Source organism: Lethenteron reissneri, chromosome 6 (assembly GCF_015708825.2).
Source record: "Lethenteron reissneri isolate LAM-NWPU_2019-01 chromosome 6, ASM1570882v1, whole genome shotgun sequence".
Classification (NCBI taxonomy): Eukaryota; Metazoa; Chordata; class Hyperoartia; order Petromyzontiformes; family Petromyzontidae; genus Lethenteron; species Lethenteron reissneri.
Genome location: NC_083784.1, coordinates 9,471,962 through 9,543,469, shown reverse-complemented (window position 1 = coordinate 9,543,469; position 71,508 = coordinate 9,471,962). Strand labels below are relative to the sequence as shown.

Below are 71,508 nucleotides of genomic sequence, written 5' to 3'. Positions count from 1 at the left end.
TTTTTCGATCGGGCTGAGTGAAATGTTTAACACGTAGGCTTTCGCGACCAATGTTATTCATAATCAACGTTTTGGGGTTTAGATCGCGTTTATTTATAAATGTGTCGTAACCCTCCACCACCCGACACGGCCAATCAGTAAAAAATGTGTCACGTTGACAAAGACAAATAGTTCACTGCTTTAGCCCACCGGTGTGTTGAAGCCACAACATTTACAATTTGAGTACGACGTTTCGCTGGTAATTGCAACCAGCATCATCGGGCAATTCGCCAGAATGGTGAGGCTCTCCTGTCTCCCGTTCTTATATAGAGCAGCTGCTCTATATAAGAACGGGAGACACAGGAGAGCCTCACCATTCTGGCGAATTGCCCGATGATGCTGGTTGCAATTACCAGCGAAACGTCGTACTCAAATTGTAAATGTTGTGGCTTCAACACACCGGTGGGCTAAAGCAGTGAACTATTTGTCTTTGTCAACGTGACACATTTTTTACTGATTGGCCGTGTCGGGTGGTGGAGGGTTACGACACATTTATAAATAAACGCGATCTAAACCCCAAAACGTTGATTATGAATGAGTGAAATGTGCCTGGCTGTTTAGGGTCGTACACAAGGAACGTGTCACGTGCCGACGACCATTCCTCGAGTCTCTCTCTGGCTTTGTCATTGTTCGAGTGGACCCTTTGCGTGTGGTGGCTGTAGACGTCACCCCCACATCACCACTTCTGCTGGTGATGGCCATTCCTGACTCGGAGACTTATTACACACATACACGAATGATCATCACATTACCAACTGTGACGGTTATTGGCGAAGCGCTCGTCACTTGTGGTGGTGGACATGAGAGTTAAGTCCTTTAGGCCTGAAGGTGGCGAGGAGGTCACGTGGAGGGTGGTAGGTGTCCTCAACGTGCGTCTCCTGTCACGTGACGACGTCGGTGCTGCTCGGACGAGAGGTCTTTTGGGTGAACCAACTGAACATTGAAGGAGCCCTCGAGACCTCATTGTCACTTTCTAGTAAAATCGCTAAGGGCACAATGCCGATGACGGCTTCTCGAGTGGTAACGGCACTGCTGCTAATACAAAGATCCCCCGTGTAGCCTCAACAGACTGCAGGGGCAAGTGCTGTTAGCGAGCACCTATGAAGGCCGGAATGGCACACGAGGGGGTTGATGGCCAGCTCCACGCCCGGCCGCCTTTCTCTCCCTCAATTGAGGCTGAGTCAATCTAGTGGAGGAACGGTTCAGATAATCGTAACTCGGTGTTGGCCGTGAGCGGGAATCTAACCCGCGTGTCTGTGCCACGTTCGTATGTTTACGTGTGGGGAGCGGTGGTGCAGCAGTTAGCGCACTGCGCCACGAACCTGGCTACCCGAGTTCGATTCCCGCTCACGGCCAACACCGGTGACGGTTATCTGAACCGGGTCCTGGGCTCCCCTAGTTCGATTCGGCCTCAATTGAGTACCTGGCACAGTGTATAAACATTGTCACTGGGGAGACAAAGGCGGTCGGGCGTGGTGCTGGCCACCCACCCCCTCGTGTGCCGTGCCAGCCTTCATAGGTGCTTGCTAACAGCTAACAAACATCACCCAACAGTCTGTTAAGGCTATATGGGACATCTTTGTTGTGTCTGTGTTGTTGTTGTGTGTGTGTTGTTATTGTGTGTGTGTGTTATTGTGTGTTGTTATTTGTGTGTGTGTGTTGTTGGGGGCATAGGTGGTGCATCAGCCAGTCATCTCAGTCATCTCAGTCGACCCGTGGCACCTGGGTCTGCCCCTTGACCTCCTGCCAGCGGGCGTTCGACACTTCACGTGGCCTCAAGGTGCACATGGCCTGGCACAGGCGCCGTGGTGACGTCATCCGCCACTTAGTGGCGAATGGCGGTTGTTGTTGTTGTCAGTGGAGCACTTATGACAGGTGCTGCTCGCTAACAGCACTTGCCCCAACAGCCTGTTAAGTCTACACGGGGGATCTTTGTCTTTGTATCAGGAGAAGTGATTTCGCAATCTCCGCGTCGCTGGCAGCGGGGGGCCTCGTTTGTCAAGATGTCGCAAAGTGCTCCTGTTCACGACACTGACGACTTCGCACCCAATACCGCGCAATGGGGTTTTTTAATTCTCCCCCAAAAAAACATCACAACAAACAATTCTCTCAGCATCTGAATCCGACAGAGGCTCGCGCGAAGTTGATGTCGGCAAATTTTGAAACCGTTAAAAAAATACATTTGTTGTTGTTAAATTGAAAGATTTTCTTTTAATGTTGACGGGCGATGCTTTACGGTAGCCGCGCCGTAAAGCATCACCCGTGGCCCGTAGGCTCCGCCCCCAACCAGCGTCCCCGAGCGAGCAGCGCGCAGAGACCGCGACCGTCTGCAGCCTCTCGGCGGCGCCGCGGGTCGAGGCGGACTGCCCTCGAACAACCACGACGACGACGAGGTAGTGGCGGCGGCGGCGGTGGTGGTGGAGACGGAGTGAGCCGCGGAGTGGAGGACGAGGGAGGGAGGGAGGAGCGGGCTTCGAGTCGGGAAGTCGTCGCCTTTACCGAGGCCGCTGCGAGCGCCTCCCTCTCGCCTAGCCAAGCCCCCCCCCCAGCCACCTCCCTCCGCCCGCTGGCCGCAGTGGAGGCCCCCCCCACCCCAACCACCACCCCTGCCCCCCCCCTCTCCACTCGAGGTTAATCGTAAACGCTTTACGATCAACGAGCTTGTCCCGGGTTAAACTCAACGTCGTCATCACGATCCATGGGGCAGATCGCCCCCGGAGTAGCAGCAGCGGCAGTGGCAGTAGTACTGTAGTAGTAGTACTGTAGTAGTATTGTAATAGTACTGTAGTAGTAGTACTGTAGTAGTAGTACTGTAATAGTACTGTAGTACTGTAATAGGTACTGTAGTACTGTAATAGGTACTGTACTAGTACTGTAGTAGTACTGTAATAGTACTGTAGTAGTAGTACTGGAGTAGTACTGTAGTACTGTAATAGTACTGTAGCACTGTAATAGGTACTGTACTAGTACTGTAGTAGTTTTACTGTAGTACCAGTGCTGTAGTAGTGGTACTGTATAGTACTGTAGTAGTAGTACTGCAATATTACTGTAGTAGTAGTACTGTAATAGTACTGTAGTAGTACTGTAGTAGTAGTACTGTAGTAGTAGTACTGTAGTTAGTCTGTGTCTGCTGTACATTTCGTATTTTTGTTGTTTTCCCCACTTCCCTGTCTGTGTCCCGCAGTGCCAATATGCGCTCAAGTAGTGGACAGTCTGTCCGGCACCGATCTCTTAATGTCGTCGGCAAGCCATTCTCTCTTAGGTCTTCCTCTCTTTTCTGTTCCTTCAATTTTTTTCCCGAACAACAACGCTTTTCACTGTCATGTTGTTGTCCATCCTGTGTTTACGTCTGTGTGTTCGCGTGTGCTGTTTTTGGAAAATGCCTGCTCGACTGGCGTTTGGGAAGTAGTGTCTGATAAGCTAAGCGGCTTTTGGAATGTGTTTGATACCTCGAACGACATTTCGAGGGTGTTTGACATCGCCAGACCTCTGATGCGTTCTCACCCTCGCATGCAATACGAGCTGCTGGGCCGCGGGCTCGTGTGAACTGCGTTTGGGTGTGAAACCTCGTCCCATGCAAACAGCAGTGTCACTTCCAGCAGTTATTTTCACCCGATGTATTGCGGGCTCCTGAACTTGAAATTGTTAAGCAGCATTATAGCCCCGTTTCGTCGATTGCAGAATGTATTGTTTCGTTTTCAGTTGACAAAGTTCACAGCTCGCATCACACGGCGTAATCACTCACCGTGTGCAGACGAAAGGGGTGTTCTTTCTGTTGGTTGCAATGGTTTTTTTTGTGAATTTTTGTTCATTTCGAAGTTTAAATAACACATACAGGACGTTCTAAATACTCTAACGCGCATTACGATTTATAAAAAGTCGATGTAACTTTACACAACTCTAAGCTGGTAGGCACATTAACGGTTGAATCTCAACAGTTGAACGTTGTAACAGCTCACTCTTCATGATCGATTCTCTTTCTCTGTGATGATTTCTCAGCGCCGTCACTGGCCCCCCGTCCCCCGCCATGGGTGAGCCCCGCGAGTCGTCCTCTCAGGGCCAGCGGGAGTCGAGTTGGAGAGTCGCTCGAGACGCCGACGCCGCCACCGCCGTTCGCCCGCCCTCACCGCCGTCGTTCCACTAGCGGCCCGCTCTCTCGCCGTACGCGTCAACTCCCCCCCCATCGCAGGGGACCAGCAGCCAGAGCCAATCTTACACGAGCGCAAGGTGGTGCACAGCAATCGTCCCGCAATGGATCCCTACAACGTCACCATGGACATCATCAACCGGCAGATCAAGGTGAAGCGACGCGGTGGTTTCCCTGTCTTTCCTTTCATTATTTACCGTGGATTTACAATTATAAGAATGCGTGTGTGTTATGTTAAACTTCTCTCGCGCCATGCGTAGCTGACCGTGCTAATTGAGGTGTTTGGGAAGGAGAACAAACTAAAGACAGTGGGAAAATTACTACAGATTCCAAAGAACACAGGATGAGATGTTACTATCCTTTGTGCAAGCACTTCCAAGAGTTCATGAACAGTGAGCCTGGTGAAATTTGGGGAGCGCATCGTCAGTAGTGACCCTTTGGTTCCTAGGGTGTTTCGGCCTTTCATACTATACACCCTCCCCAAAGGCGGCCAGCGACAGGGTGATCAATCCTACGCTTGCGTCCCATTCCCAATTAGTCATAGGAGTTGCCTTGTTGTTGGTAGCCAACATCCCAGTACATTGCTGCATATAAAATCGCTTGGGACTGAGGTATATGTGTATATGTGAAAAGGTCGGTTATAGCTTGAATAGCTTCCTAATATCAGAAGGAAGAGCATTCCAGACGGTCGCAGAAGCGCATCTGGAAGCGCGCTTTGCAGTGACCATCTTTGTTCGATGGTTAGCCAAAAGCCGCTGCTGCAAGGATGACCGGAGTTTGCGTGATGGCTTATGCTCCTTGACGAGATCTGCAAGATGTTGTGGTTCGTTTCTGGTAATTCTAGCCATCGTATATCCGCCCTGACCACTTAACCGTCTGCACCCAGTGTAGTATTTGTGCGTGGTGTAAGCACCTTTTTTAAATCTTGGACTGATTGGTAGATGATCACAAAACTGCCCATTTCACATATCCACCTAGAATGAAGTCCCCAGCGAGTTGATAGGGTCGTAATTTTCCCATTGTTTCAACTGCCGTACCGGGAAATTGAATCAAACTGATGACACCTGGATTGCAAGTCCAGTGTGCTAATCACTTTACACCGTGGCAGCAGCGTCCCTAATGACGCGTAACATTTGCAACAACAAAAAAGAAAGTTCATGATGTTGTGAATCTCAAATGGAAGCAAGATTGATGGGGACACAATCATAAAACTAGTGGAGGAATTTTATGCAGATCTCTGAATTTTTTTAAACTATACCCCTTGTTTTTATGATGAGGATGATGGTCCAGATGTCAGAATTTTAAATATAACCATTGCCCTTGTCGGAGTGGAAAATATCAGAAGATGTATTTATCCTGGAGGAATCCAATGAGCTATAAAGCTCTCTTTCACAGATGTCCAGTCGGGGCACGACAACAACAAACAATTCTTAAACACGATAGGAGTGTAAAGTCTAGGAGAGGTAAACAAAATGCTTTGAAACATAAACAAATGAAACAAAACAATTTTTATCTGAGCAGGTGAAGCCCACTGTAAAATTGTAAAGGTCAACAACCAGTTGGAATAACTGGAATTCATTGACAATGTAGGAGCAGCTGCTTACATTTGTGGACCTATTTACTAATTTTTTTACACACAAATTAGTTACTTCAATCATATAACAATGCCTCAATCTTCAATTCAAGAAGGAAACAACACTGATTTGAGTATAACCGACCCTTGACCCTATTATCTGTGTGGTAGGCAAAAAAGGGGACCGTGCAGAAAAATCCATTGTTGTACTGTACTTTTATGTTCTCTCACGGTCACCAACCTGGTGAAATATGGTCAACAGCTGCCACCTCCCGCACGGTGTGGAGAGCCTCTTTTATCCAGCAGTGGATTTACAAAATTGCTGTACATGTACTTTATTCCCTTATCACATGCATATATAATTCACGAAGGTCACAGAACCAAATATTTTAAATTTTGGATATCGACCAACAATGTGAACAAACTGCATTTAGAAAAATATTTTTTTACCGTAAGACTATATACCGTCCATCACATTATATGAAAGACAAACCATTAAACATTATGCTTGACTTTGCATTGATTCTGTCTGAAACTGGTGACAAATAACGTCCCTAAAGGTGATCCGATATGAACTAAACTTTCGTATTAATTATATAAAGGAATTGCCGTATAGAAACCCAGAAAGATTGATCAAAGGGTGTTTGACATCTGTAGACAATCCAGCGTTAAAATTATTTGCCTTGATGCACGTGCATTATCGTCCAAGGTGTGATGTAATTTCCCGAAGTTACGTGACACGCTGTGTGACGTTATGCCGTTGTGCAGCTCAGAAGGTAACATTTCTTTTAAATGCCTTCAGGGAGCAACGCATGTTGGAAGGGGCTATGAAATCTGTACACAAACATTTTTCATCCACTTTTAGACGATGAAAATGCATTTGGTTCCAGTGGAAACCGATTGAGTAATCCAGGCTAATGAGTAAATTATAACATGGTACAATTACACTGCAATTTCATGTAGAAAGTAATCAAATACGGAAGTCAAAGGAGTCATTTCAGAGTTGCACTATCACTGAGATTGCGGACAGCAACAGAAGATATTTTCTGAAAATTGGATTGGAGAAATGCAACCGTAGTAAACATGCGTGGAGGAAGTGGTTGAGCGGAGTCGGTGCAGGAAAGGCGTGCGGTGTCACCCGGCTTTTGGGTGTGCGGGGTTTCGGCGCGTGCAGGAGCGTGGGGTCCTCTCCTTCCAGCGGAGGCAGCACGTGACGGACGCGATGGTGCGCCGCCTCGGGCTGGAGGCCGAGCTGCAGGTGATGCCACGCTCGCCCACTCGATCGCCCAATCACCAGCCGTGTCACTCCGCTTCGCGGTGGAGAGTCACGGGCGAGATTGAAGAGATTGTCTCGGCACTAACGCCATGCGTGCCAGCAGCGCTGACACCACGGATAGATGAATCCAGGTGTGTCGGCCACTTAGCGATTATACCGTGGTTTCAAGATATTACACCGACTCATCTCCGTCGCCTCGTCACTCATGAATACACAAAAAGCCAATCGATTCGACTCTCAATATTATTTTTTGCGATGCGCGCGGCTAACTTTTGCAGGGCATAACAAAAATTTCCCCCCCTACCCTGGCGTGTGTAATGAGGTCCTTTGAGGGAATTTCGGAAGCAGTTCTGTAGCATCAACTTCCAGCACTGATTTCTAACACAGGGAGGAGCACTGCTTGCTGTGCGAGTTCCAAGTGCAGTTTTCTTCGTCTCGCAACGCAATGCCGATAACACAGTTGGGAGTCTTAATTACGGTAAAGGAAGAAGATCAGCGATGAACCTTGGGCGACTGAGAACGTTTACCGGCAGAGATGCACGAGACTGCAAGTATAGGTGGCCGGCGAGCCTAGGGGTTTCATACCGGCCACCTGAGTGCTACGCAGTTGTCACCACTGAGCATCTTGGTTGGACAACAGGTGTCAGTCGCTTGAAGCTGACTTGTTTGATAGTCTAAGCCAGCGGGTTCAGTGGTTCATTCGCCGTGCTACGATCCCAGCGGGCTGGGTTTGATTCCGGGCCATACGTGACGTGAGTGGCGAGCGCTATCTTAACCTTGTCCCGGGTCTTGCGTAGGTTGGCTCAGCCTTCAGTGAATGGTGTGGGGAAACAAGACGGCCCAGCCTTGGGTGGTAACCACACCATCCCTTCTTGTGCTATGCCGTCCCTTAATAAACGCTCGCTCATAGCACTTTCCTTTCGGTCTCCAAGGCTAAATTGGGGGGATCTCTATCACTGTGTTCCCCTTTGCAGTCACGGCCGTTGACAGCAGGGAGGGGCCCCATGCAAGTGCAGCGAGCCGTGGAACGGCTGCACTGATTTGCACTCTCTCCGTTTCTCCGTAGGGTCACACGGGCTGCGTCAACTGCCTCGAGTGGAATGAGAAGGGAGAGTGAGTCATACGCACGCAGCAGCAGCAGCACAAACGCACGCCGGTCTGAACGTCGGTTTTCTTATTCAGGAACCGTCATTGTGGATGTTGGGCCAATTCCTTTTCACTAAAGTGGATCATGTGTGTTGTCCTTCCCCCGCACCTCCGATTAGCACAGTTGGCTACTTACGGTGCGAAAGAAGTTCAACATACACACACACACATACGAACCGGTAGTAGCTGGCAACCGCCAACCCGTCAATACTTGCATGCTTACGATTTTTTTAAATTAGAATATTTCACCTGGAAATGAACTTTGAGATGGAACTTCTTGTTCGCAAGGGGTTAAACATATATATAGGAAATATGTACACTGGAGCGCCTTTGCAAAATCACTGCGTCAATTGAGGACGTTTATCACACATTATTTAAAGTTACAATTACTGCACAGCATTTTTGTGGCGTATATGTTAATTTGTCAGTCTGTGGAGGGGACGTGCCTTATTAACTCAGCGTGAAGCCCTTGATTGCCGTGTAGCTTGGCACACTGAGTACAAATTCGCCTTAATTTAGCCTCTCACGGCCGCTGCTGGAACAGGCGCAATGCCACGGGCGTGTGTGAGCCTCTGAAGCCACGCAGCGACATATGAAACTGCCGGAGTGGTGCTTCAAGGATGTGCCCATGGTTATCATTGAGCATGGAAGCCAGGTTGTGGTGGTGGTGTTGTGACTAGCAGTAGTAGCTTTTGGAGGACGTGTCCAATGTGCAAGTTTGGAAGCAAGCACGGTTCGCCGTGATGACTTCGCAGTGTAGATTTTTATTCTAATATCGACCATGATCTCTTGTTTTCACGAATGTTCTCGCTATCGATTGCAGTCTTTAATGTTGACCAAATAACAATTGTAGGATTGCATTGGTGGTATTGTTTTGCATCACAATCCTTTTTAAAATTTAAGTGTACCGGTATATTAGGCTGACATTGCTGGTAATAGCTCTTCAGAGCAGAGGGTGGAAAACTGATGAAAGTTTCGATCACACTTGAATCCGGTGCTTGGAAAGTACTGGAGATATTTCACAAAGTTGACATGACGGTTTTAAATTCCCGCACGAAACATTCTCCAGAAGCAGGTATTGAGCAGCTAACACACCCTTGCACTGCTAAGAACGAACGCATACACCCATTTTAATTAAATTAATTTGTATCGATGTGGCACTGCAGAACTGGGAGGTGAACTGAAAATGGCACCAAAGTAAACAGGCAGACTTCACATCCCGCCAATATCTGTCCCTCCACGTGAGCAAATAAAGGGTTTTTTTTCATATCCCTTTCGACGCACGACCTTCTGGGAGTGCGCAATTTCAGCAGCATTGGTTCAACACAGGTAAACTGTGGACTGATTTTGACATTCCGTGTCTCATCAGCAGAGTCGGGCTTGCTTGCAAAACTCGCTGGTGAACTGGCAGATGTTTATAGATTGAAGGAGCGATCGCAATGCTGGCCTTTAATGACGGCACGGTCTGCGTCCAAAGCCTCCTGCTCCATAATACAGGTTACTAGTACAGTACACCGGTGTACTGTACTACTAACCAATTGGCATGTTCTGTTCACGTGACAAACCTTACTAATTTCCTGTGTCGGGTTGTGGCGGGTTTAGCGACGCATTTATATTTACGCGATCTAACCTTAAAAAACCTGTGTTATGGATATTGGTCACGAAAGTCACCGTGTTAAATCCTCCTACCTCGCCCCCCCTTTCCCGTTCCACCCCACTCTCCCAACTTACCTCCTTGTTCGCTTCGTCCCCCACCTCCCCCTCCCTCCTCCCCCCCTGTGCAGGATGCTCGCGTCGGGCTCGGACGACCAGCACATCATCCTGTGGGACCCGCTGAGGCACCGCAAGCTGCTGCAGATGCACACGGGACACACAGCCAACATCTTCTCTGTCAAGGCATAACCCGCACTCACTTACACTAAACTAAACTAGTTTTATTTTACCAGGTAAGGCCCACTGAGCAATGTAGATGTTATCCAGAAGCCACCTGGCCACAAATAATAGCTCAACGAAGTGGCTTATCTCATGGAAATTTACAGCAGTCAAATACTCTAAAAGCCACGTTTCTAAATGTGGAGGGAAAAACCATAGGACCCGGAGAAAAATTCACACGACCACGGGGAGAATACGCAAACTCCAAATATATAGGCATCAGGGTTGTGATCGAACCCACGACCTCCTGTATACAAGACGAGGAGTTAATATTTCTCCATTGTGGCACCCCCCACTCAGCATGGGGCGATCCCCTTCGAACGCTCGTAGACCGCCTGGGAAACGGCTGTTAGCGAGCACCTGTTGAATCAGCATGGCATGGTGCACAAGAGGTATGCTGTGGATGGCACCACTCCTGTGTGCTTTTGTCTCCCCAATGTCGATGTTTACACACCACACCAGATTCCCGATTAAGTCCGCGTTAATTAATTTATGCTGTTTTGTATTGTCCTGCACACACCACTGTCTCACTCGTATTGTTCATCTCGTTTAATCCGTTCCATTTGTCTCATTTGTATTATCTGCCTAGCTCGTATCGTCCCTCTCTTACATCTGCCTCGTTTGGACGGCAAACAATTCCGACGGCTTGTGAACAAGCAGCTCGTCGATTGCGTCGATTGCTTCGATCGCTTCTGACGGGGAAATGGCCGCACGCGCACCGCTAACCGTAAAACGACTCGGCGTGCGTGTGCGCAGTTCTTGCCGCACTCGGGCGACCGCCTCGTGGTGACAGGCGCCGCTGACTTCAAAGTGCACGTGCACGACGTCGTGAGCAAGGAGACGCTGCATATCTTCGACAAGCACACTAACCGCGTCAAGCGCATCGCCACGGCCGCCTCCACGCCGCACATGTTCTGGAGCGCCGGCGAGGATGGCACCATCCGGTGGGTACCATCTCCCCCCCCCACCTGCAATGAGGCATGGCCCTGGGAAGGAGAGGGATGGAGAGGGAGGGAGGTGGGAGACATTGGGATGCAGGGGAAGGTGGTTGTAGGGAGGGTGGGAGGTATGATAGGAGGTAGTGGGAGATGGATGCTACGAGGTAGGTTGAGGTAATGGAAAGGTGGGTGGTAGGTAGAGGGAAGTGGTGGAAGTGGGTGAGAGGTAAGGGAAGATGGTAGGAGGGAAGGGAGGGTGATACGGACAGACAGAGCTAATGCATAAATCCTTCCAACTTTCTTCGCAAACTGTTAAATCTTCAGTTTAACACTCAGGCTTTCGCGACCAATATCCATAATAGAGGTTTTTGGGTTAGATCGTGTAAATATATTAATGTGTCGTTAAAACCCGCCACCACCCGACACAGCCTAGCTCGTGAGTTGTTGCTTAAAGCAGAAGCAACACATCTACACCTCTATATAAGGAACGAAACAGTAAGACTTCTCCACAAATCTGGCTGTCGCCTGATGAAGCTAGTTGTAATTACTGGCGAAACGTCGTACTCCGTTTGTAAATGTTGTGGCTTGGCTCTCCAACACACCGGTGTGCTGTACTAGTGACGAATTGGCACGTTCTGTTTACGTGACAACCCTTACTAGTTGGCTGTGTCAGGTGGTGGCGGGTTTTAACGACACATTTAGATATTTTCGCAATCTAACCCAAAAACCTCTATTATGGATGTGAAGTCTTCGAGGGGCCTCTGTGCTCCGTTCACTACCACCGCCAAACCACGCGTGACCCCGTTGGTGGCGTCCTCTCCCCCCGACCGCGTGAACCCCGCTCTCCCCCGTCACCCTCCCTGTGGCGGCGGAGCAGGCAGTTTGACCTCCGCGAGAGCAGCAACCGCTCGCAGGTGCTGGTGGACTTGACATGGTACTGCAGCTCGCAGGTGGAGGCCAAATGCCTCGCCATCAACCCAAGCGACAACACGAGCCTCGCCGTGGGCGCCAACGACCCCTACGTGCGCCTCTACGACATGCGAATGATCACGCAGCACAGGTCAGGTTCTATCAGATCGTCGAGTAAGCGGCATTAATAGCTTGAGCTAACCTGAAGAAGCAGCCGTCCAGTGAGGACCGGCGTTGTGTTTGACTTGCTGGTAGCGCGTTGTGTTACGCCCCTGTGTTTGACTTGCTGGTATCACGTTGTGCTAGGCCCCTGTGTTTGATTTGCTGGTACCGCGTTGTGCTCCGCTCTTGAGACCTCTGTGTGGCCCCCCGTTTGCCGCCCGACACCCGCGCAGGAAGTCGTGCCGTCTGAACGCCCCTAGTGGCACGGGGGTGGAGCTGGACTCGCAGTACAGCAAGCTTCCCGACGGTGCCGTGCAGTACTACGTGGCGGGTGAGCCCGCTGCCAGTGCCCGTAGCTAACAGAGTGTCCAGGCGGTGCAATTCCACCCGGGTGGCTACAGGCTCAGGAATGAAGAGAAGGAAAATTAGATATGCCCCCCCCTTTCCCCCATTTTGTTCTTTGCACCGTGGCTCGTGCCAACCTTGCTACTAGAGGCGCCACGGTGGCTAGGAGATGTTACCTCCCTCGCCTGGTATGCAGGAGGTCGTGGGTTCGATCCCGACCTTGACGACTGCTATATATTTGGAGTTTGCATGTTCTCCCTCTGGTCGCGTGGATTTTTCTCCGCATCCTCCAGTTTTTCTCTTCACATTTAGAAACATGTGTTTTGAGTATTTGAGTGCTATACATTTCCACATGATTAGCCACTTGTTTGTGCTATAATTTGTGGCCAGGTCGCTTCTGAAAAAGTAATACATAGCTTAGTGGGCCTTAATGTAAATAGTTTAGTTTTAGTTTGTAGTCATATATTTGCATGCATCGCCACATGATGTAAACAATCATCGCTTCACTTGGCAGCACAGGCAGGAGTGAACTTGGTCTGCTAGTGGAGTGTCGTGTACCCAACGGTTGCCTGGGCCATGAAGAGGTGTGGGGGAGGTACGACGACTCCGGTTTCCTTGTCCGTACAACAAACCCAAAGAGCGACGCTCGCCGTGTCCGCACACAGAACTCGCAACGCTCAGCGGCGAGCCTCAGGGCCCGCCACCTCCCTCCGCTCGTCACTCCTTCCACCAGTCCCCCCCCCCCACCCTGGTCGTGACACTCAACCCAAACGCTGCTCGCCTGCCTGCCCACCCCCCACCCCCCACTCCCCATCTTCCACCCAGGTCACCTCCCGTCAAAGCAGACGGACTACCAGCGCAGGTTCCGCACGCTCGCCGTCACGTACCTCACTTTCAGTCCCGACGGGAACGAGCTGCTCGTCAACATGGGCGGAGAGCAGGTGTGTGCGTGTCGGCCCCCGTGCCTCTCCCCACGGGCATGCCGTCGCTACGTTCGGTTGCGGGAATTGTTGATGCGGAGAGTATGGGGGCGGCCACGGTGGCAAGATGTTAACTACCTCGCCTGCTATGCAGGAGGCCGTGGGTTCGATCCCGACCTTGATGCCTGCTGTATCGAACCAAGCAAACATCCCTCTCTAAAACCATCGGCGGCTAGACCTCCCAGACTCTAAAGTCTTCCCAAAATCCATAAAGAAGGCACCCCGCTACGACCCATCGTGTCGACGATAAACTCTCCTACGTACAAACTAGCCCGTTTTCTATCAGATACTCTGCTCCCCTTCACAGGCAAGACCTCTTCGGCAGTACTCAACTCAACCCAATTAGTCTCTATGGTTAAGGACATGGTACTATCTCCTGATGACATCCTCGTCAGCTTTGATGTAGTATCTTTGTTCACCAAAGTCCCAGTACCGGACACCCTAACAATAATTGAGGACTTAGTCCAACATGGATTGAATTCTGATGTACCTGCGCTGGTTAGGCATTGCCTCACCAACACTTATTTTACCTGGAATGGCACCTTCTACAAACAGAATGAGGGTACCCCTATGGGCTCCCCCTTGTCACCAGTTATAGCCAACATGTTCATGGAAAAGTTTGAATCAGACGCCATCCAGACATCCACCCTGCGTCCTTCCTTGTGGAAGAGGTATGTGGACGATACTTTCGTCATCTGGCCACATGGCCTCCCAGCATTGAACCACTTCTTGGACCAAATCAATTCTAGACACCCATCCATCAGATTCACCATGGAAGTGGAGAAAGACGGTAAACTACCATTCTTGGATATTCTGTTTGAGAGGAGGCCTGACGGATCCTTGGGACATTCTGTCTACAGGAAAGCCACCCACACAGATTCCTACTTGAAACCGGATTCCCACCACCACCCATCTCAAAAGAATTATCTCATCAAAACGCTATACCACAGAGCCCATGGCATTTCTGACCAACACCACCTGGCCGGTGAATTAAGACATGTACATCGGGCCCTCAGGATTAACGGATACTCTGACCGCACTATCCGCCAAGCTGTTTCTCCCACCATACAGAAACAGCCACGTGAAACTCCGACCAAAACTATCACTGTTGCCATACATAGCAGGCGTGACCAAAAAGATCTCCAAAATTTCTAAACAAACATAAGATCCAAGTCCGATTCAGTACAGTGCATAAAATCCGTGATTTGATTCCATCTGTGAAGGATGTCGTTCCTGACTTATACAGTATCCTGGAGTCTACAAATTGAGTTGCATTTGTGGTGATTGCTACATTGGAGAAAGGAAACGTCATGTTTCTGATTCGTGTCCGCGAGCACAAGTCAGATCTGAAACACGGCAGAACTGATCTCGGCCGTTGCCGATCATTGCTACAACTCGGTGGGCTCTCATGAAATTGTATTTTCCGAGACCAAGGTTCTCTGCAAACCTCCTGGCTACCATCAAAGGTTTGTACACGAAGCCATACAAATATACAAACACAGACATAATTTCAACCGTGATGACGGTTACAAACTGAGTAATCATTAGAAAGATGTGATTAACCATGCAAAAAAGATTTAACTACACTTATTTGCCAATCTTATTTGACAGACAACCATCACAGTTTTACCTTGTTTAGTGGTGGTCTCCCTGTTACAGGTTGAGTCACAAACCGCACCTCTCCATAACAAAGGCTCAACCTTTGTTATGCAGTCTATTCTTAGTCTTAAGCCTCACCTTACCATATTAATAAAAGTATGCAGCCCTTGCCCCACCACCTTCTCCAACCATTATATAAACGGAGTGGTAGCTTCTGCAATCTCTCATTTACTTGATACAGCTGTCGTGGCTGTGACGGTACCACCTGAAGACGGAAGCTTGTGTTGCCTCCGAAACGTCGTGATTTTTATTTTTATTTACTTTTTAATGTTTTTACCTACGTGACTTTACCGAAAAAACCTAAGAATATGAATCATTGCAGTCACGAAAGCTTCAAATCTAGAATGTATATTTGGAGTTTGCGTGTCTTTCTCCCTGTGGTCACGTAGATTTTTCTCCGGGTCCTCCGGGATTTTCCCCTCCACATTTAGAGTCGATGTGCGTTTTAGAGTATATTTGGCTGCTATAAATGTCCACACGATGATAAGCCACTTCGTTGAGCTATCGTTTGTGGCCAGGTTGCTTCTGAAAAAAGAGCTACATAGCTCATTGCTGCCTTACCCTGTTAAATAAAAGTAGTTGAGATTTAGTTCGTGAGTGACAGATCGAAGTGTGGGGCTGATGCCACCGGGTGTCTCCGCATGGCCGGCAGGTCTACATGTTCGACCTCCACAGCCGCCAGCGCCCGTACTGCTTCTCTGCTGCCTCGCGACGCCGGGCAACGCCGGGCGGTGAGCCAGCGCACTGGACGACAACTCGCATCACCATAATTTTCTCCATCTCAATAATCATCTCAATCCTCTCAATCATCGGGTGCAATCTCCTTTTCTCAACCGTGTTACCCGCTGAGGTCGTGACAGGTCTATTTTTTTCACTCCGATTGCTAAATGCCCCCTGTACCGTAATGTGCACAAATGCCTACTTTATTGAGGGCGGTATCGGCACGTAAAAATAATGATTGATTTCATCATCTCAATTGTCACTGGTGGCCATGGTCAATCCGCTGCATTGATGAAGGCCTCCCTGAAGCCGCCGCCATATCGCTCGGTCCTGCGATGTAACGATCCGCGCCCACCATCTACGCACGAGCCGATTTTCGTCGCTCCATCTCCGCGGCGTGATCTCGGTCCGGCGGAGGCGCTCGCCCAGCAGCAGCTTAACACAGAAGGCCGCGCGTCACGTATACGCCCGTAATCGGCGCTGCGCTGCCGCACTCGCAGCCGACGTGCAGAACGGGAAGCAGGCAAACGGCGTCTCCAACGGGCTGCACCTGCACAGCAACGGCCTGCGCCTGTCCGACGAGCCCCAGCAGCCGCCGCCGAGGTGAGTGGGCGCGCGGCCGCCGCCGTGGCTCTGCGTCTCCCACCACAGCCACGGGTTGCGCACACTAAAAATCCAGCGGCGGCGATTTGAGTCGCAGTTTTCGGCACGCTGCGCGGTTAAAACTCTCGATTGTTACCGTTGCTGTGCCGTGCTCCGCTAGCCCCGAGCTGCCGCCGGCCGTGGAGAAGCTCAAGCAGCTGGCGAACGCGGCGTTTGGGCGCCAGCAGTGGCCCGTGGCCGTGAGCCTCTACAACCGCGCCGTCGCGCTTTGCCCCACCAACTCCGTGCTCTACGGCAACCGCGCCGCCGCCTACATGAAGCGCAAGTGGTGAGCACCCCGCACCCCCCTGCTGCACCCCCCTTCTCAGCACCCCTCTGCTGCCCGCATCCCTCTGCACCGCAGCCCCCTACACCGCACCCCTTCGCCCCGCACCCCCCTGCTCCACACCCCCTGCCTCTCACCCCCCTGCACCGTCCCGCTGACTGATCTCTCTCTTGGTCTTTTTGCCGGTTCCATTTTTTTGTTCTTGGTAGTTCTTATAACAACACAATCAAAGTTAAATACACACACGTACTGTCATCTCGGCATCAGGCGGTGATCGAAATGGAGCGTTAGAATTCCTGCTACGAAACCCGATTGGTGAGCAATCGGAAGAACCGTTCTCAAAGGCGGCGGTACTATACGTGTTTGGTGTTTTGAGAAGTGCCAGTGTGGCGTACCGCTGTCTACCGGCGTACAGTTGTACACCAGTATACGAGCGTACTGCTGTGTGCCGACGTACCGACGTGGTACACCGTGGTACGGCGTACCACAGCGTACCGCCGTGTACCAGTGTATGACCGGATCGCTGTGTACTGGCGTACCACCGGTGTACCAGCGTATAGCGGCGTACGAGTGTACCTCGGCATGTACCGACCCACCACGACTGCCGGTCGTCGCGTGTTCTCGCCGGCTCACGACGGCGATGTCGGCGCAGGGATGGCGACCAGTACGCGGCGCTGCGCGACTGCCGTGCGGCCGTGGCGCTCAACCCTTGGCACCTGAAGGCGCACTTCCGGCTGGCGCGCTGCCTGTACGAGCTGCGGCACGTGGGCGAGGCGCTCGCCTGCCTCGACGACTTCCGCGGACGCTTCCCCGAGCAGGCGCGCAGTAGCGCGTGCGACGCGCTCGACCGAGACATCAAGGCGGCGCTCTTCTCCCGCACGGATAGTGGTGAGTGGGTGGGGGGGGTGGACCCCACGTGGGCGATACACGTGTCCCACACAACTAATGCGTGTAGTGCCACGCGCGTGTAGTACCGTGTGTAGTACACGCAGATCACTTGCTGACCCCCACCAAGGAGACGTGTTGCCGTGTCGCATTCTGCCACACAGCTTAGATTGCAACCTTTCCCACAGAGCAAGCCTGGACATGTTTCTCAGTCAGCCTGGGTCTATTATCAGCGCTGTGTAGTCCACTGTGATCCAGTTCAACGCAGCAACACCGGTGTCAGATTTCAGTACAAATCATTTCCTGCCACCCATACAAGAGATACCAATTCACGGAATGTCCGGATCAAACCCGGACCAGTGGGCATCCTACGCCGAGATTACCAGCGCCCCCCCCGATCGCGTCACGGAGTCGACCGACATGCCGCCGTCGCCCTCGCCCATTTCCCCGCTTCCCCACAGACGACGAGAGGAAGGCAACTGACCCGGCGGGTGGTGGCGGCGGGGGCGGCGGGGGCGTCGGGGGCGGCGGCGGAGCAGGGAGTGGCGGCGGGCGCGTGCGAGGGTTTTCCGAGGAGGAGCTTCGTCTGCGTGAGCACAGCTACGACTACAAGCTGCGCTACTGCGGCCACTGCAACACCACCACCGACATCAAGGAGGCCAACTACTTTGGCAGGTGAGGCCCCGTCGCGTCTCGCCCGCACCGCCGCTCTCGGGTAGGCCATGTCACAGCAGGTGGTGGCGTGGGACAGGCACGTTTATCTTCTTAGTCTGAACCGGTGAGAAGCCGTGCGGGTTTTGGACGGTGGATTTCCTTCCGTCGTTCTTCTCCCACAGGTCAGCTAAAGCGGTCAAACGTTAAGCGTGGGTTTAGTCGGCCTTAGTTAATGTCAAATAATGTTCTCTTTGCTTGCTCCACCATTACAGAGTGAATTTATTGTTCAATTCATTGGGGCGTGCAAAACTTCGCTGTAATGTATCATTGTACCATCATTTTTTTGTAACTGCCAACCTTGCTCTCGGTATAAATCTCTACTAGCTTCAACAGACCCAAATCGACTCTGACTACGATCCGCGGCATGCGGCGACCTGCTGCTGTCCGCTCCGCGTGTAGACCTCATGCGCGATACGGCCAGCACAGTTTCGGGGTCTCCAGCCAAAGAGCTGGAACACGTTACCAGATCATGTTCGGGATCCATCCCTGAGTCCGAGCAAGTTCCGCAACAGACTTAAAACGGTGTTGTTATTTAATCTTGATTTGAAACTTTCGTGACTGCAGGAATCCATACTCACATAGGTATAAAATAAATAACGACGTTTCAGGCGCAACACAAGTGTCCGTCATCAGGTGATGACGGACGCGTGTGTTGCGCCTGAAACCGACAGAACCAAAGGGTGTTGTTGTTGTTTTAAAGAGCCTACTTCAACGTGTGATCAATGCGCGTTCGTGATGGACGGGACTCGTATAAGAGTGCGCAATATCAAATGTTCTTTCTTTTAGTTTATACAGCATGACCCTACTCCTCCATACTAACTTAACAGACTTTTGAAGTTAAACGTGGGTATGTAAGCAAAGGTAACAATCTTGTCATAAGGGGGTAGCAGCAGGAGTACTGGAGCGTGTGCCAAGGTCAGCAATAGAGGCCGTGTCTTATTGTCAATCATCTCACGTGAGTCGACCCAACAACGTCGGGCTTTGTCCCACGACCTCCTGCCAGCAGCGATCCTTCCACACTTCATGTGACGACCTCAAAGCGTACCTAGCTTGGCACAAGCGCCGTGGTGACATGGTAACGAATGACGGTTGCTGCTGCTGTTGTAGTTTTGTGCGCGTGTGCCCGTGCGTTGCTGCGTGGCGCCTTGTCAGCGCGGGCCAGTACGTGGTGGCCGGCTCGGACGACGGCTCCTTCTTCCTGTGGGACAAGGCGACGTGCAACCTGCTGCGCGTGCTGCGCGGAGACGAGTCCATCGTCAACTGCCTGCAGCCGCACCCCTCGGCCTGCCTGCTGGCCTCGAGCGGCATCGACCCCGTCGTCAGACTCTGGGCCCCGAGGCCGCAGGTGCGGGGGGAACCCGGGGGGGAAGTGCGGGGAAACCCGGGGGGATACCGGGGGGCATGTGTGGGGGAAAATGGAAGGGTACCAGGGGGGAACCCGGGGGGAAAGTGTGGGGGTAACCGGAGGGATGCTTGGGGGAACCATGGGGAACCCAGAGGGACATAAGGGGGTAACTGGAGAGATACCGGAGGGAAACTGTGGGAGAAAGCATTTGAGTGTTATCCTCTCGTACGCATGAGTCTCTTCCACACTGTAAAACACTGAGTGGAGAAGGAAAAAGGTCGTACATCTCGAAGCAGGAAATGTTTAAAAAAAGTCTCGACTGATTGAGGCTCTCCCGGATAATCGAGCGCCTGTTATTGCAGCACCTCATCGGCCCTGGGTGGCGCTACGGTCAAAGAGCGCTCGGCTCACAGTCGGAAGGTCACAAGTTCAAATCCTGATCGTGGGTCAACTCGGCCCTTCATCGTTACCTCTTTGGAACTTGAACATGGTCGTCTTGTAGACCGACTGGCCTGTGTCATGGTAATCTGGATTTCTCACCGCTGGCTTAGGGCTGCAAATTGACATGAGCACAGCCCTATTGCTTGCACCAGATATTTTAACCCTGGGTGCCACGTGTCGTCAAGCCCTCATATTTGATTCTCTTTACCCTATCTCCCCATGCCCTTGTCTCATGTCTCTTTGTCCACATGTTTCTGTCTGTGTCCTCGGGTCCTTGTGCCCCTGTGTATCCCTCTGTACCGTCTCCCTGTGTCTCCCTGTGTCTCCCTGGCTCGTCTTCCTTCGTTTAATTTCCCCATGTCCATTGGTCTCTGTCTCCATTTCTCTATGTCTCCATGTATCTTTGCCTTTTCATCCCTGTATTCCCATACTCCTATATCTCTATGCCCTTGCGTCCCCTTGTCCCCATTCTGCCGTGTTCCTGTATAGCCATGTCTTTGTGTCCCAACATGTCTCCTTTTCCCCATGTGTCCCCCCGTACCCCACCCCCCCCACCGTGTCCTCCCGCCCCATCCCCGTGTCCCTCGGGTCACTCCTCGTCACCCCCGTGCGTCTTTGCCCCTGCGTGTCTCCCCCTCCCCTCGTGTGGCTCCCCCCCCCATGTCCCCCCCCCGTTGTCCCATCCATGTCCCCCCGTGTCCCGCTGTGTCCCCCCGTCACCTCCGTGTCACCCCCCATGCGTCTTCGCCCCTGTGTGTCTCCCTGTGTCCCCCCCACCCGTCACCCCCTGAGCGTCTCCGCCCCTGCGTGTCTCCGTGTCCCCCCCCGCCATGTCCCCCCCGCACGTGTCCCCCGTGTCCCCCCCATGTCCCTCGTGTCGCGGCAGAACGGCTTTGAGAATGAGCGCGTGGTGGACGACACGGATGCCGTGTGCCTGGCGAACCAGCGGCGCATGAACGCCGACCCCCTGGAGGTGATGCTGCTCAACATGGGCTACCGCATCACGGGCCTCACGGGCTCCGAGCTCGGCTCGGACGACGACTCGGGCTCCGAGAGCCAGGTGCAGTGCCGCACTACCTGATCACGGGGTCGCGCGGAGGGGGCGGGGGGCAGCGTGGGGGTGGGGGGTTGGTGGGGGGAGCGTTGGGTGCGGGAGAAACAGCTGGCGCTGTGGTGGGAACGACCGTCACGCGTGCAGCTCTCGCGGTGTCACTCTTCTATCGCTGCTGCTGCTGCCGCGGTCGCTCTTCCAGCAAACTTGACTCGCTGACTCACTCCCGTCGCTTGCTCACCGGTGGTCAGTCACCTCCTTGTCACTCTCTTCTATCGCCACTCCCGTGGACACTGTTCCCGTGGACTTCATAAACAGATTCTTCCATCATTGTTGAGGTCTTCCAGACGTCGACTTTGATCTCACCCCACACCGTGTTCAACCTCCACACGACCGATAGCAACAACGCACGTACCATCCGCTCGCTCGCTCGCCACACCGCAGTTCACCGCTCTTCCCTTTCGGCTTCATCCCACACACCGTTCCACTACGAAATTCCCTCCCATCGTCACTTTTTCCCAAGCTCTTGTAATGATCTTGCTCAATTCAAGAAACGCTTTACACTCGTAAGCCATTATAACTTGGGCAGTGCTGTTGGTTTGGGCCTTTTGGGCCTGTGCTCAGCCCAGCCAATGTGCCTCAACAAAAAAGATGCCATCGCTTCTTTCCTTCTGCCAGATCCCTCGGCTGTTGCACAGTTGAAACTCGACCTGCAATGACCGCTCTCACAGCCTCGTCACCTCCACCACCACCACCATGTCTAGCTTGAGCTCTACCCCGTGGTCACCGTGCCACTCCACTGCCCACCTCGGTCACCTTCCCTCCTCCACCCTGCACACGCGTTCCCCCACCAATCACAAACAAACTCCTCTCTTCTTCCTTCTTTACATCCACATCGCTTTCCTGCCGTCCGCTGTTCCCAACCACCACTTTGCTTACCCTGTCCCCCGCCACCAACTTCCCATCGTTTTCAGCATGCGCTCACATCAAAAAGGCCAGAAGCTTTGGTAAAGCCCAGAGTATAATAGATCCAGACGAGGGGGAGTTTAGAGATATCTTCACGCTTAGAATAAAGCCCCTCTGGTGGAAACCCAACTGTGAACGGTGACAAATGAAGAGGGTGGCGGGGGGGGGGGAGTGAGAGGAGCAGAGTTGGAAATTACGTAGCTGCTCTTGCCGGATGAATGCAGTAAGCCACCTGACGCCGTTTGAGCTGAACGGCCGTTTGCTTGCCGCTCACAGAGCGACGGTTCTTCTCACCGCAGCGACAGTCTCCTGTCCGGTCTCAGCGGCGGCCCTGCCCCCCCCCACCTCCTCCCACCTACCTTTGCTTTTGTTTGCGCGCCATTAATTTGCACGTGACCGCCAGGGCCAGGCCAGAGAGTTCATGGAGAGAAGGTTCTGTGCGCACGCTGAGGCTGCCCACAGATTCCTCGTTAGGGCCTTGTTTTGCTAATATGAAATGTTTACTCGCAAGAAGGAAATCGGGATGAATGAGGCAATATGTTTGTCTTGGTCGGCCCGTATTGTAAAACAAAACATTGGCAGCGTTATCATCTCTCGTTGGTTCATGGCTCGGTCGTAAATAATTATATTTATTTCAAAACAGACCCCGTACTTACCTGACAGTCCGGTCTTTTTACATTTACCAATATAACGACGTTTAGCAAGCTTCAGAAATATTCCCTTACTGCAGACCGACGAGGGATGACAACCTGGTAGACGAGACAACACGTTTGTTGACGCTCACGGATTGACGTTTGAGAAACGCCATTCCCATTTTGCTAAAGGATTTAAATGCAAAGTACAGAGACTTATATGTACATTTTGCGTTACGCACTTGCGAGTGAAAATACCGTTAGGGTTTTCACAATAGCTGCATGAGTTGACAAAAAAAAACATTTTGCGAATAATTTAATATTAGCGTCTTAACGATGACTCGGAAGCGTTGTAGTTTTTTTCCCCGTTTAAAATAAAATGCGAGTGATTCCGGTGTGGTGGTAATCGTACGAGAATTTGTAATATTGCGCTTGCTATGCAACAAACGGTTGTTAATCCACGGAGGCTGGGACACTCGCCACGGCCCGTTGCTTTACCCACGGCACCTCGCAGCCACCCAGTGCAACAGTCCCAGGCAAAGAGAGACACTCCCGCGGTGGGGAAGGATGTGTGATGGGGCGCCTCCTCTGCAGAATGTCAGATTTACACCCAGACCACGTGGGATTAAATCGCCAACACCCATAGGGGGAAGTCGCACCGCCGTGACGGTTGTGGGCAAGGCCATGATGCACGTGGGCTAGTTATTTTGGTGATCGTCGCCAGCAATCGCCACCGGCAAAGCCAGTTGCCAAGAACAGCGCTCGTGACTCCATTGGAGTCACGGAGCTTTGTCTAGCCCAGGGGTCGGCAACCAAAATAACAAGGAAAGAGCCTTTTTCTTTTTGAATTTAGTAAAAAAAAGACTCAATATTTCAAGGGCCGCAATGCAATATGCATACGAGACGGGAGACGGTGGTTCTCAATAAATAACGTCACGAAAGCAGTCCTTATAAATCGCAGCATGCGGTTCTGGAACCTCAGGTTGCCGACCCCTGGTGTAGCCAATCGGTGACCTGCTCAAACGACAGCCCTGAACCAGTGGTGGAAATACCTCATTCCTATGGCAGGTGTGAGCGTCTCCATAGGACAACCACTGTTGACTTCCATACGAAGTGGTACTTGTTTTATGGAGCCCAGAGCGACGATGGGCCAAGTCAATCCCCCAACCAGGGTTTGAACTCGTGACCTCATGATTGCGGGCCGCTCGCCCTACCGCTTCACCACCTGGCCGATCTAGCAAACTAAAACAGTTGCTTGCAGAGTCGACGATGAGCAACGACTTGCCAACATCCAATCAGATATCACAACCTGGTGATATCTGATTGGATGTTGCCACCCATGTGCACACTAGGGAGCAAGCAGTTATCAGATTTGTCCAGAAGCGTAGGAAACCGTTGCTGGTGACAATTCCTGGCGACAGTTGCCCTAAAATGACCATCGTGCATCCTCTGGCCCTCGCGACAGCGACGGCGTCTCCCCCACCCTCTCCTGTAGATTCCAGTGCCAGAAGAGCGTCGGTGCAAGGTTGGAATGAGTTGTTGAGTTGCGTTGGTGGTCGCAATTCTTGTTGCTTTGGTCGCATTACTAAAACCCGGACGTTTTGACAATTTGCGGTCTTTAAACGTTGCCAAGAAACCACAGACGCAGGCAAACCTCTTCTATTCGCGTACCAAGCATTGATAAATCCGACCTTTGTATTTTTTTGCTGTACAGTAGTAAATGCTAATATATGTTAAATATATATATAAAATATATCCAGCGAGTCATGTGTCCCTTTGTATTTGCAAATTACGCAACGATACTACGTTTGGTTGAACGTACAACCGCTGCCCAGGCCTTGGCGCGCTGTGCGTGCGTGCGTGCGGGCGAGCGTAGCGGGCGCAGCGGGCGCGTGCCATCGCCGCTCGCATCGTCGCCGCAGGCCAAATATTCGCCCACGCGCATCCGCGGCCGGACCCTCCCGCCCGCAGCGCGTGCGTCGTCCCGCCCGCGAGCGGCTCTAGCGCGCGAATACGCACGAGGTTTGCCTGCGGGCGAACAGAAACGTAAAGACGACGCGTTTGAGCGTAACACTGAAGCGAGAGAAGGAACACACGAAAAGCAATGTGTTGGTGTTGCCCTCCCCCCACCCCATCCCTCCCCCTACCTCCCCCCCTCCCTCTCCATGCCCCTAACCCATGTTCTCCGTTTCAGCCCACCTCCCCGTCGTAGCGATCGACAGGTCCGCCCTCGGATTCCCATCTCCATGTGGCCTCCGCAGGGCGCAGAGCACAGAGAAGGGTCTCTTGACTTAAACCCTCCGAGGTCTCTCCCCTCACCGTCTTATTTTGTTTCCTTTTAAAGTAATCTCGTCGTGCTTGTTAATACTACTACTATTATTGTTTTCGTCATTGTTGTTGCTGCTGTCGTCGTCGTCGCTGTTATATTGTACGTGGTTATTTTTTGGCGCGTTGTTGTTTCCTCTCCTTTTTAATTTAATTGGAGATAATTTGCACCGTGTTAAGGTTCGACGACGATACGCGTTGCTTGTCGGTATGAAGCCGGGTCAGGCCGTGGCGCGCGGGGGGGAAGGCGCAACCCAAAAAACAAGCGGGTGGGGGGGGGGCTCTCATTTCATTCGCAAAAATACCGATACGTAATTGCAACGATATTCATCGCATTCATATGGCGCTTGCCCCAGCAATACATAGCGTCTCATTTCAAATATTCAAGGGGGTGGGGGGAGGAGGGCGTTTGAGGCAATGATCCCTGCCGTGCGTAATCCCAACGAGAGTAATACGCGCGGCATCGGAACAAGTTTGAAATCATCTGCGAATAAAGAAGCCGATTCACCTCTGATACTGCGTCGCACAGCCACCCGGGGGGAATGCCACCTTGAGAGGGGGTTTTAAATCCCCGGGCGAGCGCCGAGATCCGCAGGGTCGACATCGAGTGGCTCCCGGCATGCGCCGCGCGTCGCCGAGTAGCATACGGGGTCGGGGGGCGTTTTTTCTACTTGCCGGACGGATGCGAGGGGACTCCAGCGAGAATGTCGGCGTTGAGGCCGTGGGTCAGTGTTTGAGGCTGTGGGTCAGTGTTTGAGGCTGCTCGTACGATCGTCCGTTGCTACGGTGCAATAATAGCATCTTAACACGATTTGGGGGTGCGCGTGGTGTCTCTCTACCCAGCTTACGTAGACATTCGACGGTCGTGACACAACACGTGGGTAGGGCGGCCACGCACTATTGGTGTCACCGGGTGGCTTCGTGGTGGCTCTCTTGAAAGTTGCATTTTAACGAGACATAAACGATTTAGGTCTCGTTGGTAAAACCGGTGTTGGACAGCCTGGGACACACAGCTCAGCTCCGCAAGTACAAATACGCCAGCTGCTTGTTTCCTGGGTTGCGTCTTTCCATAAACCTCTCCGATTGACTGCAGTGCCACAGCCAAATTTAATGGGCACTGCTGCACAAATGGGCTGTGTGCTGCACGCATGGGCCGTGTGCTGCACTTATGTGCTGCAATCAGTACCAAGTGCTTTTTCCAGCTAGCTCCTTTACAAGGAGGTACAGGCTCGATTGCTGCGAAGGGCTCAAAGTCAAACGGCGGTCTCCCGTGCCCACAGAAGCAACTTGCGAGTCTTTGAACTCCACTTTATCCAAAACCATGAATTTTGGTAACGATTGGTGTGCTCGGAGCTCAATTCAGAATCGGAAAGCCGTGAGTTCACATCCTGGTGCGGGCTAGGATGGGCAAATCATCATTCTAGAGGTCAATGAAATGACACCATTTTGTGGGAAATCGGCAGTGGTTGACCTAGAGAGATGGGCTCATGCCGTGGGAATGTGGAATCTTCACCCACTGGCTCAGGGCCACAAACGGAGCGCCGGCCCCCATTGCTCGTTGGAGACGCGCGAGTTTGCTCAGAAGAAAGTGGGAATTTAAACATTGGCTCCCGTGGTTGTGCGTGTCCGTTTGAACTTCTGCACCGCACGTAGTGCAACCATGCTGTCGTGGAGACAAACACCGGCCATCCGCCTGCAGAACGACGTACGCAAGGTCCACGAGTCGGTGGCTGCTGATTAAGCAAAGATTTGATTTTCACCAAAAGCCAAACTATATTCTAATTCAAGCTGCCGGCGCCACTCATTTGGGACACATCGAGACATTTTGACTTTTGTGAATTTTCCCTTTTAACAATCGTTCATCGGATGACCTCTGAGAGTTTATTTTAATACGTGGTGGTGGGGTCATCTAAAAAGTCGCCGTTCCTAACACAAGAGGTTCGCGGTTAACGCCTTCACGCCCCTCGTCTGGCCACGGATGTTTCGATCGTCGCTTGCGCCTCCAACTGTGGCGGCGGCTGTCACCTCGGCCCCCACGCAACGGCGGCACGGCCTCGACCGGCAATGAAAAAAAAGTGTAAGTGGAGTCAGGGGGGGTGGGTGGTGGGGGGTGGCACGAGTTTGCATTTAAAACAAAAAGGGGGGCTTCCGTTGCAAGTGCACACGTCCCTTTGGGGGCAAAGCCGCTCTGGTCGAGGCGCTGGCTGTATATTTCCTCTGTAAATACCATGACACCGATGTAGAATACTATGTAGGAACCCTCCTATAGCGTGCACTGTAGGTGTATTATAAGCGTGTTTATATATATATGCGAGTCGAATGCTGTGGGTTAGTCGCAGGGATGCCTATTTGTACACGATCCACCCGCGTTTCCGGTCAGAACGTTTTTCAAAGTGATTGACCCAGTCACGGAGTGAACCACCATTAAATAAACACTTTTCCGCAAAACAGTTTTTTTTTAATGTCATCACGCCAGCGAGAACTTGCGAAGCGTGCAGTAAAGTTGTGCACTCACCGCTGCAAATGAAAGGAGGGGATGCCCCAAAAGTAATGCCTTCTATATTCTTGCTCAAATAACGTTACTGCTTTTGCTCATAAAAAAATCTCACGATTTTTTGAGATGCTGAAATTTGTTTTGAGTTTCTGCTTAGAAAACGCGTGACATTCAGCTGCCTGAAGGCCCTGCTCCCAACGCGACAACGTTGACCACAGTAATGGAAGACCACGCACAAGCCAGAGAACATCGGCAGCCGCTGCATTGTCCGGGTGGACTGCCCAATGAATACATTGTGAGGTCGCACTCATTACACGCAAAAAGTGCGTGCCCAAAAGCGAACCACAACACCTTGCTGATCTCGTCAAGGAGCATAAACCATCATCACACAAGCTCTGGTCATTCTCGCAGCGGCTTTTGGCTGGCCATTTAACAAAGGCGGTCACCGCATCGCGTGGCGCTTTCAGATGCGCTTTTGCGGCCGTCTGGAATACTCTTCCGATATTAGGAAGCCACTGGAGCTACACACTTTCAAATCATCTAGAGTAAAGACTAATTTCTTTAGAACTGCTTTTTGTGTTTCGTTTGTTATTTCCTCGCACCTCCGATCAGCACAATTGGCTATGTACAGTGTGAAAGAAGTTCAACATACTAAACTATTTTTTCTCATTTTGCATTTTATTAGGCAAGGTCCACTGAGCTATTTAGCTTCTTTTCAGAAGTGACCTGGCCACAAATGATAGCTCAACGAGAATTGGCTTATCTTTTGGAAATGTATAGCAGCCAAATACTCTAAATGAATAGCGAGGCTCGAACCCACGACCTGTACACGTGACGAGGTAGTTAACATCCCGCCACCGTGGCGTCCACCCAAGAGTACCGTGCTGTTAAGTGTCATTCAAACCTCCGCTTCCATGGGAAGTTGCGACCTGAATGCAGCGCCTTAAACCGCTCGGCCATCCTGACTGTCGCATAAATACCTGCTGCACCCCTCAAACCCGACGTCGCCTGCGCTGCACCCGCTGCACCCGCTGCAGCACCTTGGGGCAAGTGTGGGTGCTGTGAAGGACCCACCGCCAGTCCGACTGATGGGAACCTGCGCCGCGCCAGCTCCGTCTCGAGCCAAGGGTGTTGCGCACGCGCGGCACGTGCTGCTGCGCTTCCGTGCGGAGCGAGCATGCGGCCTGCTGCTGCTTGTGCTGCACCTGGCCGAACGTCTCCAGACTTGTCAGCACCCCCCCCCCCCCCCCCCCCGAGAGTCATTGTGGTCAATCGCGAGACAATTCCCCACCCCTCCCAGCGTTTCTCACCTGTCCGAAGATGAGTGCGAGACACGGCCATATACCTCGCGGCAGGCCCAGGCCAGCCGCTGTTCTTTTTCTTCGGGAATGGCCCTTTGACTACCTTTGCACATCTATTGAACTGATTGGATTTTTTTTTCTCATTAAGTCCAGGGGACCTCTTCGCCACCAGTAAATTGTCTTCAGGGGGCTTCCCCAAGGTTCTGTCCTTGGACCCCTCATGTTCATTTTAATCTCGCCGTGGTGGCTAGGAGATGTTAACTCCCTCACCTGGTATACAGGAGGTCGTGGGTTCGATCCCGATCCCGACTCTGATGCCTGCTGTGTATTTGCGCGTCTCTTTCTCTCTCCCCGTGGTCGTGTGGATTTTTCTCCGGGTCCTGCGGTTTTTCCCTCACCTTTAGAAACATGCATTTAGAGTGTTTGCCTGGTATACATTTCCACGATAAACCACTTCGTTGAGCTATCATTTGTGATAACCAGGTCGCTTCTGAAAAAAAGAGCTAGACAGCTCAGTGGGCCTTACCTGGTAAAATGAAAAATTGTTAAGGTTTTTTTTAGTATTTCATCTCTCCAATTGGTCACCTCGTCAAGAGTTACGGCGTTGGCTACCACATCTACACTGATGACGTTCAACTACTCTCACCCTGAAGGTCGCTATACGTTAGTCGTGGTCTTACTGACTGCGCTCCTCTCTCCAACATTGGTTCTGTGAAGATGGCCAGTTGTCGATTCAGTCCAAATCTGAGGTCATGTATGTATGTTGAACTTCTTTCGCACCATACGTAGCCAAACGTGCTAATTGTCGGTACGCTGTGATCGTCGGCAATAGCTCGGAGCCTCGGCATCAGACATCAGAACCCGAGTTTCAACTTGGACATGCCGTCCCTTGTCGGACACTCAATCACAATCTCGCCAGGCGTTTTATCCTCTCATGAACGTGAAGAACACCATTTCTGTCTGCGCCATCATCGCATCTCGACTGGACTCACCCACCTCGTGTGACCTGCCAGGCTTCATAGGTGGTCGCTAACAGCACTTGCCCCAACAGTATGTTTAGGCGATACAGGGGGGGGGGGGGGCATTTGTCTTTGGTGGTGGGGGGAGGGGGAGAGAGGGGGGACAGGACCGGCTCAGGACCGGACCACTCCAATCGTTGTTTTGTAGTTGTCACTTTCTGACCCCGCGTCCCTACTGGACATCAGTGAAAAAGAGCTGCGTAGCTCATCGGATCCCCCCCCCCCCCCCCCCCCAGTCTTTTAAGTGAAAGATTCCGATTCTGATTTCTTTTCCGGCGTGTCAACAAACCGTCTGGAGCGTCCCCAGGGCAGTCACAACTGCCTCCCTCGCCACCGCCCGGCGCTCGGCACGTGATGCCGCGACCCCCCCACCCCCCCCGTTAGAGCTCTATCGACTTCAAGTTCGACGACGCATCCCGTCCCAAGAGTTCCCTGTCCTCTCGTTGCAAAAGACAAAGAACAAAGATCCCCCGTGTAGTCTTTACAGACTGTTGGGGCAAGTGCTGTTCGCGAGCACCGATGAAGGCCGGCACGGCGCACGAGGGGGTGGGTGGCCAGCACCACGCCCGGCCGCCTTTGTCTCCCCAGTGGCGATGTTTAAAAAACCGCACCAGATACTTATTTAAGGCTGAGTCGACCCAGGGGAGGCCCCGGACTGGTTCATATCGTCATCGGTGTTGGGCGGGTTCGTAGCGCTAACCGCTACACTAACCGCACCCCCGTCTCGTTCCAAAGCGCACACACGCTGGGGTCAACTGGAGTCAATTGGAGTATTCAGCTTCCGCAATCTCATTTGTCCGGTCCACCTCGCAACCTCCGATCTGCCGCACGTGGCCTCGCTCACAGGCTGCAGGCGTCTTGTCTGCAATGCGCTCGCTCGCTGGCGTCGCTGCCGACCTTCGGTCAGGGTCTGAAGACTTATTTGCGTCTTCCTTCACGCTGTTCTGCCGTGCCACTGAATGCCCTTTGCAAGTCCAGTTTAGGCGCAAATGACAAATCAAATGAATGAGCAAAAACCCGCGTGGGAGACGTTTTGGGGCATTCCCTTGGTCGATTCAAATAAACTGATGGCGTTTGTTGACAACTTCCTTTTGACAGTGATTCACGGACCTCGTAGTCGTAAAGCCATTTACGACGTGAAAATAAAAGCTGGGTATGGATTGGCGAAAGCGATTTGTTGACATAAACGTTTATAACGTCCGTGGCATGCAGGGACGCAACTATGGGGGGGAGGGGGGAGGGGGGTATGCAGCAGCGCTTTGATTGTTTCCGCATCGGGGTCCAGTCGGCCACAAGGGGAGGCACCGAATCAACAACAGAGATAAGTCAACAAGAAAATACTTCACCGATTAACCATGAATGCCAAAAAAATAAACATGGTTACAATGATAAAAAACACAATATTCTCGAAAGATACACAAAGCGTTGCCCCGCTGCCGGCTGGCTCACTGACTTGGGCATGAAAGCAAGACGCACGAGAACTCGATTGTGAGTGTTGTACCTTTAAATATTATCAACACTGTCACTGTGGTCTGTCTTCCTCTAAACCCAACACACGGCGCAACTAAAAATACTATTTCTAGTTACAGCCTGGATATTGTTGTATACAGGGTTAAAAACATCCGGAGTAGTTATTTAGTAAAAGTGAGTCGGGAGAGAGGAGGGGGCCCACAGTCGCATCTTGGATCGCCCCCCCCCCCCCCCCGGGTTGAAAGAGGGAGTTGCGCCCCCGCTAACTTGCTAACTTGACTTGGCTCCGACAGACTTAAGTTCGCAGATATTCTCCGGGTTGTGGAATTCGTGAAACGCTCAGCGACGACCACATTCGGACCTGCCCGCGGGTACAACCACAAATCGCGACTGGCCCTGTAACTTGAGGCTCAACCGCCCCCTGTGTGTGGTCAAACGTTGTCACACGAGCCTGTTAGTCGATCAGTCCGCAGTCTTTTATCGTGATGCCATCTTCCTTTGCGGAAACAATCATTGGGCCAGAAAAACAAACAAAACACCAGATTAACATAACCCACTCGTTTTGATTACAATAAATAGAGTTTTTTGGGGGGAGATCGCGTAATTATAAATGTGTCGTTAAACCCCGCCACCACCCGACACAACCAATTAGTAAGGTTTGTCACGTAAACGAAACGTGCCAATTGGTTACTAGTGCAGCACACCGGTTGTGTTTTGGAGAGTGAACCCACTACAACATTTACAATTTGAGTAACGTGACGTTTCGCCGGTAATTACAACAACAAACAGCATCATCAGGCGACAGAAACGTCGTACTCGAATTGTAAATGTTGTAGTGGGTTTACTCTCCAACACACCGGTGGCGCTGTCGTCGTAACGAATTGGCACGTGTTGTTTGCGTGACAAACCTTACTCATTGGCTGTGTCGGGTGGTGGCGGGGTTTTACGAAACATTTATATTTACGCGAACTAACCCAAAACAACCTGTGTTGTGGATGCTATTGGTCGCTAAAGACTCCTACGACCACGTGTTAAACTCGTGACATAACCCCTCCTCTGCCCTCCGCACCTGATTGGCTCACAGTGAAGACGTCACTTTGCTCTATTTAAGACCCGGAGCAGGTAGATATCTTCACAAAATGGGACCTTTTTGGCCAGTATCAAAGTATGAAAACATCAGAAGAGGTTTAACCTTTCTGGCAATAAAACAGTTGTGTTAAGATGTTCAAACACCAAATAGAAACCTTTTGCAAGGAATCAAGCCTGCATTAAACACAGGTCATTGTGGTGAACATGAAAACAAACATACTCTGATAATATCTGCATTGTCTTTTAAACTGATTGGCCGACACCAGCGACGGCAGCCTTCTTCGTGGCCTCGTCTCACCGGTGTCAGACCAGAGAACAACGCCAAGAGGCGAGCGGCACAAAGACAATGCACTGTCAGAGCATGGATATCTCGGGGTGAGTGGCAGCAATATCATGGGACATTTTTACCAGTATCAATGTATGGAAAATAAGAATAGCGTTTACCCTTTCTGGCAATAAAATAGGTGTTAAGATGTTGAAACGCCGAATAGAAACCTTTTGCAAGGAATCCAATCTGCATTAACCACACACAGTACTTGTGATGAACATACAAACATGCTCTGACATTTGCATTGTCCTCACAATCGTGGCAAAAATCACCAGCGAAACGTCAGGGTTTTTAAATCGTAATTGCTGTGGATTTACTCTCCAACACACTTGCGGGGCTGTAGTCATAACTAATTGGCAAGGTTTTGTTTACTTGACGAAGATTACCAATTGGTTGTGTGTCGGGGGGGGGGGAGTTAAAGACATTTATACTTACGCAATCTAACCCCCCCCCCCAAAAAAAAAAACAAGAGCAGCGAACATTCTCCATGTGAAACATCGCGAGATGTGGTTATGTTGCCGTCTGCTTTGGTTCAAACCGAACATTTAAATTTGGCTGAATAGTTTGTTGGGAGCAGTATTTGGTGCACTGCTATTGGAAGTCTCATGAGGTTGGTGGTTTGTGGTTAAATGTTGGTGGTTGACTGTTGGTGGTTGACGGTTGGTGGTTGGCGGTTGGCGGTTGGCGGTTGGTGGTTGGCTGTTGGCGGTTGGTGGTTGACGGTTGGTGGGAGTGATGCAGAGTCCGTCGTTAACTCGGCGCCGACTCCAAACTCAGTTGACGCGTCGGCAGGAACATTTTCTCGCCACGTGTGGGACTTGTACTTATCCGGGTTTTTTTTGCTGCTCATTTTTTACGATTGTCGTTGCACACTCGCAACTCTTTTTCGAAATATAAGCGTTGTGTAAAATTGCACCTGCAACTACATTTGCGTTTTCTTTTCGCGTCTTTGCTCGCAAAGTGTTTTTTTCGCGGATTATTCTCTTTTTCTTCGGTCAATCTGATTCATTCGTTTATATTCCTGGCTACCCCGAGATGGGCGAGCGAGCCGAGCGTTGCCCAAGATGCGATTTGGACTCTGGCCCCTGTGGAGAGTGGGCGCCAGCGGCGTGTTTATAAAGCCACGGGCTTCAGAGTTCCTCTTGCGATTTGAACTTTATTTTTAACACCAGCCTCGCAATCCACCGACGCGCGGAGATTGTGTGGTTGGATGTGGTCGTTATAACGCCTGGGATTAAGATTGGCTTCGGTGCCGTGGTCGAAGCGTTTTTGACTGTGATTTCAAATCTTGGTCACGGGTCAACGCAGCCCATCATCACCATCAACCATGACCTGTGGGGTTAATCAAATTAGTGACCAGTTTGTGGGGAAGTCGAGTGGTCAGACCAAACTCTGACGTCGAATTGGAATTTCCACCATCGCCGATGCTTATTTTGAGCAGGGATTATGACAAGCCGGCGTTTTATTATTGTTTATAAACAAACCCAAAACAAACAAGAACGATCTTTCCCTCTATTCCTGCGCGAGCAGAAGAACCAAAAGGCGTTCCCGTTGACGCGAAGTCACAGCAGCAGGTCACAGGGCAGAGACGGGTGAACACTTCACGTGGCGGCACGATGCCGAGATGTTAACTCCCTCGCCTGGTACACAGGAGGTCGTGGGTTCGATCCCGACCCTGACGCCTGCTGTATGTTTGGAGTTTGCGGTGTCTCTCCCCGTCGTCGTGTGGGTTTTTCTCCCGGTTCTCCGGTTTTCCTACCACATTTAGAATCAACAGAGTAGTTTTGCTGCTGCTTTTCCATTTCCATGCGATAAGCGACTCCGTTGAGCTATATCATTTGTGATAGCCAGGTCGCTTCAGAACAAGAGCTACACATCTCAGTTATGGCCTTGCCTGGTAAAATAAAATTAAAAAAATTGGAGTTTAATGGAGGCGCGGTGGTGCCAACTGAAAGCGCCCGGCGGCATCGGCCGCGGTTCCCACGGCCACGCCGGCATCGCCCGGGGGCTCAAGTCTGGTGGGGGGACCCCCCCACCACCCCACCCACCACCACCCCACCCACCACCACACCACCCACCCACCACCCCACCCACCCACCCACCACCACCCCACCACACCACCCACCACACCACCCACCACCCCACCCACCACCCACCACCACTCCACCACCCCACCACACCACCCACCACCCACCACCCCACCCACCACCACCCCACTCACCACCCCACCGCCGCCCCGGGTTTTCCAGATCCCACGTCACAGTCCACGGGGGTCAGAGCAGATACCAACGGTACGGCGTTGTTAGAGAATTACCCGTTTCGTTTATGCAGTCAATAAAAGTTAATGAATGTTGGGACTTTTATAGTAGTTGCTTGTCACATCCAGAGATATGTGTGTAGAATGTTTTTTTCAGCAAATAAAATACACCAGAGGCGGCACGGATAAGTGATATCTCATCTGGAGCCCCATTCGTTATCTTATTATTTCACTTGTTTACAGAGGCAAACCTCAACTGATTGAGAATACTTCTCTCAGGAGGGTCTAGCCTCAGGTTGTCACAAGAGGGGGTCATATTGCTGCTGTGTGATCCCACTTGAGTTATTTTCTGGTCAATTTTCAGCATTTTTGGATGTTTAACCAACACCACTTACATTGTATGGGTTTTTTTTATTTTTAGCTAGGGAAAGAAAACCGCAGAACCCTAAGGCAATACATGCAGAACAGGGGGAGAACACGCAACTCCACACGGAAAGGAACCGGAGTCGGGAATTGAACCCAGGGTCTTCTGGTGGCGAGGCTCGAGTGTTTGTGCCACGGTGGCGAGATGTTAACTACCTCGCCTGGTATACAAGAGGTCGATTCCGACCTGACCCCGACGCCTGTATATTTGGAGTTTGCATGTTCTCCCCGTGGTCACGTGGATTTTTCTCCCGGTCCTCCTGTTTTTCCCTTCCACATTTAGAAACATTCTTTGTTGCCAGAAAAAAAGGGGAAACCCTATTCTCATATTTTGGTGCTTGCAAAGGAGATCCCATGATTTTCATCGAGAGTATTTGGCTACTAAACATTTCCACATACGCCACTTTGTCGAGCTATCATTTGTGGCCAGGTCGATTCTGAAAAAGAGCTCTATAGCTCAGCGGGCCTTGCCTGGTAAGTAAAACAAAAGTGCAACAGTTTCCACTCTGACACCCTCACCCATGAATCAACATTCGCTGACGGATGACTTGAATTACTCTGCTACTGGAGTGTCCGCCACAGGACGGCAGCATGAAAACCGCGGGGTACATTGGGAGCAGCACCGGTGGCAATGCCGCGGGAGACTCGCAATCTCGATCACTGGACCAACTGCGCAGAGCGGTGGAGCACGCTTCGACACTCAATCGCGTGAGACTGTGCCGCAGGCACGCACACCGGCACGCATATTTGGCGAAACATAATCGGCACACGCGCAGTGGCGCCACGTGCACGCGGGCATGGGTTGCGACACGGCGGGTGGCCCAAGTCGACACGCGCAGTTCCCCGTGGTCCACGCTGCCAATTGTAAAACTCAAGCTGCGAGTGCTCCGACGCCAAATTATAACCACGAATCACCAGTTAAGCACACGCGTGTTCTTATATTTGTACACGTATTAAGTTTGTGTTCATATGAATGTTAACAATGCTGCGTTACGATTGATTCAATTGGGGTGGCGAGGCTGTAGGTAACTGCCTGGGCATGACGCAGCGAGCCTGTGTCTGGAGCGTTCCTCTCCGTTGTGATGCAAGAGGGGTGATTGGAACGCCTGCAGCCTGCAGTAGGAGGAGTGTAGCCACAATAACGAGTGAGTGGTAGGGGCTGGTCACCTTCCCACTGTGGACCAAACCCAGAGAGACTTCTCAGTCAGCCTCCGTCAAAAATCGGCAACTTGGAGCAGCATGCGGCTCTTTAATGACTGCTTCGTGACAGTTGTTTATTAAGGATCGCCGTTCGTTTTTCGCATTGCATTGCGGCTCTTGAAATATTTCGTTTGACCGAATTCGAAAACAAATTATCTTGGCATTTTGGTTGCCTATGTCTGGCGTAGGTCGACATCAAAACTGCTGGTTACTGCAAGTAAAGTTCACGGCACTACTGGTACCAGATCTAGGTACAAATTAACCCCTGCCACCTGGACACAGATGCCAATTCCAGCACTCTGGGTTAAACGCAGACAGGTGCCAACACCAATGAATGTGTTATTTATTGGGGAGATGAACAGTCGTGTTCTCTACGTGTTTGATATGACTCCTGGTGCATCTCCACGCTTTGAGAATCACTTTGCAGAGAAGGAATATTTAGAGCTACAGGGAAGCGATGAGTGTTATGAACAATTGGTTTTCCATCATGAAGGTTTTTTTGGGCGAGATCGCGTAAAAAAATGCGTCGTTAAACCCGCTACCACCCGACACAGCCAATTAGGAAGGTTTGTCACGTCAACAGAACATGCCAATTCGTGACGAGTATAGCACACCGGTGTGTTGGAGAGTAAATCCACAGAGCAAACTTAGTAGACGCCAGGGTACTGTATGTCTGGAACCACATTTTTTACAGATGGAACCAGATCACGAATTTTATGTAATGTGTTGAATCGGACCTGGATCTTGTGTTTATTCAAGATTTTGGAGATCTTTTTTGTCATCCCCGCAATGTAGGGCAAGGTGATAGTTGTGAATGGCTCCTCAAGAGGGTCCTTCATGGTTGGAGTGATGGCTTTGCGGATTGTGTAGTCGGAGTAATCATTAGCCTTAAGAACTTGGTGTACATGCTTGAGTTCACTGGCAATGTGTTCCTGGTCAGAGATGCATTGGGCTCTATGGTACAAAGTCTTGATTAGGGAATTCTTCTGGGATGGATGGTGGTGGGAATCCGGTTTCAGGTAAGCATCCGTATGGGTAGCTTTCCTGTAGACAGTGGCTCATTGAACCAGCAGGTCTCTTTTGTATTAGGACATCCAAAAAAGGTAGCTTACCATCTTTTTCGACTTCCATGGTAAATCTGATGGCTGAGTGTATGGAATTGATGTGGTCGAGGAATTGGTCTAGAGCAGGCCGGCCATGTGGCCAGATGACAAAAGTGTCATCCACGTACCTCTTCCATAAGGTTGGGCGTAAAGTGGCAGTCTGGATGTTTCTGTTTTGTTTAATGCAGGTGGCCGTCATTTTGACGAGAAATGCCACGTGACAGAAATGTGTACGATTTATTTTGTGGCAGGATTGTGAAGCCACGGTTCCCGGCTTCTAACCACTCAGACTCGGCTCAGGCTTTGAGCCGCTTGCTTGGTTGCCAAGACCACATATGAGCAGCTCAGCCGTGGTTTGGCTCAGGCTCAGCTCTGTGGAAGTCCCCGTGTTAAGCGCGTGGCTTTCAGCCGGCTCACTTGAGCCACAGCCTGAGCCATGACCAAGAATATTGGCCGAATGTCTTAAGAAAAATGTTCTTCCTCAGAACAAGCCATTGTGACAAGAGGCAAAAAGACAAAATAAGCTCTCGTCTAGCGCACAGAAGCTTTCGGTGCAAGTCAGCACCGATGAAGGCCAACACGGCGCACAAAGGGGGGTTGGTGGCAAGCAACACGTCTGGCCACCTTCACCTCCTCAGCAAGATCTCAATAGCGGGAGAAACATCAAATGCTATTCTCAACCGCTACCTTATCCAAGCGCGTAAAGCAGGCAACACACGGCACTGTAATTTTATACGAAATTATACGAACCGTATACCACACATACACACGCGTGCATGTAGGGTATAGACTGAGTAGAAAAACTCAAACGTTACACTTTTAAACACTGCACAAAACTTGGAAACGTCGATTATGTGGATTTTTTTGGCCAAACCACAGTGATTTGTTTTTATTTCATTTACAAATGCATCGTTTGAAATGCCACTAGGTTTCAGAAACGTGTCCATTGTGAGCCAGTGCCCACCACTCATACAACAATTACACTCGATCAACGTCACATTTCCACGCGGGAATCTAAACATCAATAAAAATGCAGTCCAGCTCATTGTTGTATTTAGTGCAGTTATACTTTCTTCCATTGCTATTTATGCAAATTGACAAAAGGCACCAACCGTTGTGAAATGCTGACTGTGCGTTACCTTGTGAGTGCGAGGCTTGCTATGGCAGTGACCGAGCATGCATGCAGCGATGCTACCAAGCCCATGTTACATCCTGTCCAGGTGGCACTGGACAGATGTTACCCTCCCACTGGCAGTCACAAGGTCAAATTCTGGTCAGGGGTCAACCCAGCCCAACATCATTAGCAGTCCCTCCTGGGTCAATTCGATCAGCGGCACTTCATGAGAAATCAGAGGTTTTCCCATGTGAAGAGGAATGGAGAATAACCACCACCTTTAGCTTAGGGCCACCAAGAGAGCACTCCACTCGACACTGATCTGAGCAAGAAAATACCGTGCCAGGGAGTAGAGTTGCCACCTTTCTGGGTTCCGGGCTTAACCCCACAAGCCTGGGAATTCGCATCTATGTTCGGGTGGCAGGAAATTGATTTGTACCAAGATCTGGTTTTGGTATTGCGTTGAACTTTGTGACGGTGCACAGAACAGATTTGATAGATGTGGTGTCGACTGAGAAATATGTCCGGGTCGGCTCTGTGTAAAAGGTGGCCCACGCAACCGGGGAGATTCCTACCCTTGACCAAATTTGCAACCAACTACATTTTATAAACACTCGTAGAGGGTGACACTAAACGACCGTTGGACCTTCATTAAACCAGCAATAGCAGTGTTTTGTCGCACGTAATTAGACTGTTCTTGAAGTGATTACATGGTAAGCTTGCATGGCGGACAAGCCTTCACAGTGATGGCTTAAAAACTTTGGTAAAAACCTTTTACTCAATTCAGCTGTAACCAAAAATGATTAACATTACGAAAAGTGTTAAAACATGTTATCGGTGAAACGCAAACTCGATGCACAATCGGCCACACACAGTGGCAATGCCACAAGCAACGCAGCTCGGGCCGTCCCTTCCTCAGCGTGCACCGGCCACAGCCCAGGGCCTCCAAAAACTCCATTCCGCACTTTGCTTCCCGCCCCACGCTCCAGGTTTTCACTTCGACCAATCCAAGTGTCTGTCGGCAACGCTCGGGGGTTGTGGAGGGCAGCAATTTCAAATGCAATCGGCGTCCGCCGACGAACTTGACGCTCGCCCGTAACGTGATCCTGCATTCGGTATTATCGGATTGATTAGTTTTATCGTCACCCATATCACACTCGTGTGTCCGGTCGCGCCATCAGATTTCAAAGCAGTATTACGCTGCGACCGTAGGCTGTGCGGCGTGGCTTGCGAGCGTCGGTCAATGCTGGTCCTCAAGTCAACCCAAGACGTCGGAGGCATCACTTCCCCACTCGAGCTATATTGTTCTCGGAAATGTCTTTAACATTTTTTAAATCAGAGTAATCCAATGGTAGACAAATAAACCGGGGGTAATCCGATACCGCAACTTACAATGTAGCAATTACACGGGATTACCTTTCGTAATCGGATCACAAGTTGCGTTACTCGGCAAAATTTCAACGTGCGACAACCTTTATTTTGCAAAACGAATGTGAAGGAACTGACTGGGGGGTGCGCGTAAAGCGAGCACGAGTCGGGAGGCCCTGGACTAGCCACTTCCATCCCCTCGCCAAAATAACCACGCACTTTGGTTTCTCACAGCGGTGACCGTTAAGACACGCGACACACCGCGCACGCCAGAGTTCACGGTCAAGCGCTACGGACATCAAAAGTGTGAAACACGGACAACAAATTAAAAGACTGCATTTGGTAATCGGGAGAAGAGTGTTTCGCACACGAGACGGGCACTCACCCCTAACCACATCCAACAAAACCCTAGCCCTAACCACACTTGCCAACTAACCCTACGCCCTAGCCCACTAACCATAACCCTACGCCCTAGCCATAGGTACACGAGTCAACTATACCCAACCCTAGCCCCTAGCCCTAACCACACTAGCCAACCAAACCATAACTACATCCCCTAGTCCTAACCACACTAGCCAACCAAACCCTAACCATATCTCCTAGCACGAATCAAACCAGACTCTACCCCCCCCCCCCCCCAGCCATGACCAAACAAAAAAACCAGACCTGAACACAAGCACTACCCATCGCCCGGCTAACCAATAAGAACCTAGCTCTACCCCGAACCAAATTGAATCACTCGCCCCCAACACCAACCTAACGTTTGATCCTGGCACTTAGCCCACCCCTGGGGGGCTTTAACCGGGCCACCTTTCACAATGTTCCCTTTGCGTGGGGTTATGATGTAACCTGAAGACGCGCCGCAATAAATACAAATATCCCAGTGTAAAAAAGAAAACTCGTATTGTAGTGTGAGTATGTAAACCTGTGTATGTGTGCGATACAAGCACGAGGATAGGTATTTACAAAATGTATTTACACCTGTTGCAACTTAATTCACATTCACTAACGTGTTATATGTATCAGAGTCTTAACGTTTTCTAAAGCAGTCTTCAAGAACACATCCCTCTGCTCGGTCTTAAATCTACAGACAGCGAATAAAGAGACCACACGTCCACGCCCCCATCAAGTCACATTCTACCCACGGCTTCCCTGTTCCCTCGGCAGGAGATGGGGGGACCTGGCCACTGTCAAACGCACGATAGGAACGAGCGTGGAACGTTTTAGACGTAGCTTATATTGTTTAAACGTACACGTACACACGAAAGCAATTGTTGGGGCGTGACTTCGCACGCGTCCTTTGAATTCAGGCCTCCTTTGAAGAGATGAGGGGTCTGAATCGACTCTCCCCTGGTTTGAAATAAAAAAAAAATCTGTTCCGATTTTTAAGAAAAAAAAGCCTCAGTGTTGAGATTCTCACGAGGATCCTACACTGGCACGAGTGGCCAATTTGATTGTTCAATTTATATTTTAACGCGCGTAACAAGACCGGTACACCTGGAGAAGAAAGCCCAATCAAAGCACACAGGGAGATGATGCTGAAACTCCTCGCATGTCACCATCTCTGCGCGATCCACCGACTCTGCCCTGAAACTAATGGATTGTAGGCGTGCACATGTTTCGGAAACAAGGGTTGGTACTTCACGCAGCTTTGTCAAACTACTAAACCAGCCGTGCTGGAGTGTATCCACATGGCAGTACAGCAAGTGGGTTTGCCAACCTGTCCGCTCGGTGCTTTGTTATCACCTCGTCCGTGATGGGGTTTTCTCCTTCCATCTCATTCGACCCACCGGTTATAAAGTATATTGCGATGAATGCCAAGGTAGGACCCGGGTGAAAAAAAAATCGTCTTCGTTATTTAACAAAGCACTCAAATTCATTGTCGAGAATCAAACGAGGGTTTCCTGAATTACGTCATCTACGGCTCTCCATCTTTTGCCCACGGTGGTTAAAACGTGGCACCAGTGAGCGGCACCGGCTTCAGGAGGCGACACGACAGCCAGCAAACGTGCGAGAGAATAACGTGACCACAGTGGTCGCCCTGAACAAAGAGGCGACGGAGCCAGCAGATGCAGGGGGACCACTCTTGTCAAGCAAAGCAATTGCGTACTTAAAAGTCACCAACCTCAATATAATATTTATAACATAAATACCAAGTCAAATATAAATGTTGAAATGCATCTGGTCAACATGGAATTTTCATATTCACACCAGATTCGTCTTAAATACAGCATTAGGACGAGTTAGTTTTACAATATTGTGACCATAGCTACTGCTTAAATGTATTTCATCATCACCTCATTTATGGGTAGCTCTATACACTTAAATGGACTGGAATGGCTCAACACTCTCCTGAGGTCCTCCACCACCCCCAATGGGCCCTTTCTGGCCCGAATGGGAAATTGGCCCACAGCCGGCCATGGGAAGCTCAGCTGTGACGACGAGTTTGCCATCCTTGCGGCTTCTATAGACGCGGTCGACACCGTCGACACCGTCGCACGTCACGGGGGAAAAAAAGTTCGACAGCCCTGGCTGAGAGCGGGCGACCGATTTTGCTCTCGGTGCCGGGATGTCGGATTATCAAAGAAATTACGAGACAGATTACTCTACTTAACTGGACGTGAAAATAGTTGGGGGAGTGGGGGGGGGGAAGTCTCGAATCTGTTCTACGTGCCGCTGGACGGGCGGTGACGGGGTGGGTTTGGTGATATATGCATCGTCGGTCGCGTCACGCTTGTAAGGGGTTTCTACCTTCGGAAGGATGAAGGATGTCAGGGGGCCCCTCATTAATGGTAAAAAAAATTGTAAATAGTTTAGTGTAAAGGAACCTGAGTAATTGAGCACAAATCGTCCCAGCTCTAAGCCAATCAAAATCCAAACAAGAAAGGCATTATTTGGAAATGCATCTGGACGTGTGTGACTTAGAAGCCTCATGATTGCTCGCAAGCACTTACACAGTTCTCAATAATCGGGCCTCCCTCTCAGTCCATATGGCAGCTACGAGGGAAAACACAAACGTCTGTGGCCTGACACAGGAGTGGTGCTACAACCGAGTGTGAGAGTCTTCAGCGAAAAGAATTGCCAAGTATCACTTTCATCTCGTTTTTGCAGGCACACTGAAAAATATCGTGTGCGCGTCAACCTAAAAATGGGAAAAAAAAATCTGAAAAAATCCATGGAAATAAGAACCATAGAAAATCGGTAACAATATGGAGAACTCGCAACTGACCGGACCTGGCGACGACCGCCTTGACATGAGACAAAGCAATGGCATAGTGAAAGAAATGCATGCCGCAAACAAGTCGGTTGAGCAGCAATTCCAGGTAGAGTTTAAAGCCTTGAGACACCGAGGAACCAAGTGCACTGCACGTGAAAGGGACGATGTGGAGAGAAAGGGTTTCAATCAACACACTCTCTATGTCAGGACACAGACCACGTGCATGCAATGTCCCTCTAACCTCAAAGACAAACTACACATTTCTTCACTCTGTAAGTCTAAAAGCACGGGTTCGGTTGTCGACGCACTCTCGTGGTGTCGCGTGGTTCCTTCACCAGACGCTCGTTGGTGTTGCTCGCGCTTGAGCGGCGGTGTTGAGCACGAGGGAGCCTCGTTCGGCGCGCACGCATGCACACATGCACACACGCACATACGCGTGTACATGCACACACACACACACGCGTGTACACGCACACACACACGCACACACGCGTGTACACGCACACACACGCACACACGCGTGTACACGCACACACATGCACACACGCGTGTACACGCACACACGCACGAGCGCGCACACAGGATTCTAGACGTGCTTTGTATTTGTTGCCGACAACGGATTGGTGAGCGATGTGAGCCGGTGGCTTCTGAAGAGCCGGCTCGTCCGTTCACAATCCGGGCTCCCGCTCAACAGCCCGGTCAAACTGCGTGGTGAGGGACCACAGAGTACGGCCGGACATCAACGACGGCCTGCTGTGCTTTTCCAAACAAGAGTTGTGATGAATTCCAACCGTCCAAGATGCGAGAGCACAGTCTGAGTAAAAAAAAAAGACATGCAGTGTAATTAGCTCACAACACCCCAGTGAGGACTACACGATGCTGTGCAAGACAAGCCACATTAAAGCATTATTTGGTCATCCTGTATCGCACCGATGGATGGCACTGTGGTCTAGCACACCACTTACCATTGTAAGTGGAGTGTTGGATTCAGCCCATCATTGTCAACATCATCACCTTTGGACCAATGACATAAGTACTACTTGAAACATCAATTATTGTGTGGAGACTGGCCTCTGGCATGGGAATGTGGAATTTTTAACCGCTGGACTTGATCGATGCCCCACTGATTTGTGCGAGCTGGCCGATGCTACCCGAGACTACGGACCGGCTGCCAAATGCCACGATCCACATTACTCTTGCGTAACAATAGTCCAACGGTTCCCCCCATGGGTATCCATTGAGAGGAGAGTCGTACGCAATAACCACGGCATGCACACATACACAAACACTCTCAAAAGATACACCAATACACTCAGACAAAGAACAAAGATCCCCCGTGTAGCCTTAACAGACTGTTGGGGCAAGTGCTGTTCGCGAGCACCTATAAAGGGCGGAACGGCACACGAGGGGGTGCGTGGCCAGCACCACGCCCAGCCACCTTTGTCTCCCCAGTGGCGATGTTTATGCACCACAGCAGGTACTCATTTGAGGCTGAGTCGACCTCGGGGAGGCCCATGACCGATTAAAATAATGGTTACCAGTGTTGGCCATGAGTGGAAATCGAACTCGGGTCGCCGGGTTTGTAGCACAGCGCGCTAACCGCTGCGCCACCGCCCCCTCCTCAGATACACAAGTCTATGTGCGCACAGAAAACAAATAAACTCGCACAAACACAAATGTGCGTAAAAAAATAAAATACACTAAAACCTCTAGAAGCCAGAATAATTGTGGGGAGAACCTTTCCAGATATGGGAGATGTCTGGAATAATGAAAATAAAAACTACGTTTTTTATTATGTTTGTATGTAATTACAACCCAAGACATTAAATTAAACGCTCTTATCTAAAGCAATATATTTACAATGTAACACCGCGTGACATCTCTACGTCTTCGAGCGCGCACTCCAGTCCGAGTTTCCGTGACCGCGACGGCGCTCGTACCGGAGGGGCTCAATGGTGTCACTTGTCGTCGCCGTCGTCGTCGTCGTGCGGTAGCGACGATACGGGGCTGCCCTCGACGTCGCCCACGATGATGTCGTCGTAGGCGGGCGGCGGCCCGCTGGGCGTGGGGCTGGCGGCACGCCCCGCCGGCCCCACGTACGAGGAGGTGACCGCCAGGCCGGTCACCTCCTCGTACGAGGGCGGCGGCTCCACGTTGGAGACGCGCGACGCAACGGACGCCGAGCTGGGCCGGTGGCCGAGCGACGCCGTCTCGCGGTCCCCCGCGCCGTCCCCCGCGAGGCCGCGCAGGCCCTCGCACGGAGCCTCGAGCAGCACGGCCGGGCAGCCCCGCGCCTGCGGGGCAACGTGGGGGGCGCCAGGTTGGAGGAGGGAGCCGATGAGTGGCGGGACGACACCGCGAGCGACGCTAGTAAGACTAAAGAAAGGTATCCACGGGGACGGCCGCAAAGAATGACTGACGAGAAGGGAGCTGGAAACACGAGCGAAGACATGGCACCCGGTGAGGCGATGAGAGAAGGGACGATAAGTGTGGAGAGAAGACAAGGACACGACAAAGGATGATGAGAGGAAGTCTCGAACGATACAAAAGGTGAGTCGAAAGAAGGGACGATGGGAGAGTAGAGACAACGTCAGTGATGACGTGATACTCATGGAGAGATCGCGAGGGAGACAAATTGGCAATAGGGAAACGAAGGCATGGGAGATGATGACAAAGAAGGAATAATGAACAGAGATTATGAGCAGGAATGGTGAGGGAATAATGGCGACAGATTGGGTGGAAAGTGAAAGATGCCGGCGAGCGATGGGATGACATCGGTGGAGAGATGACTGGAGATAGGATAATCCCTGGAGGATAATTTTAAGTGAGATAAAGGGTAGGTAACCCAAACCTTTTCCAAGCAAAGGCATGCCCTGAACCATGAGCCTGCATGAGTGAGTGCTGTGCAATGTTTGGCAAATGCTTACAATGCCTATTAAGTTAACCTCTGTACTCCTCCAATGCACGGGTTGTGACTTACCGGTCCCGACGACTCGATTCTCCCTCTACCTTAAAGCACGGGGGCAACGCGGCCAAAGCGGCAGGGAAGACCCGAGAGTGTCTCCATCCGTGCCGCCGTATTTTAAAGTTCGACTCGGCGCCCTACCCCCCCACACCCCGCCCCAGGGGGGAGCGTCAAGAGCCGGCACGCACGTAGGCGCTTTCCACGCCTCTCACCTCCGCCGCGTGTCACTTTTCACGTGTTAGCATAGCACGCGCGGGCCACCGCCGCCACGGTGACCACGGGGGGTTTGCATTGCCGCTCCCGTTTAGCGGCTGCTCGTGGGAAGGATCTCACGAGGCGAAGGGTTCGGGTTACAAACAGCCACGAAACACCATGTGGCCGGAATCCCGTGGCACCCTCGAAACGCCGACGCCGTGCCCGGTGTGATTACTGCCGACGCTGGCTATTTGAAACTTCAGATGGCGACAAAAGACGTATTGAGGGAAGATTTTTTTTTTTAAGCAGCGTTTAACAAAAGGGAGCCCATCTGTCAATGTGTGGCCTGCGAGCCGCTGAGAGTTGTCAAATGATGGGAAAGAGCTTAAGGTGAGTGCATACCGTGCCGGAACGCTTTTGAACATCACGGTGACGTGCCCACACCAGTAAATATCTACACAACTTGCGAGATGTTAACTACCTCGCCTTGTATGCAGGAGGTCATGGGTTTTATCCCGACCCTGTATATTTGGAATTTTGCATGGTCTCCTCGTGGTTGTGTGGAATTCTCTCCGCGTCCTCTGGTTTTTCCCCTCCACATTTAGAAACATGCGTTTAGAGTATTTGGCTGCTATACATTTCTATGTGATAAGCCAATTTGTTGAGCGATCATTTGTAGGCCTTACATGGTAAACACACTTTTTGTTTTTGTTTTAATAGTTCCTGCACGAATGAGGGTGGGACCATGCTCATTTCCTGTTGATCAATTCAGTGATGCATGAGAGGGGTTATTTGACCATATTTCACCATGTTGGTTCGTACGAGCTTTGAATAATAAGTGTTCTTTTATAGCACGATTCATGCAAACTGCATCTTACAATGTTCCACACTGAGGCACATATATATACATTAAGATTTTCCAGCTAATTCATAAGTGTTTACAGGTAAGTGTTTATAGATGAACACTGGAGCACGCACAGAAAACCCACGAGTACGAGAGGACACTATCCGACACAGATGAAAATGTGATTAAGAGTACTCTGTCGTTCTATGAAGACACTAGCCTCTGCCATGGGAATATACAATTTCCACCACTGGCTCAGGACTGCTGATGAGTGTCAGGACATGGCTCGCCGGAGGCATCCATCGTTATAGCATCTAAATTGTAATCACCGAGCTTCGTCTTTCACACGTCCACCGGACATTTCTGCAAAGTGCAGGTTCTGAGTTGTAAGGAAATGTAGGGGGAGGGGGGGGGGATCTGCCCACCCCAATAGTAAACTAAACAATTTTTTTTATTTTACCAAATAAGGCCCACTGAGCTATACAGCTCTTTTTCAGAAGCGACCTGGCCACAAATGATAGCTCAAAGAAGTAGCTTATCATGTGGAAATTTAGCCAAATACTCTAAACGCGTGTTTCTAATGTGAAGGGAAAATCCGGAAGACCCGGATAAAAATCCACGCGACCACGAGGAGAGAGACAAGCAAACTCCAAATATACAGCAGGCGTCAGGGGTCGGGATCGAACCCACGACGACCTCCTGTATACCAGGCAAGGTGGTTAACATCGCCACCGTGGCGCCCTACACAACAACCCCTGCGGCTCGTGTTCTGGCACCTGTGGGAGACGATAGTCGAGGCCGGAACCGTGCTCGTATGCGCGGTGCTGCTGGTGCTCGAGCGGGGAGGGGTGCTCCGACTGCTCCGCGAGGCGGCGCGAGCGGTAGCGCCACAGCGACAGCAGCCCCACGAGCAGCAGCAGCAGAAAGGTGGCGACGGGAACCACCACGAAGAGGCTCACGGCGCCATCCGAGTCCGGCGTCTTGTGCTCCGCCGTGTACTCGATCCAGAACTCCCTCTGCTCGCAACGCAAACAGATCCCGCTCTTAACAAGCACACGAGAAGGGCAACACAGCATGCAAGGGGGAATTGTGGCTTTCACCACGCCTGGCCGCCTTTGTCTCACCAGTAGTGACGTTGACACACCGCACCACATACTCATTTAAGGTTATGTCGACCGACGGGAGGTACACGATGGGTTCAGTCACTGATGTTGGCCGTGAGCAGTAATCTAAATTGGGGAGCCCGAGTTCACAGCGCAGTACGTCGAGCCATTACGCTACCGCTCCCCACACTTGTACATACAACAGCTGCCATTCTCCACTAATTGGCGGTGACGTCACCCCATCGCTTGTGCCAGGCGAGGCACACTTTGAGGTCACATTAAGTGTCAAAAGGCTCACTGACCGGAGGTCATGCGACAGACCCAGGTGTTTGGGTGAACATCCTTTGAAGACTGCCAGATGTTACTACCTGTGCTGCCCACTGTGCGAACTTGCTGTGTTTTAGCCGCCCAGCACTCCACTATTTGTTGTGAGTGTCGCTTCTCTACCCTCGGCTGTTGTTGGAGGGCAGCTGTCTCCAACTGCCAAGTAGCGTCCTTCACGAGCCTCCTCCACGGAGGCCGATTTGACACAGCTGTTACCAGTCATCAGCAAGTCCACTCAGCTCGACGTCCTCTGGTGCCGTGCAGTCCCTTTTATCCAGCCAAACAAACTGCTTGGACATGCGGGCTACATAACGCAGCCAATGAAGCCTCACCTGCCATAGAAGCTCATGGATGGGACTGTGTCCAGATTTCTCAAGGATCAGTGAGCTCCTCACACAATCCAGCCTGGCTAAACTGAGGATGGATCGTAGGCAGGCCAGTCTGAATGTTTCGAGCTGGCGCGGAAGTTCCTTTAAAGGGGTCCACATTTTGCAAGCGTAAAGGGAGGGTATAACTGTAGCCGAAATTATCCGAAGCTTCATATGGAGTGATAGATCAGGCAGCTTGCACACAGCATTACGCAGCTGACGAAAACATGCTGCGCAACTGATTCGGAGCCCTCTGCTGCCAAACCGGAACTAGTCACAAGCATATTCTTGGTTCTTTCGGTAAAGTCACGTAGATAGAAAATAAAAATATATAATTTAAATTAAAAAGAGTTAATTTAAAATAATAAAATTAAATAAAACCACGACGTTTCGATCGCAACAAAAGCGGTCTTCATCAGGCGGAGAGAAAAGTGGGGGCAAGCCTCCAGATGCAACTGCTGATAAGGGTTTCCAAAGTGAGTGGGCGGATTGAGGCTCGTGGGTAGCGTCTAGAAGCATCCAGAAGCATCTGTGCGATCCTATGCCGAGGCAGCCGTATGACCGCTTATTCCGACACGCGCGACCTAGTTTCGATCGCGTTACATCCATTTCACATCCATCCGTGTTATAAAAAAAAACGTGTTCCCTAATACGTTCATCGCATTACATACAATTCACATTACGAAAACTACGCGTTCCAGGAGAATGGACCGCACACCCACGCTTGCTCCCTGCACGCCGTGTCCCCGGTGACACAGTGGGCACACCCCCCCCCACACTCCTGCTAGGTAGCGGTGGCATGCGTACGGTTTTCTCGTCGTTCTCGAAGGCCTCGCGCGCCTCCTCGTAGTTGCAGCGCTCCTCCACGCACTCGCGCTCGATGTTGCCCTGCTTCATCTCCTCCAGGTATGCGTTGTCGCGGCCGTAGCGGCGCAGTACGGAGCGCGCCACCTCCGGCGACAGGAATACTGGGAAGGGACAAACGCCGGGGGGTGGGGGGCTCAATGACGCTGGCAAGCTACACCGCATCTACGTACGACGCACATCGTCGGTGTCACACGTTACCAATACACTGTTGCACGAAGGCCTCTCCCAATTTGTCCCAACACCTGCACTGGAGGGGATTGCCACTCCATCGCTTGTCTCGAACACAGGCTTACATCATGTTGGTCAAAGTGTCTTGCGCAGGCCCAGTCGTCTTTCTAAAGTCAATACGATGCCTTTAACCTGCGTTTGTTCTCTAACCAATGAGTTCCTCCTCCTGCCTCTCAGTGCAATTCAAAGCATGCACCTCTCCATGATTTTTTGCTCACTTGTCAGTGTCTTGTCCCATTTTCTTCATTAACTTCTTTAATCTAACAGCACATATAAAAAAAAACATAACTGGCATTTGTAATTAACAATGCCTCATAAGAAAAAAATGATACATTTCGATTTAATATGACTTTGAGACCCCCCCCACCTCCTACGCATTCCACAAGTAGTGACTAATCCCATATCTGCATTTTTGCCATGAATATGCTAAATTCCTCTGTTGATATGCAAATTCCTTTGTCAAGGCGCCCTTCCTCGCCTAACCCAGCTTAAATATACGCTGCCATGCTTGGTGGTGTTCATTCAGACGCTGTCTTTCCGACAGACCTGTTCTTCACCTGAGGACGGCTGCTTGCTTTGTTGGCGAAACGTCGTGAGAATTGTATTTTATTATGTTTTGTTTTTATTATTTTATTATTTCCCTTCTACGTGACTTTACCGAAATAACAAAGAAGAAAAAGATGATAGGTTAACATGTCAGGCAATATCCTTGCTTCAGAGCAGACAGCTCTATGATGTCATAGGCCTTATCAAAAATAACTCGGAACGTGGAAAAAATCTCGTCAGATTTTGCAAGTCAAGCAAGGTTGATCCACGCATGACAGGTTGTTATAGGCTGTGGGGTCACGTGGTAAGTAGCAGTGGGCAGTGCAAAATAATCCATCGTTGTACTGTAATGTCAGTTTAACACGTAGGCTTTCGCGACCAATGTTATTCATAATCAACGTTTTTGGGTTTAGATCGCGTTTATTTATAAATGTGTCGTAACCCTCCACCACCCGACACGGCCAATCAGTAAAAATGTGTCACGTTGACAAAGACAAATAGTTCACTGCTTTAGCCCACCGGTGTGTTGAAGCCACAACATTTACTCAAATTGTAAATGTTGTGGCTTCAACACACCGGTGGGCTAAAGCAGTGAACTATTTGTCTTTGTCAACGTGACACATTTTTACTGATTGGCCGTGTCGGGTGGTGGAGGGTTACGACACATTTATAAATAAACGCGATCTAAACCCAAAAACGTTGATTATGAGTACTGTAATGTTTTGCTTCCCCACCTTCCCTAACCCGTACTGATCGGCATGGTGAAGTAATAACCCTCCCACAACCCACACAGCGTGGGGTAGGCCCTCATCCAGCAGTGGATTGACAAAAGAGCTGCAAGCGTACATGGTTCTATGCACCGCAAGCCTAGGAATCTTGTTAAGCAATGCGCCGATTAATGTTTGCATCTCCACTTCTCGGTCTCACCTGGGCAAGGACCCCCCCCCACCGGTGACTGATGTGTGACTCTGCTCCCGAAGGAAAGGTCACGGCACGGTATGTGTGCGCACGCCACTTTATTTGTCAATGAGCGATTGGTGGCGGTGGGGGGGCTGGCGAGGATCCCGTGTGAACCGGGGGTGGTGACGCGCGTCTGCCCACGCGCTCCGCTCTGCTCGCCTCGTGACTTACGGCTCGCTCCTAACCACACTACTGTGCTCTACAATGATAATAATAATAACAACAGTCAAGGCAAAGTGTCTCTAAAAGCTCGGGCAGGAGCAGATGTGCAACACAGAAATAAGTATGAAAAGATGGATTTCGGGGATCATAAGACAAGATCTGGTCAGAAATGAACAGGAGGAAGGAGGTAAAGAATTGTCCCCATCTTAGATGGACAGAAAGTCGACTCGTAAAGCTTGGACATGTTGGTAAGGGTTTAGTGGTACCATCTTGGGCAAGCTGAGAAGTCACTCAAGACGTCTGGAATCACCAGGGCGGAGATCGAGTGACAGGTCTAGAAGTGGTGAGCTAGGATTTGCAAAAATCTGGAGTGGATGCAGACATTATTAAGCAGGACAGGAATTTTTCCCTTTCATTTTGAGTCCTTCAAATGAAAGGAAGAATTCCAGGGCGGAATAGTCAAGCCAAAGTGTCTCATTAAACAAGCAACGGGAGGCCCTCGGCTTCACTGGCAGCCATGGAAAGTCTACTTTCCCAATGCTAGCAGCAGACTATATAGGATAACCATTAAAGTGGAACCATTCGCATGAACTTGAGAGAGGTGTCAACTCCCCCCCGGAAATTTAACTCGTGAGTCACAATCTTCCGATTACGATGCAATCTAAAAACAATCGTAGATTAATAGCTCTTCAACAAGTATTTATCGATTCACTGTTTGAAACCGATTGTTAACCTCACTGTATATGCATCGAATAGTATGGATAAAACCTGTTAAGAATGTATGCAAATGAGATGGCCATCGGACGAACAGGACATGCTGAAATCAAGTTTAATGGAAGACACAGGCAGACTTCGCTTAGTGCAACCCCATAAGAACGCCGATTTGCTTTAGCGTTTTTTGTCCTGGAGAAGTGGTTTGCAAAAGAAAAAAATGTTAAATAAAAAAAATCTAAAAAGAGTTTACGAGTGAGAACGTGCAGCAGCGCCGGCCATCGTTCACTCAGCCAATGACAGCGACGTTCGCTCCAAGCCAAGTAATCCGGCGATTCGATTATCACAATTCGTGGGCACAATTATTTTTTTTCTACACCAATTAATTTTCTCTATGTAATTACAGTGCGTTTAGCTGGGTGACAAGTCACGAGACTAGGATGGAGTTTCAGGCTCCACCTAAAAGAAACCTAACCACAGAAATGTTGACCGAGGGCATCGCTAAGACCATGGAGGTTCTTGGGAGCTCTTTTCTGAGAATGACCCGGACTGGGAGCTAAGCAGCTCCTCCAACCTAGCCTTGACACCGCTGAGATGTAGGAGTACAGTAGAACGCACTGGTGAGTATAGAACATAATACTTATTGATGTTACTTTAAAAAAAATTTCTAAGCCAATTTTTACCATCTGTATTAATATTTGCGCTCATACCGATACCCAAATTAAGCCCTCATATTGCTCATACGTATGAAATTAGGCTGTCTGGAACGCATCCCCGTACAAACAATGGTATAATGACCTCGTTTAGTGCCGATCCAATTAGTGCCCACTTCTCCAGGAACACATCCCGAGCACTAAACGAGGTCTGCCTGTAGTATTAATTATATATCACAAACCAAAAAATGCTATCAATACTTGAATAGAACCGGAAACTACAAATCATGAAAATTCACATAAAGTAATCTGCATCATCAACCTCCCGGTTTGTTATCCCCCACCTACCTTGCCTCTTGTGCAGAGCCATGTTGGGCGGGCGTCTCCCCCACGCTGGATATCCCCTGGGCCAAGCGACGTCAACTCTCCATCACGCCGTGGCCAGCAGATCGGCATCGACAGGAGCGTCCGCGCTGAGGTGGGGCGGCACGTGAGGCCAGGGCGGCAGCAGCACCCCACGACCTGTGCCCAACGAGAATTATTGTGACGATCATTTTTTTTTACTTACCACATAATGCCCACTGAGCTATACAGCTCTTATTTTTTTAGAAGCGACCTGGCACATATTATAGCTCAACAAATTGGCTTATCATCGTGTGTAAACTTAAAGCTGCCAAATACTCTAAACGCAAGTTGAATCTAAATGTGGATGGAAAACCGGAGAAAAATCCACGCGACCACGGGGAGAACATGGAAACTCCAAATATACAGGTGTCAGGGTCAAGATCGAACCCACAACCTCCTGCAGACCAGGGGCCGTAGTTTATATCTCGCCACTGTGGCGCCCACACACTTGGTCACCAAGGAAAGCCTCACAGAGTCTCAAGACGATTCTTCAAGGAGGCTCCTGCTATGGTAATTTGTAGGTAATTTTTCAGCATCAAGATGTTGTATATATCTTGACTTTCTTTTACACCGTATATAACCAACCATGCAAATCGGAGGTGCGGGTGAAGGACAACAGAACACGCGTGCCAACAAGGACACTCAATTGATTTTCATGTTGAAGTTCTGTGCAAAACTAACTACTACTGGCCAAGACTAATTCGAGAATCTATAGAAATTGAAACAAATACAAATTATTTTAAACTTTCGGATAGCTACCGCCTTAGTGCTGCGTGGAAGTGAATAATCAAATAATACATTATTTAAATGCATGCCTATAAAGGGCATCCTACTTTAATAGAGATTAACGTTGGTACGGCTATTTTTATACACACAATAGACAGGACAAGATCAAAGGGCTCGCATGATGCACATGCATAATGTACGTTGACACATTAATCCCCCCCCACTTTGCGCAAGAGCGCAGAAGTGTGGCCACCACATCTACGCCTCTATATAAGGAACGAAACAGGTGGACTTCTCCACACATCTGGCTGTCGCCTGATGCAGCTAGTTGTAATTACTGGCGAAACGTCATAGTCAGATTGTAAATGTTGTGGCTTGGCTCTCCAACACACTGGTGTGCTGTACTAGTGACGAATTGGCACGTTCTGTTTACGTGACAACCCTTACTAGTTGGCTGTGTCGGGTGGTGGCGGGTTTTAACAACACATTTATATATTTACGCGATCTAACCCAAAACAACCTCTTAAAGCCGACGTGTTAAACGGACAACTAAACACAAAAAGCAGTTCGAAATAAATTAGTTTTCAATCCATATTTTAAAGTGCACAGCTCCGGTGGCTTCCTAATGTTTGACTAATACGAGTTACACATTGCACATTTGTTTTAGCTACTGGAGGAAACAGGAGAACCCACATGAAAATCACGTACAACGGGGGAGAGAACATACAAACTCCACACAGTCCAAGTCAGGAATCAAACCCAGGCTGTTCTTTCTGTGAGACACAAGTGTTACCACTGTGCCACCCTGCCGTTAAAAGTAATTTTAACTGCATGAACATTCAACAGTAATCGTGTTTAAAACCAATTTTTATCTATTTATGTTCAGCACGTAGGCGTCTTCTATATCGGTCGTTAATGACCCTATGTCAGAACAGGTAGCAGTACGCACTGATTAAACGCTCGCTTCTTCTCAAACCTGCTCTCATTTACATCATGAATAGAAAATATCTATTTATGCTCTTGGGAGGGTGACGTCGAATTTGCTGGTGTAATTAAATAACAGATCTACGTCTCCTGTGGCTGTATCATTGTGGTAATGGCCCATAATACCAGTTTAAGATTACATCTGTACAGATGTTTGAGTGTTATCCTGCAATATGCATGAGTTTTCTCCAGATCATCCGATTTCCTCTCCCATGCAAAACACTCTTTGGCCATATAACAAAGTTAAGGACCCTTCTAAAAATAGTTTAAGTCAGTGAGGATTTCCTGGATGAAATTAAATAACCAGTGAAAAGGAGCGTTCTAGCTCATCAAATTCCTCCAAAATAAATAAATATTCTTATTACATTATCGTGGATCCTAAAACGATTGGGGTTAAACAGGCTTAACATTTAACTAAAGTTCATGTTTTTGCCAAGACGTGTACTTTGGGCAGATATATTACATCGGAACGTGACTATAACAGACTTCTTTTACATATCTTATTTAATTTATTACCCATTATTATCTATTGTGCAAGAAAAGTGGCGTTAATTGCTTGTGTGTTGATGAGGGCTCCGTGAGTTAGGGCGGTGATAGGGCTCAGCGGCAGCGCGTTTTCCGCTTGTTGCAGAGGTTCACGGTTAAAATGCAGTAGCCGACCAAGTTATTCCTATAAGAGATTTTTTTTTGGGTAAGGTCGCGTAAATATAAATGTGTCGTTCAAACCGGCACCACGCAACGCAGCCAATTAGTAAGGTTTGTCACGTAAAAAAACATGCCAGTTAGTTACTAGTTCATCAGCACATCGGTGTGTTGGAGAGTAACTGACAACATATACAATTCAAGTACTGTGAAGTTTCGTCTACAATTACAACCAGCTTCATCAGGCAACAGCCAGGATTGACTCTCCAACACACCGGTGTGCTGAACTAGTCACCAATTGACATGTTTTACTTACGTGACAACCCTTACTAATTAGCCGTGTCGGATGTTGGACAGTTTAGCGACACGTATATATTAACGCAATCTAACCCCCAAAAAAACCTCTATTAGAGATAATATTGGTCGCAAAAGCCTACTACGTGTTAAACAGATTACTCCCGCGGATGTAATAAGCATAGTACGCACGCCGTCTGTTCACAGTGGACGTTAAAGATCATGACGTCATCAGCCAAGGGGAGGTCATTTTGTACCAGCGTCTGGGTCCAAGTTTGCCCAATTTGAAAATGACCTGCAATAACTCAATTGAGATTTTACACGCAACAGAAAATCATCACCTCCCCCCCTACTTGCAGATGAATGCCCCAGGTCACTCTTTTTACCTGGTTAAACAAATTTAAATTAAAACTTAGACAGTGCTCTGGCAACCCACAAATTATTATTTAACAAGCCTTGATATGCTGATGAACAATGAAGGCAAATGTTTGGTCCAGAGTTTGCTTGTTTAAATAAATGCTACTAAATATCACTGGTTTGGAAAACCCATAGGCTAATGAACTAAAATATTCAATTTCAAATTTCACCATATCTTTGAACTTCTACAGTTATTATTTTTAATAACGTAATGAAATCTAAGTTGGTGCTGACTTTTCAATGTCCCTACGGCATCACGTTAATTTCTCCAAGGCAAAGACAATGCCTTGGAGAAATTAACCCAAAGACAATGCACTATCAGAGTAATGAGAGCTCGGGGTGAGCATCTACATCATGGGACCTCCTTTGTCTTTGGGCCGTATGCCTTTTGGCATCCTCTGGTCTAACACTGTTTGAGACGAGGCTCAAAATAAAGCTGCCTCTGGTGTGGACCAATCAGCTTCAAGGACAATGCATATATTTTCTTGCATTCTGACCACAAGCATTGTGGTTAATGCAGACATGATTCATTGTAAAAGGTTTCAGTTTGGTGTTTCAACATCTTAACACCTGTTTTGTTGCCAGAAAATATAAGAAAAACCGATTATTATATTTTGATACTGGCAAAGGAGGTCCCATGATGTTGTTCTACTTCAGTTAACACGAACATGCCTAATTAATGTGATGTATGTGCGAACAAGGACTGCGAGGGATGGTGATGGCATGGGAAGTCCTTCATCCAGCAGTGGATTAATAATTGCTGCTGATGATGGCGATCACTTACATTGACCTCAAACGACTTCAATTCTCACAAATGAGATGCCGGTCATGGATCAACTCAGCCTGTAGCGCGTTCAGTTTTTAATGAGTATCACTTTGTGATAAGCCAACAGTTGTCCTTTGTATCGTTTGACCCCACCACCGAAACGTGCTTTGTGTACCACTGGCTCAGCACTGCCAATGGAAGATAAATGCCACCCCCCCCCCCCCATTGCTAATCTGAGCGTAGAAACACTTTGAAATTAATTTGATTCGACAATCAACTGCAGCGCCAATACAGACTGTAAAAATAAAGCGGCCACTGGAGCACGTACAGTCGTGGGGATTTTAAAACGACTCTTCTATGACAGGCGGAGCTGCAATCTCTGCTCTCAGCCCACATAACAAAAGAATACACAATGTGCTCGATGACATGCTCATATATCAATCTAACAAAATGCATGGCTTTTCCATGGCAGCACAAAGGGCAAAGAAAAAAAAGCTTAGAAATAATTTTCCCACAAGTTTCGGGTGCATCACTGTGTGCGTGCGTGTGACAAAGTTTAAAATAGAGAGATCCCCACCAAAAAGGTTTAAAGGTGACAAATTATATGTTCATCTGAGCTAAAAAAATATGTCATTCACTGAAGTGTCCAAGGCATTTATTTCAACAAAAGTGATATTACAGTACAGCACTGGGCATAGCAATAATTGGAAGAGAGCAGATTGTATTGATTAGTGCAGCATTTTTAGCTCGGATATTGGAGGTTAACACCCTGACTTACTTATCAATGCCACAGGACCATTCACGCTAACAGATGAGATGGGGGGGACCTGATTACATTTTTCATCTGAAGGACCACATTCTCACTGTAGTATTTTCCCTGCTATGCCTAGAGTCCTCGATGAAGCCAGTTTAATGTATAAATAATCCTGGGCCAACCCTGCATTGATTGTGAAATGTTTACGAGACGCCCCGTGCTATGGACGAAAGGCCAGTAAGCAAAAAACCCAATGAAATGCAGTACTGTACATAATGTTCTCTTTAAAAAAATGTTGAAAGCATTCGCCATATACTGGACATTGCATAGCAGCATATTGTACGTCTTGGAACAAACACAATATTGATCTACAAGGCACGGTTGAAACTCCAGCCGGATTATTGTTTCTAGGTTACGGGGTTTTCCACACATATAATGTCGAGCAGTAAACGTAACCTTCACAACTGAATAACCAAGGGCCCCTTTGCCATGGCTAGTGCACCCCGGAGGGTTTGGTGTAGTGTAGTGGGGCGCGGTAGCGGTTTGCGCGCTGTGCTACGTACCCGGCGACCCGAGTTCGATTCCCGCTCACGGTCAAGACGAGCGACGATTATATGAAGCAGCCCTGGGCCTCCCCTAGGTCGACTCGGCCTCAAAATGAGCACCTGGTGCGGTGTGTAAACTCACGAATAGGGAGACAAAGGCGGCCGGGCGTGGTGTCGACCACCCACCCCCTCGTGTGCCGTGCCTGCCGTCATAGGTGCTACTCGCTAACAGCACTTGTCCCAACAGTCTGTTAAGGCTACACGGGGGATCTTTGTCTCTATCTTTGTGTAATGGTTAACGCACCGGACGGTTCGACTGCATCTCTCTTGGGGCGGCAGTGGATAATCATCGAGGTTCAGATCTTACTTGGATGGGTGCATTCATGAGCATGAGCACTATCACTGACTTTTCGGAAGCGACAATTGATCGATTTTGATGTACTTACCAGTTATCGATTAACTCTATTAACATTTCCCCCCACTTTATATAGACTGTAGTCTCCACATTAATTATACGCCGCCAAATCACCACAGCCGGCGATGGAAATTCCACGTTCGCATGGCGGGCAGGTAGGTTGGAGGTGTTATTGCCACAGGACACACCGTTGTATGTAACGGACGAAACCCCGTATGATTATTAACCACGAATCACGATCAATTGCAGGTAACGGTTTAACAACGCGCCCGATGTAAGCGATGCTTTGTACGTGATTACAATGTAGGCTCCTCGGTCACTGCCCTGTTCTATGTCGGCAACCCTCCACGCAGGCCGTACGGTGTTATCGGGGGTGGCATTCGACCATACTTCACCACGTTTGGTCAGTGCGGATTGTAGCACTGTGAATATCAATTAAACACATATGATACAGTATCGATACATGCAATATCGCCCAGCGATCGAATCATCACAACCGGCACGCGGCGAGTGACAGGAATCATCTTCCCGTCTCCCCACGGCTCCGTTACAGAGACAAAGGTCCCCCGTGTAGCCTGTGACAGGCTGTAGGGGCAAGTGCTGTTAGCGAGTAGCACCCATGAAGGCCGGCACGACACACGAGGGGGTGGGCGGCCAGCACCACGCCCGGCCGCCTTTGTCTCCCCAGTGGCGATGTTTACACACCGCACCAGCTACTCACTTGAGGCTGAGTCGACCTGGGGGAGGGGCGGTTCAGATAATCGTCACTGGTGGTGGTGGCCGTGAGTGGGAATCGAACTCAGGTGGCCGGGCTCGTAGCGCGGCGTAGCGCTAACCACTACCCCACCGCTCCCCACACAGACATCTCCACAGCGCCAGTGGCGATGCCGTCCGCGCTTTCCCCTCAGAATGTCCCGGGCGCTGATATTAAACCACAACAATGACAGCAACAATAACAACAACACACCACAATAGGACTGTACACGCGGCCAGTACAGTGAAGCAACAACAATAGAACGGGTGGTGGTGGTGGTGGGGGGGGGGGCACAGGAGTGCGAGGCGTAAATTAAACAACTGCGACCGATGTAAGAGGGCTCACCGCACGCTCCTTCGTAGCCGCGACCTCTACAACGGATGCTGACAAATTATTATCGACGACGACGAAACGCAGCGGGCGATTAATAAACAACAGCCATCGATAAGGCGCGCTCCGCCAAAGACGGAAATAAATAATGAAATGGGCGCGCGGGAGGGGGCGGGGCTGTTGTGGGGCGGGGGCGCGAGTGACGTCACGCGCACGCGCAGCCAATGAGGGAGCTCCTCCGTAGGGGAGGGGGTTTACTAGTGGGGGGGGGGGCTTGGTCAGGAGGGGATCCACAACCAATGAGAATCGGCGTTGATTCTGCACGTGGAATCCGAAGTGCTATCAAGCTCGATTTAAAGCTTTCGTGACTGCAGGGATTCATCTTCTTGGTTCTTTCGATAAAAGCGATTTGTTTACCCTCCCTATACTTTGCACTCCTGTCGTGTTTTTTTTTGTGTTGTTTGTTGTCACGTTGTAACCCCCGGTGCCCTTTTACTAGACATCTATGAAATAAAACATAATAAAATATTTTATTATGTTTTATTTGACAGCAACAATAAAACATAATATTTTATTATGTTTTATTTTTATTATTTTATTACTTCCCTTCTACGTGACTTGTTGTTGTCACGTTCTAACCCCCGGTGCCCCTTTACTAGACATCTATGACAAACGAAGAGCTTTATAGCATCTTCTTGGTTCTTTCGGTAAATTCACGTAGAAGGGAAGTAATAAAATAATAAAAATAAAACGTAATAAATATTTTATTACGTTTTATTTCATAGATGTCTAGTAAAGGGGCACCGGGGGTTTGACCGTGACAACAACAAACAACACAAAAAAACACGACAGGAGTGCAAAGTATAAGGAGGGTAAACACATCGCTTTTATAAATAAAAAATATAAAAAAATAAGCAATTTGTATCTATTTTACCAGGTAGAGCCCACTGAGCTATTAACTTCTTTGTCAGAAGCGACCCGGCCATCACAAATGATAGCTCGACAAAGTGGCTTATCACGTGGACATTTATAGCAGCAGAATGATCTAAATAATCGAGACGCATGTTTCATTTGGTGGGTGTGGATAATTGGCAGGCGGGACCTCTCACAAGAAACGGTGTTCACTGGGGGTTGTCAAGGAGGTAGGGGGGGGGGGCATCGAGGCATGGAGTTCCACATTGAGGATGTGTGTGTGTGTGCCACCCAAGCCAGAGGGCATGGGGGGTGAGGGCATTAGCGGCCCACCGCGTGGGTGAGGAGGCCCTGTCGCGTCTGGTGATTCACAACGAGAGGGTTGATGCCAGCTGGGAGCGGGTCCCTGGGGTCACAGCAGAGAGAGAAAGAGAGCTGCACGCGAGACGGGACAGCTGGCTCAGCGGGTCGAGCGAGCGCGGCTCGCGGTCACAAGGTTGCGAGTTGGGGCGCCGCGGTGGCGAGGAGATGTTATCTCCCTCGCCTGGCATGCAGGAGGTCGTCGGTTCGATCCCGACCCTGACGCCTGTTGTATATTTGGAGTTTGCATGTTCTATCTCCCCCCCCCCTCCCCCGTGGTCGCGTGGATTTTTCTCCAGATTTTTCTATCCATATTGAGAATGAACATCACGCGTTTAGAGTATTTGGCTGCTATTCGTTTCCCACGTGATAAGCCACTTCGTTGAGCTATCATTTGTGATGGCCAGATTGAGTCTGAAAAAAAAAGCTACATCGCTCAATCGGCATTACCTCGTAAAATAAAAAAAATAGTTCAGTGTTTTTAGTTCAAATCATGTTGGGGGGTTGACTCAGCCCATCATCCCTCCTGGGTCCAATAAAACGAGTTCCATTCTGTGCGGATGTTAACAGCGATTGTGTGATTGTTATACACTTTACCCCTGCCTAGAAATGTGGAATTTCCACCACTCGCTCAGGGCTGTAAACGGGAGATGAGCACTGAGAGTCTGGTCAACAGCACTGAAACTCGGACTGGAGCATATCTTTTTAGCATTGCTGTTATTGAATAATTGGCTATCGTTAATTATTGTTATTGAATCATTGGCTTTCATGAAGTATAATCATTGCATCATTGGCTATCATTAATAACTGTTATCATTGAATCATTGGCTATAATTAATTATAGTTTTACACGTAGGCTTTCGCGACCAATGTTATTCATAATCAACGATTTTTGGGTTTAGATCGCGTTTATTTATAAATGTGTCGTGACCCTCCACCACCCGACACGGCCAATCAGTAAAAATGTGTCACGTTGACAAAGACAAATAGTTCACTGCTTTAGCCCACCGGTGTGTTGAAGCAACAACATTTACAATTTGAGTACGACGTTTCGCTGGTAATTGCAACCAGCATCATCGGGCAATTCGCCAGAATGGTGAGGCTCTCCTGTGTCTCCCGTTCTTATATAGAGCAGCAGCAGGGTGACGTCATCATTAACTCGTTAACTCATCAGGTGCAAAGATTCAAGGGGGGAGTGATTGTAATTATATACTAGATTAGTAATCAGGCTATTGTTACGATGCGAGTTGTAGATTAGTAATCATTTGGAATGTGTTTTATTGTGATTATGCTACATTAGTAATCAGTTAGTGGTTGTTTCCCTTATAAGTAATTGTAATGTATCTTATTTAATAATACGCTTCCAGGCCGCACTAAGCCTGTAGCTGTCTGAGCGATTAAAGTTATTTCTGTTTCTCTCAATTTCAATCGATTCTCTAATTAGTCTTTGCCAGTAGTAACTAGTTTTACACAACACTTCCACGTTGTCAAAATCAATTGAGTGTCCCTGTTGGCATGCATGTTCTGCTACTGCCGACAGTTGTGTTTGTGATAGTTTAATATTTCTCTGGTGTTCTTTTAGTCTTACACTAACGTTACGCCCTGTTTGTTCAATATAACATCTGCCACATACACAATTAATCCGATATACACCTTCTGTTGATAATTTAGGTAATTCGTCTTTAGTGCACGTTACTAGTTGTTGAATTTTGTGTACTGTACCAAATCTTACTGTAATGTTTTGCTTTTGCAAAACACGGGCTAATTTATCAGTTACTCCTGAGATAAATGGTATTTTTATTGTTTTAATAATCTGATCGCTTTCAGCAGTGTTGCTTTGCGATCGTGATTTGGCTTTTAGTGCTCTGTTAATTTGAGCATTATTGTAGCCATTCTGTCTTAGTGCTTCTTTAACATGTTTAATCTCTCTCACTAGACTTTCACCATCTGACACTGTTTTAGCCCGATGTATGAGCGTCTTGATAAGAGAGGATTTCTGAGCTGGGTGATGATGCGAATCTGCATTCAGATAGGCATCAGTGTGAGTTGGCTTTCTGTAAACGCTGTGTGTTATTTTACCGTTTTCATTGAATCATTGGCTATCATTACTTACTGTTATCATTGAATCATTGGCTATCATTACTTACTGTTATCATTGAATCAATGGCTATAATTAATGATAGTTTTTTTAATCATTGGCTTTCATTAATTATTGTTATCATTGAATCATTGGCTATCATGAATTATTGTTATCATTGAATCATTGGCTATCGTCATCATTATTGCAGTCCCACGCAAATTATTGCGAGGACAGGAGTACTGCAGTGTGTATCGGCCAGGTGGAGTAACGTGTGTGTGAGTGTGTGCCGTGCTCGCTAACAGCGCTCGCCCCAACAGTATGTTACAGGCTATACAGGGGATCTTCGTCTTTGTATGGGGAGCGGTAGTATAGCGGTTAGCACGCTGCGCTACAAACCCGGCCACCCGGGTTCGATTCCCGCTCACGTTTAACACCAGTGACGAATGTCTGAACCGGTCCTGGCCCTCCCCTAGGCCGACTCAGCCTCAAATGAGTTCCTGGTGCGGAGTGTAAAACAACGCCACTGGGAAGACAAAGCAGCTGGGCGTGGTGCTGGTCACCCCACCCCTCCTCGTGTGCCGTTCCGCCCTTCATAGGTGCTCGTTAACGGCCCTTGCCCAAAGTCTGTTAAACTCAATAGGGGGGTCTTTGTCTTTGCACTTGAGTAAGGGCGAGGACGAATACACTTGAGAAATCACATAACAGGTTTCTGGGGCGCCAGGGCCACGAGGAGACGTTATCTTCCTTACCGATATATACTGGTATATATTTGGAGTGGTCACGAGGTTTTTGTACGTTCTGGTGGTCACGCTGATTTTTAAATCCTTTATATTAAGTTCGCTTGCTTGCTTGCGTGCTTGCTTGCTTGCGTGCTTGCTTGCTTACGACCGTGCAAACCCTTCGGTCGTTTTTTAACACACTTCCCGTGATCCAATCGAGCTGACATTTTGCACACAGACTCGTTGTGCGAGACAATTAATGTTCGTGAAATTTTTTTTCCAAAATTTTACACTGTTTAGGGAAAACAAATTAAATATTTAATTACCAATTGTTTAATACTGCAGACAATCATCTGACCCATAGGTGGCAGCCATCTCAAGCCAGATGACGAGAGGACTCTAGCCGCCACGCATATAAAGGATTTAGAGTGAAATACTTTGTTTTTACGGGTTATACTTATTAATTAAATCCTTTATATTAAGTTCACTTGCTTGCTTGCGCGCTTACGACCGTGCAAATCTTTCGGTCGTTTTTTAACCCACTTCCCGTGATCCAATCGAGCTGACATTTTGCACACAGACTCGTTGTGCGTGACAATTTATTTTCCTGAAAATTTAATTTAAAATACCAATGTGATAAAAAATAAAACTCTTACTCAAGAAAAACAGAAATGAATAATAAAATTAAACCGATGCCACGCATATAAAGGATTTATAGTGAAAAACTTTGTTTTTACGGGTTAATTTTTTCTCCGGGTCTCCTCCGGTTTTCCCCTCCACATTTAGAAACACGCATTTCGGTTAATTGGCTACGACTATAAACTCCCACGTGCGACGACATAAGCCACTTCGATGAGCTGTGGCCGTGTGTGGCCGGGTCGCATCTGGAAATAAAATAGCTCATAGCTCAGGGGGGGGGGGGGGGGGGCATTACATATTAAATCAAATGGTTTAGTTTGTAAGTTAACAAACACCCTGCGGCAGATGCAGTACGTAAACATACATTGCGACGGACGTTTCGTGCAGTGTCGCCTTTTCATCGCACAAACCCTCACCTATACTGGGTGCTTCAACAAAATGTTTTAACACTTCTGAAAATTTGCAACAATACCACGAGAAATGTGCCTCCGGGCTCTGGAGACCACCTGGAGGAGATTCCAGGATTGCGTTGACAATGATGGCGAACAAGTGGAGAAGCTATTAACATACAATTGTTATCGTGTTAGTGTATTATCCGTTCTTTTTCCATTAAAAACGATAGTTCCATATAAGTGTTAAAACATTTTTAAAGCATCCTGTATTTGTTCCTTTTAAGGCCACCACGGTGCCGTTAAGGAACGCGTGCGTGTTGAGCGTCCGTTGCGTGTGCCTGTGCACCACTGCCAATGTGGCCTCATCCCTAGTACGGGCGGCAAGGTGGTGGCAGCATATGGGCGTCACAACAAGAAGGACATGGGTTCGACTCCCGATTCGGGCGCCTTGTTGTGTGGGGTCTGTATGTTCTCCCCTTGTACTGCAGAGTGAGTGAGACTGGGAGGAGGTGTGTACGTTCTCCCCTTATTCTGTAGAGTGAGGGTGAGAGGGAGAGAGGGTGGATTCTGTTTATTGTCTTCTCTTGTTCTGTAGAGGTTTGCTCCGGGTTCTCCGGTTTCCTCTCATAGTTACTAATCCCACATACAATGCCACCGGTGTTGCCCTAAACACATCCCCATGTCAATGCTGCTAAAGCACCTACAAATTGCACAATTGCGATGACAAGTCGCAACATATCTGTATGGTGAACTTCTTTCGCACCGTACGTAGCCAACTATGCTAATCGGAGGCGTGGGGGAAGGACAACACACTACACACAGAAAAATCACTATCACTATATATATTAAATTGTGTGTGGGTTTGTGGCGGGGTTTTGTGTGTGAGTTTGTGTGTGGTCGTGCGCTTGGCTCTCCAACGGTGAGCCAGCGCGATACCTTTTCCCCATCTGTCAACTTTAAATTACTTTAATTAGCGATTTTGTGCAGTTTGCGATTATTTATTTATTCAATGGCGCGCGATCGACCATACCAAGTCACACGCGTTCGGTGGGGGGGACAGCTTTTACCAAGTCGGTAGGGGTGAGGGGGGCATTTTCACACAAAACGCTGACGTTAATTCTTCTAAATGTCATGTACCCCCCCCCCCACCCCAATGCGTGCGGTTATTGCTATAGAGTCCCTACATATTCATTTAGTTTTATTTGCGATTTTGTGCTATTTTCGTAAAAGAAAAAAATTAAATAGCACACGCTGGACCGTACCACTCTTAGGCGTTCAGTGGGAGGGACGGCTTTACCAAGTCGGTCAGGGTGAGGGGCACATTTTGATACCAAACGTTGAGGTTAATTCTTCTTAATGTTTTTTTTCGGTAAAGTCATGTACGTACCCCCACCCCACCCCAATGCATGCAGTTACTGCTTTCGAGTCCCTACATTAATATTATATAGCGCTTCGATAGCAATTATTGTAGCGCGGGTGGAGGGATTGGCCCAGCCCACAGCCTGCCAGGGAGCCACCTCGGCTGGCTGCACAATCTAGGCGAGGCCGCGGGTTCTGCACGGGACTAGGCCTCACCAAGGTAATGTTAAGTACAATTTAATTGCTTCTTTCGCTAAACTCACGTACGTAGAAAAATGAAATTAAAACAATTGGTTTGGAAATATAATAATAATTTTATTTGTGTGCAGACAACTTTTTTTTATTGCTTCTGTAATGGGTAAATCATCGGAGGAGAACGTCTTGTGAGGCAACACGATATTTATTAACACTCTATTTTACAGAGTCCCTAACACAAAGGGGTAGCAGCCCCTTCACCCGATACCTGGGGAGGTATGGTCTCCGAACTACACGGGCCTAACACTGGGACCCCGTTCATTCCCCGTCTTCCGGCTAGGGGCCGTAGGGGAGGCTATGCGGACCTGACCGTGCCAGGGTCTTCGGGTCCTGACCACTGGCCTCACTCAGCTCTGGCCCTTAGAAGGACGACTGAGCTTGGGGTCCAGGGTCCTATCCTCCAGGGACCTATCTTCCCTTGACCACTGGCCTCACTGAGCTCCGGCCTTTAGAAGGATGATGGAGTTGGGGGCCAGGGTCCTAACTTCAGCCCAGGTCTTCAGTCTTCGGCTTGGAGGTGACTGAGCGGACCCTTGAGAGGTCTGGCTTATAGACTGGTTCGTGGCTTGCTCCGCCCTAGGCACGCCTCCCTTCCAGAACTTTCTGGAAGGTGACATAATCCCCCAGGCCCCCCTCCCGGGGTCCGGGGATTGTGTCCCAGGATCCGCTTCCCAGGGATTGTCATTGGCCCCTTGGGCCATAGTCATTAGCCTTGGCGTGATAGCGCTTCCACCCCTGTTGACGAGAACGGGGAGCTACCCGCTAACAGGATGGGGAGTGCCGATTAATGCCTCTACACTTCTTTCGCTAACCTCACGTAGATAGAAACCTATTATTAATTAATCACCTTGTAAATAAGAAATTACTTTTTTTGCGTGCAGACAAATATTATTTCGTTTTCTTGCTTCTTTCGCTAAACGCACGTACATAAAACCTATCATTTACATCAGGGGTCCCCAACCCCCTGGCCGTGGAGCGGTACCGGTCCGTGGCCCGTTAGGAATCGGGCCGCACAGCAGGAGGAGAGCGGTGAGTCCGCGCATGGCTCGCCCCCATTATTTTATTTACCACTTCCGTCCGTGCCTCTTTCCCGCACTGCACACGTGTCTCAGTCACAGTGTTGGTAAGCCCACAAGCTAACCCCGGCCACAATGAGTAAAAAACAAACGTCGCTGGATACCCTTTTGGAAAAGAGGGAAAGGCCCAATGATGAACACCCCTCCCCCACCAGTCCATGAAAGAATTGTCTTCCACAAAACCGGTCCCTGGTGCCAAAAAGGTTGGGGACCGCTGATTTACATAACCTTGTAAATATGAACATAATCTTGTTTGTGTGTACAAACATATTATTTTATTTTCTTCTTTCGCTAAACTTACGTACATTAAAACTATTTTTTTTATTATCACCTTGCATTTATACGAATAATTATGTTTGCATACAAACAACTCATTTTCCACAATTGACTTGCTTTTTATGTGTGTGCCTATGTCCTTCTGTCCGTGCGAGTCCATCTGCGTGTCAGCGACGGTCGCTTTGTGTTTGTGCGCGAGTCGATGCGTCTCTGTGTGCGTCGATGTTTGTGTGTGTCGATGTGTATGTGCAAGTCCAAGTGTGCGAAAGTCCATGTGTGTGAGATCTGGACACATTCCCATTAGTAAGCTCCTCCAGCAGGCAAGGCTGCGTTGGCTGGGTCATGTAGCCCGCATGCCCAAACAGCTTTTGTTCGGCCGGATAGAGGGGGATAAACGGGCGCGGCACTGGCTACAGAAGAGATGGAGTGACGTGGTACAGGAGGATGTGGAGCTGAGTGGACTTGCCGATGACTGGTACCAGAGATGTCAAGATCGGCCTCTGGAGGCTCGTGAAGGACGCTAATGGGAAGTTGGAGGGAGTTGCCCTCCAACAACAACGGAGGGCGGAGGAGCGACGCTCACAACAACGAGCGGAGCGTCGGGTGGCTAAAGCACAGCAAGTTGGCACAGTAGGGGTCACAGGTGGTGCATCAGCCAGTCATCTCAGTCAGTCGACCCGTGGCACCTGACTCTGCCCCGTGACCTCATGCCAGCAGGCGTTCGACACTTGTGGTCTCAAGGTGCCCATAGCCTGGCACAAGCGTCGTGGTGATGTCACCACCACTTAAGTGGCGAATGGCGGTTGTTGTGTGTGTGTGTGTTTTAGTCGATGTGTGTGTAAGTCCATGTGTGTTTAGGTCGATGTGTGTGGTTGTCTATGTATACGTGTGCGCGAGTCGCTGTATGCGTGTACGTCGATATGTGTGTGTAACTCCATGTGTGTGTAGCTAAAGTCGATGTCTGTGTGTGAGTCCATATGTGTGTGTGTGTGTAAGTTGCTGTGTTTGTGTGTGTGTAAGTCGTTGTGTGCGTCTGCCTTTTTGACCCGGGCAACGCCGGGTACTTCCCGCTAGTTCTAAATAAATTAGTCTTCAATCTAGATGATTAAAAGTGTCATAGCTCCAGTGGCTTTTCTAATTTCAGAAGGAAGAACGGGTTCCGGTCATCTCCCCCGACCCTTCTGAAAGCGAGCCTTGAGACTCGGCAATGCTTTCCTCCGGGGTAAACAATCGCCATCACAACAACAAAAACGTGACGCAGACACAGCCAGGTATCAATAACTGACATTTATTCCATTGACATCACCCAGGGTCACCACGTCACACAAGGGGGGGTGGAGTGAGCAGGGGGGGGCGGAGCCAGCAGGGGGGGGGGGGCGGGGGTGTTGGGCCGGGCGCCCAACTACGCAGAGCGGCCACGTGGTAGGGCTCTCGTGGCTGGTCCCTCTCGCTGGGTGTTCTAGTGCTTGGACTTATCCTTGCACTTCTTGTCCTTGTGGTCCTTGTGGTCCTTGTGGTCCTTGTGGTCTTTGTGTTCCTTGTGTCCCTTCTGCGAACACACGCGACGCGGACAGACGCCACTCTGTTACGTTCGTGGTCGTGGTACACCCCGCGTTCACCCATCCGAGCAATAGCCAGGCTCAATATCCGCCTTCGCATCTTCGATATGACGAGACGACGTGACTAGGGGCAGAGTTGCTGCATAGTTCGTGATATATTTAGTGACATCGGGGTTCAACTTTGACGGCGGCGCGAGCCTGAAGTTCGTGCGTTCCGCTGGGAACAGAAAGTCAAGCGGCTATTGCTGCCGCTCTCCGCTATTGTATGTGTATATGTAATTTGAACCTCTTTCGCACCGTACGTAGCCAACCGTGCTAATCGGAGGCGTGTGTGTTATTGGTTGAGAGCTGGCATCTTTCGTTTGAGTCACTGACGCCTCTATATTATACTGCCTACAGGATGGATCATCAGCAGCATGAACCGTTGGGCGGCGGAATGGCAGAGCAATTGTAATACCCGTGCCTCACAGCCGAGAAAATCATGGGTTCAATTCCTGACTCGGGTGCCAGTCTCTGCGGAGTTGGTCTGTTCTCCCCCTGTTCTGCACGGCTTCCTTGGTTTTACTTCCCATGGATAAATAAACAAAATTGCCGCTGGCGAAACATCCCAATGCTGAAAAATATAATTACCTGAAAATTATTCGATTGGGATCACACACAGAGGCAGCATCCCCCCCCCCCCTCCAAGGCTAAAACTTCGCAGGACCCTCCTGAAAAAGTCTTGAGACTCGGTGAGACTTTCCTGGGTAAATGATGCGGAATTATAACCAAGCAGCATTATTCATGAGAGATGTATGTATGTATGTATGCACGTTGAACTAATTTCGCACCATACGTAGTCAACCATGCTAACCGCATCATAAGCTCCAGCATTGATGCAATCAACCCCGTCGCCTACAGCTACAAGGGTAACATCATCATCTGTAGGGGGGGGGGGGGGGTCGAGAAAAATCGGCACCACTTTGTGCTGAAAGCTAGGGTGGCAGCAATGAACGAGGAGATGCCGATCGGTAGTTACCTTGCCATCGTCGCTGTCAGATGACGACGAGCTGGAGCTCTGTAACAGACGGACAGACACACACAGACGGGCCCGTGTCACCCCAACATCGCTCACACTGCCTCATCTGAACATCACACCACCCCACTTAACGTCCACTTGTGCTGCACGCAATTTAGTATTCAACATTGATTTACGTTTGGTGCGATATTATTTTTCATTTCTCATCATCATCATGCGAGGAAGTTTGATTTTTGCACCGATTTCTATTGCTCAATTTGTTTGTTTTGACTTTTTGTCATTTTGGTTGGCATTCTGGCCGCCTGTTGCGAGTGAGACTTATCCTGGACTCTCGAATCCTCACGTGGCGACGCAAAGCCAACTCGACTTCACCCCCTCCCTCGGTATCTCACTCAACCAATCACCTACT

The 71,508-nt window shown here is 49.6% G+C and overlaps 2 protein-coding genes across 4 annotated transcripts; one reads left to right on the top strand and one right to left on the bottom strand.

Annotated features, from left to right (window-relative positions):
- The first annotated feature begins 2,296 nt into the window (after positions 1-2,296).
- Positions 2,297-27,561, top strand: LOC133354763 (WD and tetratricopeptide repeats protein 1-like). 2 transcript variants are annotated; one of them, XM_061571870.1, is made up of 17 exons: positions 2,297-2,432; positions 4,039-4,338; positions 6,934-7,017; positions 8,102-8,148; positions 9,966-10,077; positions 10,870-11,057; positions 11,929-12,111; positions 12,356-12,453; positions 13,293-13,408; positions 15,759-15,837; positions 16,327-16,429; positions 16,590-16,757; positions 17,407-17,642; positions 18,101-18,314; positions 19,506-19,698; positions 21,026-21,199; positions 24,983-27,561. In XM_061571870.1, exons 2-17 carry the CDS (start codon positions 4,291-4,293, stop codon positions 24,998-25,000), a joined length of 2,061 nt encoding a protein of 686 aa, XP_061427854.1. In that variant the 5' UTR covers positions 2,297-2,432; positions 4,039-4,290; the 3' UTR covers positions 25,001-27,561. The 2 variants fall into 2 exon arrangements, with proteins under 2 accessions (XP_061427854.1, XP_061427847.1); XM_061571863.1 differs by lacking the exon at positions 24,983-27,561 and having other exon boundaries at positions 21,026-24,543.
- Positions 27,562-38,623: 11,062 nt separating this feature from the next.
- Positions 38,624-60,603, bottom strand: LOC133354753 (transmembrane gamma-carboxyglutamic acid protein 3-like). Of its 2 annotated transcripts, XM_061571849.1 has the most exons (7): positions 60,470-60,603; positions 53,771-53,944; positions 50,609-50,650; positions 50,103-50,263; positions 48,277-48,516; positions 45,437-45,790; positions 38,624-44,310 (listed from the first exon to the last, which is right to left on the bottom strand). In XM_061571849.1, the coding sequence occupies exons 4-6, from the start codon at positions 50,190-50,192 to the stop codon at positions 45,455-45,457; spliced, it is 666 nt and encodes a 221-aa protein (XP_061427833.1). In that variant the 5' UTR covers positions 50,193-50,263; positions 50,609-50,650; positions 53,771-53,944; positions 60,470-60,603; the 3' UTR covers positions 38,624-44,310; positions 45,437-45,454. The 2 variants fall into 2 exon arrangements, with proteins under 2 accessions (XP_061427833.1, XP_061427825.1); XM_061571841.1 differs by lacking the exon at positions 50,609-50,650 and having other exon boundaries at positions 38,627-44,310.
- Positions 60,604-71,508: the final 10,905 nt, after the last annotated feature.

What these genes read in the sequence shown, in the direction of transcription:
- LOC133354753 (XM_061571841.1), bottom strand. Translation starts at nt 53,792, where the DNA reads ATGGCTCTGCACAAGAGGCAAG. An exon ending in GGCTCTGCACAAGAGGCAAG is followed by an intron (nt 50,264 to 53,770) that starts GTAGGTGGGGGA and finishes GTCCCTTCCCAG; the next exon opens with TATTCCTGTCGCCGGAGGTG. An exon ending in TCGACTATCGTCTCCCACAG is followed by an intron (nt 45,791 to 48,276) that starts GTGCCAGAACAC and finishes GTTGCCCCGCAG; the next exon opens with GCGCGGGGCTGCCCGGCCGT.
- LOC133354763 (XM_061571863.1), top strand. Translation starts at nt 4,291, where the DNA reads ATGGATCCCTACAACGTCACCATGGACATCATCAACCGGCAGATCAAG. An exon ending in CCAACATCTTCTCTGTCAAG is followed by an intron (nt 10,078 to 10,869) that starts GCATAACCCGCA and finishes GCGTGTGCGCAG; the next exon opens with TTCTTGCCGCACTCGGGCGA. An exon ending in CGAATGATCACGCAGCACAG is followed by an intron (nt 12,112 to 12,355) that starts GTCAGGTTCTAT and finishes ACACCCGCGCAG; the next exon opens with GAAGTCGTGCCGTCTGAACG.